Raw genomic sequence first — 72,089 nt, 5'->3', positions numbered from 1 at the left:
TCCTTAAAGTTTGTTATAAATTACACGGATGTTCTGTTTTTTAGTTTTGATATAGAGCTTTAAAAAAAAAAAAAAAAAATAGTTGTCCGTGATATGATCAAATCTGTACTTCTAAGTTCTATGATCAAATTTGTAACTTGTAAGTTCTATATAATCTATCTACATCTAAAGTGTGTACATTATAATAATAAAATAAAAACCTATTGTATTGAGATATCATTAAAATATACTTTTAATTTATATTTATATATTATTTAATAGACAAAAATGGTGAATAGTAACTAGGGGTAATTTTGTCCTTTCATCTTTTTATTGTAATTATATTTCACTTCACCAACAAACACTCCCACACTTTTTCAAATACTCGAATTGACCCCCCAAACATGGGGTAAAGTGTCAAATAACCATTTTCATAAAAAATCTTAAATAAACTCCACCCAAGTTTGGTGTTTGGAGCATACAACCAAGATCTTTGTAATTGTCACGTTTTTGTTGTTGGTTGTTTTATTTGGTGTTTGTAGTTAAATGTTGGAGATTTGATTTGGTGTATTACTTTGGCTCGTATCTTGCGGGCTATGTGGTATCTTTGCCTTTTTTTGGCCAGTAATAAAAGTTCATTAGCTTTAAAAAAAAAAACAGTTGTCCGTGATATGATTAAATCTGTAATTCTAAGTTCTATGATCAAATCTGTACTTGTAAGTTGTAAGTTCCATATAATCTATCTACATCTAAAGGTGTGTACATTATAATTAAAAAAAAAAAAAAAAAAACCTATTGTATTGAGATATCATTAAAATATACTTTTAATTAGGACCATTGGATCACATAAAACGAAAAAAAAACATCGATACCCCTATTTTTTTTTTTCACCATTAGATCATCTTAATCTTAATTACAATTACAATAAATAAAAATAAAAATTGTGCATTCTTCTCCCCCTTTTACAGAAACGGGTTTACACTTCGATACAAAACCACAACGTCAAAAAAAGCCCTAAACATCCAACCGATCAACACATATATCCTTTGGTGGATCTGTTGTTGAAAAAATTGGTTTATGTTACATTCCTGTCAAATAACTCACATCGCAGCATTCGATTAAGCAGGGGTTAGGGTTTTGATTTAATAATTCCCAACTGAAAGCTACGAAGATTTCGTCAAAGTTTCTCTCGTAAGGAAATGAATTTGATTAATTTTTTTTTTCTATCTTTGTTTAGGCATATAAGATGTAAAAATCAATTTAATAATTGATGACGATAATCTTATAGAATTTTGAATGTATGTATATCATATTATTTAATATGTATGTTTAACGTAGAGTGAATTAGGGTTTCGACTAAATTCTCAATTGTATGACATATACTCCGTATTTACTTAAATTTTCCTTAATTTATGGCGATTTTGATCTCTTGTCTGGGTGAATGAAATTAATGGGTTAAGAAATCAATTGTAAATTACTTGGTAATTTCTTATGTAAATGTCAGTCCAGGTGTGATATTTGTGTTGTAAATTTGATCAGTTTACTATGCATTATCTGTTCAATGAGATGGTTATATTAGTAGTAGTATTATACAAGCAATTCACAATTTGATCAGTTTACTACGCATTATCTGTTCAATGAAATTAATGGGTTAAGAAATCAATTGTAAATTACTTGGCAATTTCTTATGTAAATGTCAGTCGAGGTGTGCTATTTGTGTTGTTATTGGAGATATTACGTAGTAGCGTATTATAGATATATTATACTTGGAGAATAAGTCGATGTATATTTAGAATGTATTTTGTATTCATATTTACTTTGTAATTACTCCTGTATATATTAATGATATCAATCCCACCAAGAGTGTGGAGAATTATTTTTTCTTATATGGTATCAGCCTAAATACCGATCCTTCTCTTTTCATCTAAATTCGTTTTGGTTCTTTCGTGACTTCTCTGTTTCGTTGAATCCACCAATTCTTCAATACAAATAACATAAGCGATTCAATTGGTGCTTATTTGCTTTCCACCGACTCACAAATTCTGATTAAGCTTGATTTATTTATTGGTTCCAAGATTCCATTATCTATTGATTTAATTACTATATTAGTTAAATCTCTTGATACACATCTGTCTTACTCGGTGAATTAAATTGTTTGTTCAGTGATCTCAATTATTAAATCTTATTGGTTCCAAGATAAAACTTTTGATTTAATACTTCAATTATCAAATATGGTGATATACGCTCAATTGTTATTTGGTGATTTGATTATTTTTGATTCGACATATGGCTACAATTAATTGACTTTGTACTGAATTAATTGATTTGTATCTTAACTACGTAGTTTTGAAGAAATTCTTTTATTATTGGGTGTTACCCGTGTGAGAAGCCATCATGACAGGTCATACATTTACTAGACGACTTCCTCGCTGTCTGTTATGTCGTATTTCGGGCACTATGCTTCTTCTTGTCCCGATCTCAATACTTATGCATCTCGTTCATCAGGTAACTCTAATTCTCTAGTTTGGTATATTGATTCAGGGGCTACCGTACACATGACTCCTTCATCATCTCATCTTAACTCAGTGGCACCTTATTCGGGTAATGAGAAAGTCATGGTTGGTAACGGTAACTCAATACCGATATCACATATCAGCTCTTCCGTCATATCTAAGGATATTAAATTGTTAGATGTTCTTGTTGTTCCTTATATTACCAAGAATCTTTTATCGATTATCAAATTGACATCTGATAACCCTGTTGACATATTATTTAATGACCATGAGTTTGTTATTCAGAATCGTCTCACAAAATCGGTTTTAGCAACAGGTCGGCGTAGTCAAAATCTGTATGTGCTTGAGCGGGGACACAAGGCTTTTCTTTCGAAGTTACATTCCATCAATCTTCATGACTCTTTTGAACGATGGCATAGTCGTTTAGGACATGTCTCATTTGACATTATATCATTGTTAAACAAATTAGGACGGTTATCAGTCACATCCTTATTATCGAAACCGGGCCTTTGTTCATCATGCCAACTCTCTAAGAGTAAACGCTTATCCTTTGTTGATAACGAGAAACGTTCTTCTCATGTCTTAGACTTGATACATTGTGATTTGTGGGGCCCTGCTCCTGTTACATCTACACATGGATATAGATACTATCTAATATTTGTGGATGACTTCTCACGTTTCACTTGGTTTTACCCGCTAAAGGCTAAGTCAGATTTTTTCAACGTGTTTACTGCCTTCTTAAATCTTGTACAGACTCAATTTGAGCGCAAGGTTAAACTTTTTCAAAGTGACGGGGGTACAGAATTTATTAATGCTAGATTTAAATCTCTACTTTTGAACAATGGTACACATCATCGCATACCGTGCCCTTATACACCATAGCAAAACGGTAGAGCTGAGCGCAAACATCGGCACATCACTGAAACTGGATTGGCTATGATGTTTCACTCGCATGTTCCTGCTTCTCTATGGCCTGATGCTTTTAGCTCAGCTACTTACATTATTAATAGGCTGCCATCGAGGGTTTTACTCAACAAAAGTCCTTATGAGCTCCTCGCAGTATTTCATGCATTTTTATTGGATATAGTTCCCAATACAAGGGGTTTCGTTGCTTGAATATCAACACCGGTCGTGAATATGTTACACGTCATGCGCAATTTGATGAAGCAGTTTTTTCATTCAAAGGAAATTCACCCTCTGTTGACCCTGCAAGTTTGGTATTTTTGGATTACATGGATGCAGCAGCTCCTATTCGGCCTTCTACTTCACCTGACACTATGGTTTCTAGCTCATCTATTCCACCTGCATCAACATCAAAAACTTTGTCTCCTACCTCTTCATGCACACTTTGTCATGAACATGATATGCAGTCACAATCCAATCATGCCAACGATTCTGATGTGCCATCATCTGCCACTGCTGGTCACCTGCTTTCACAACCCGCTGATGCCCATGATCATGTTGTGCCTCATTCCAGATCGTCCACCGTCCTTAGTGGTCATCCTATGGTTACACGTTCTAAGGCTGGAATTTTCAAACCTAGGCATATCGTTGATCTAGCTCAACTTACTTCTTCAGGCCTTCATCAAGCCTTGCTTTCTCACACTGAACCACGTGGATTTAAAACTGCTTCTAAGGATCCGGGTTGGTTAAAAGCTATGAGAGATGAGATGCTTGCGTTGCAACATAATCAAACATGGGAACTTATACCGCGACCAAAGCATGGCAATATAGTTGGTTCTAAATGGGTTTTTCGCACGAAGATCAAATCAGATGGCTCGATTGATCGGCTAAAAGCTCGTCTAGTTGCGCAAGGTTTTACTCAAGTACCTGGCATTGATTACTCATTCACTTTCAGCCCAGTTGTGAAAGCTTCAACTGTTCGCATTCTATTATCTCTTGCCACACTTCACAGATGGCCTCTTCATCAACTCGATGTTAACAACATCTTTCTCAACGGCCATCTCACTGAGACAGTATTAATGGAACAACCTCCAGGATTTATCAACCAAAGATTTCCATCTCACGTTTGTCGACTCAAGAAAGCCTTGTACGGCCTTAAACAAGCCCCTCGAGCTTGGTTTCAACGACTTAGTACTTTTCTTATTCAGCTTGGTTTTCCTTGCAGTCGAGCAGACCCCTCGCTATTCGTCTACAAAAAAGGATCATGCCTTATTTACTTGCTAGTTTATGTAGACGATTTAATCCTCACAGGCAATAACAATAACACCATTCGAAAGTTCATCTGTCGTCTAAATGAGGAATTTGCCATTAAGGATCTTGGTCAACTCAGCTATTTCTTAGGGCTCGAAGTTGCTTACAGTGATTCCGGATTATTTTTGAGCCAAACGAAATATGCTCATGATATTTTAGTTCGGGCCGGTTTAGTGGACTCCAAACCAGCTGCAACACCACTAGCTACAGCTGAGAGCTTCACATCGCATGGTACTCTTTTCAAAGATCCTACCTTTTATCGCTCGCTTGTTGGTGCACTGCAGTATCTAACGATTACCCGCCCCGACATTTCTTATGCGGTTAATCAAGTTAGTCAGTTTCTTCATGCACCCACCAATGACCATTTTCAGGCAGTGAAGCGGATTATACGCTATGTTAAAGGTACACTTGTCTTTGGTTTGTCTTTTCACCATGCTTTAAAACCTTCATTACTTGGATACTCTGATGCTAACTGGGCCCGATGTATTGAGACAAGACGTTCTACCTATGGTTATTCTATCTTTCTTGGTGGTAATCTTATTTCCTGGAGTGCCAAGAAACAGCCAACTGTGGCTAGGTCTAGCTGTGAATCGGAGTATCGTGCTTTAGCTAACACTGCAGCCGAAATCGTATGGATTACACATCTCCTTCGAGAACTTTATGTATTACCTCCTGAAAGACCAACAATTTTATGTGACAACAAGAGTGCAATATTTCTAAGTCGGATTCCTGTTTCTAACAAAAGGTCAAAACATATTGCCATTGACTATCATTTTGTTCGCGAGCTCGTCTCTTCTGGTAAACTATACACGAAGTTTGTTCCAACTATCCTTCAACTTGCGGATATCTTTACCAAGAGTCTCCCTCGGCCATTATTTGAATCATTTCGTTCCAAGCTACATGTTGGTCCACCACCAATTCGCTTGAGGGGGGTATTGGAGATATTACGTAGTAACGTATTATAGATATATTATACTTGGAGAATAAGTCGATGTATATTTAGAATTTATTTTGTATTCATATTTACTTTGTAATTACTCCTATATATATTAATGATATCAATCCCAACAAGAGTGTGGAGAATTATTTTTCTTATAGTTGTAAATGTGATCAGTTTACTACGCGTTATCTGTTCAATTAGATGGTTATACTATTAGGGTCCGTTTGGATCGCAGAATGTGAAGGATTCCGATGGAATTGGAATCTAATTCCATATCACTAGTTTATAACCCGCGAAATTCGCGGGATTACACATCAAATTTGGATATAGTTTTAAATAATGTAAGAATTTATCACAATCTTCGTACTATCAACGTGAAACCTGTAAGATATACATTTGTAAAACTATACATTTAAGATATATGTTTGAATGTTTGAATAAGATATGAGATAATAATTAAAAAAAATATATCCATTTTGCAACATTACACATACTGTTACTTTTGTTTTACAGATTGAATAACATATAACATATGTATATCAAGACAAGGTAAATTGTATAAGTCATATGTAATTTCTATGTTAAGGACTAAAGATATCAATACCAACGATTTTTAAGAGGTCAAACATATAAGTTGAACTCAAAAGAGACTCATGTTCAATCTCCAGTTACTAACTTTAGTGAAGACTAAAATTTAGTCAGATTAATAAACACTGATTAGTACACAACGAAAAGATACTTGATAGTTGATACTATACAATGTGATCAGATTCTTTAAAAGTGGCATGGTGTTTTTATCTCCAACACCACTCTAGACCTCTTCGCACTCAGATTCTGTAAAAAGTCAAAACACACCAATGGTATTCAGTATCAGTCAGTATTAACGTAGTCAATTATTAGTCTACTTTAGAAACTAACTTAAAAACTTCAAAGAAATCATGGTGTCGTTATATGATATACCTGATAAGCCTCCCTGGTAAACTACCCCTTTTTAGAAACAACCATTCAACCCCTTAACTGGTTTTTCATCCTTGCAAAAACTCAAGTGAACACCTACCTGAAATCGTAACAGTTTTTATCTTAGTCAATAGAAGCTTCACTATGTGAATAAAAGAAACATGCACAAATGATTTTCACTGTACAGCTTTAGATACCTGATGACTCAGTGGCTTATAGGTAGGTAAAACATCTTACATACTTCCATAGACACTTGGCTACAGATCTGCACAAGAAACCAAGACTAAATATATCGATAAACATGAATAAGAATGTTAAGAACAATAATTATTAAGAAAATTAACCCACACCACTGATAGACTGTGCTAGTTTTGCACTTAAAATATAAGTAAACCATGAAGAATATCATGAGCATAAACCACTTATCAATATTTCAAACCATAATATAATAATCTATAAGATAATCTTTGGTTAAATATAGATATTACTATGTAAGCCATTATTATATTCCTACGATAGATATATGCAGCTACATCTGGGACCTAGGCAATTAATCAAAAGAGAGTCCTTATACTTCGGCTCCTAGTATCTGTAATCAGAATAAAATTTATATATGAAGTTACGGATAAGTAAATTGATCTTCTTAACAGAAATACTATGAACAAACTCACTCGGATGTACGGATCCCCTTCTCATAAGCTTTTGAAAACTCACTTAAGTTCCTTCGGATAGAGTACAAGTATTGATGGTGATTATATATCAGAACCTAGTCGTGAGCAATTACAAAAATTTATAGGCAGAAAAGAAATGACACACAATAATTCCACCGGTAAAGCCTTCTGACATTCAAGTACAAAGAGACATGAGAATGTGATTCTCTATTTAAGATTAGACTGTATTGAACGCTAATTTAAAAAAGCTTAATATCTCAAAATAAATAAATAATATAAAAATAAAATAGATGATGTAAGTTTCATCTAATTCAAAATAAGAACAGACATAACCTTATATGATCTTTTGAAGAATGAAACCACATCCTACATCTATTGGAGTTCCTTTCGTAGTTTCACCTTACACACAAACTGATCAAACACGAGTAAGCCAAACTATATGACAATAGATTATATTAAAAACTTGCCACATATAACCCAAGTTAGCCAAACTGATATCTTCAAAAAAAAAAAAAAAAAAAAAAAACATATCATAAAGAAAAAACTCATCATACCAAAACGTAAAAGTGAAAATTGAATTCCCATATAGAAAGTTGAGACGCAAAACTGAACCATTTCATGTTATAATATAGTTGACCAACATATATCTGTTATTGTAAATTACCATTTTGGTCTCACAATTTATTTACTATTTAAATATATTATAGCAGAAGAAGCCATCACATAATTAGTATATAAGAAGAACTAACATTAATAATTAGTTGTGAACGGGTTAGACACGTACATACTAAACATAAAATACACTAAATTTCTAAATTATGATATGAAACCTAAGGAAAATGAACTCAATATCTCTAATCAATCCAACCATTAGAGAACAACATGAACATAATGCATAAATTAATTACTTTCAGCAATGAAAACAGGGGACTTACAGTGGTGTTATCAAAAGTTATGGAGAGCTTCAAAAATTATACATGGACAGGTCTTCATTTTCAAGCATAAATGTTCAATAATCTTTTGATAAGTTATAGTGATCTTCAAATATCGATGCATGAATAGGTGTATTCGATCATGGCCACTATTGGATTGGATGTTATGTACAAGAGGAATAAAACTTGGAGAAAAGCTGAAGTGTTAGGATCCCGAAGTTGTATAGTGTTAATGTGAAATAAGCTTAATTGAAGGTTCCTTAGAAGAGGGCTATATAAGGAACCTAAGTAGTCCTAATTAGATAGCCATTGCATTGTAACTGAGTTCTAGAAGCTGTGGAATGTAATTGTACCGATTCTCTCTAATACCGAGTCTCATGCTTACATACCGAATCTCTCTTTATCTTATCATTTCTCCCAATCTCAACATGATCTGACCTATCATTTGGTATCAGAGCTTCCAGGAAGTGATTCTACATCACTATATCGATTCAGAGATTATAGATTACATAATCTGAATACTCTCGGTATTTTGAATCACATTCGGTATTATCGAATTTGATAATCTGACGTTCAGATTCTTGTGATAAGTTCACCGAAGGTGCATTAGGTATTTTAGAAAGAGTTTCGATCATCATTACAGCTTTTTAACTTCAATTATGGAGAATCAAGTTAATTTTTAGAGCTTGTGGCTAAAACTCTCGGTATTGCTTAATTCAAGCTTGATTCTGGATTTTTGTGAAGATTTAAGGTTTCAGTTGTGTTCGTGAGGTGTTAAATCACATTTCTGACGGTTCAATTTCTTCAATTCATCAAGTTTTGAAGATTTGATCAACACTCGGTATCGTAACTATCATACCGAGTCTGCTTCATTACTTAAATTCATCTTAAGTGTTGCAGATTGTGGTGTGATTGTGATTCTATCACATTCGGTTTGATTATACGCAGCTACTTGGTGTGATTTGAGAAAGGATTCTATCATATTTTTAAGTTTTAAACTTAGACTCGGTATTGTCAACTGCTACAGTTGATATTCGGTATCCTATACATTCGGTATCTTTGATATTTTGTGTGATACTAACGTGTTTCCTTGTGCAGCAAGGTTACAGAATCTAATTCAAAAGGATTGAATTGGGTTTGAACTTCAAATTCATACAGAATCTGACTACCGAATCAAATACAGAATCTGAGTTTCTGTATCACTTAATCCATTGTTTTAAGTGGTTACAGGCTACAATTCTTGTGATTACCGAATCTATACTGAATCTGGGTGTGTCTCTTGTATTTCTGATCAGTTTCTTTTACAGAATCTGATATACAGAATCTTTACCGAATCTGCTACAGTACCGAATCTGCTACAGTACCGAATCTGACACAGAATCTGACATTCTGATCAGATTGTTGTGATTTTTCATCTTAGATTTGTGTAATACAGAATCTTTACCGAATCTACCTCATTTTCAAGATGTCTACTCAAGATACTTTGATCATTGGATCAGATTCCCGTCCTCCAGTGTTGTTTGATGGAAAGTACACTCAGTGGCTTCACCGTATCACTCAGTACATAGACTATAAGGGTGAGAAAGCAAAGTACATTTGGGCTTCTCTGAGAGATGGTCCAGTTGTTGATTATCATCCGGATACTGGTATGCCAATTACAGTCTATGAACTTTCTGGTGATAAGCGTGAGAGAGCTCAGGGTGACATAGAGGCAAAGAATATTGTTATGCAAGCTATCCCGTATGAATTGTTTGAAAATGTTGATAGCAACACAACAGCAAAAGATATATGGGATGAGATCAAACGACAGCAAGAAGGTTATGACATGTCAGACGTTACTAAATTGAATAAGGCTCTGGGATTCTATGAAGATTTCAAGTAGGAAACTGATGAACCACTGAAGGATACCTATAGTCGTTTCAATGGTGTTCTCAATGAGTTGAAAAGGTGCAAGATCATAAAAGTAAATGCTGAAGTCAACATGAAGTTTCTCAAAAAGCTCAATACTGATTGGCTTCCTTATGGAACCATTATTCGATCTACTAAAGAGATTGACAAGTTGACTATTTATGAGCTTGTTGGAGTTCTTATGCATTACCAACCTGAAGTGTCTAAACTTCAAGAAGGAAGGAAAGAGTCTTCTCCGGGCGATCCACTTGCCCTAATTGCCAAAAAGAAGAGCAAATCGTTGACGTCTTCCAAAAGCTTGTCCAAGAAAGTGCTTATAGAAGAATCAACTGATTCAGAAGATTTGAATCTTTCTGATGTTGATGATTCTCACCTTGAATTAGTCAAGATGGCAGCCATGTTCACAAAAGCCTTAAACAAACACAAGTTTAAAGGCAAATCAAGCAATCAACGCAAAAACTCGTCATCTTCCTCGTACTACAAGAAAGCTGATCAATCTAAACAACAACGTGCTGATGATTCCAAGAAGGAAGATTCAATTTGTTTCAATTGTGGCAAAGCTGGTCATTACTCTCGTGAGTGCAAGATGCCTAAGAAGAAGGACGCAGCTTACTACAAGAAGAAAATGTTGATGGCTAAGATTGTGGAAACTGGGGGAGAGCTAAAACCGGTTGATGATACTTGGTTTAACTGGACTGACGATTCAGATTCAGAGGTGGGACATGCAAATGTTTGCAAGGTGACAAAGCTCATCAAAGCTAAGGAAGCAATGGAGAATTCTGACTCAACATCCGATGATGATGAGGTACAATCAACTGAAATCTCACCTGATTTTATAAAAAAGCAAAATGACTTGATGAAGAATCTGGTCTCAATGTCAAAAGAAGTCAAAGGCTTAAAATCTGAAAACAAGGTTTTAAAAGATAAAATCAAAATGAATGAGACCAGACCTTCCTCATCCAAATTGCAAACGGATGTGCAACAATTGGCTCTCCAACTCAACCTACGGAAACTGAGTTGGAAGATCTAAAAAAGACAATTCATCCAATTAAAGTTGAAAGAACTGATTATCGTTTAAAATCGGAACGACTTGCAGAAAAAGTTCAATTTTTAGAAAAAGATCTTTCTGATTTGAAAAACCAACATGAACCCACACTTTCAAAACTAAACAAGAAAATCGTTCAATTGGAAAACACCATAATTGAAAAGAACACTGAAATTTCTTTATTGTCAAAAGAATCTTTTCAAATGAAAGCTCAACTTGCTCGATATGAGGAAAAACTCTATCGAACAGAGCAATCCAAAGCTATCATGGATATGGAACTTTCAAAACAAATGATTTTCATGAATAGACCAAAAACGATTCATGGTGAAAAGTGGGGGTTGGGTTACGAAGATCCGAAAATTTTGGAAGATGCTTCCAAAAAGATTCCAGGATTATATCATTCTGATTATTTTCAAGCCGGTTTACCATCGCATTTTGTACATGCTTCTGATGCTGATTTTGATGATATTATTGCAAATCGTAAATCTAGGAAATACCATCAAATTAGCTTAATGTATGAAAAAATCAATGCTAAGATAGGTAAATCGAATCCTGATTTCTTGAAAAATCTTGTTGAAACTGAAAAGAACATGCAACGTGAAGATTATGTGCCTAATCGTAGATTGGTTTATATCCCAACACTCATGCTAGAGAAATACATTTTAATGCTTGAGAATGAAGTGTTTAACAAACCTAGTTCTAGCATTACTGCAATAGATGAGGTGTTTGATGAACCAATTTTTGATGTGAAACCAATTCTACCAACTTTACCTGCATGTCCAGATGATATTTTCCATGAAGACCTAGCACATGAGTAACATCACCATCAGCCCGTAGTATGATATTGTCCGCTTTGGACACAAGCCGATCACCGACGGGCTACCCGCGCACGAGTACAACCTCGGATCGCACTTCTACCTCGCGGATTTGCTTCTCGGGTAAACACCCTCAAAACGCGTCATACCAGAAGAGGTATCCACACCCTTATAAGGAGTGCTTTGTTTTCCTCTCCCACCGATGTGGGACGAGTGTGTTACAACTCTCCCCCCCTTCGGGACACTGCATCCCCGCAGTGCACATCGATGCGGGCCCCAGCTCTGATACCATAAGTAACATCACCATCAGCCCGTAGTATGATATTGTCCGCTTTGGACACAAGCCGATCACCGACGGGATACCCGCGCACGAGTACAACCCCGGATCGCACTTCTACCTCACGGATTTGCTTCTCGGGTAAACACCCTCAAAACGCGTCATACCAGAAGAGGTATCCACACCCTTATAAGGAGTGCTTTGTTTTCCTCTCCCACCGATGTGGGACGAGTCTGTTACAACATGAACTAACTGTCTTCTTTGAGACAGATTCTCTAGGTCAAAATTCTTTAGATGAAAAAGTAGAACCTCAGGATGAACCGAACATTGAACCTTTGATAGATTTTGAAAGTCAACTTGATCATTTGCATGATTATTACTTGCATTTGCCTGCTGTACGTAATTTGAATCGTATAGTAGCTCAACTTGAACAGGAGAATATTGACTTGCAACTTAAGTGCCAATCATTAGAACAAATGCTTGCTTTGTGTGATAAATTGCCTTCACTGCCTAAGAAAGAATGTACTTATGCTTTTAAGGAGGGTGAAGTGATAGTTTCTGCTGAAGAATTATGTCTTGAGATTAAAAGCTTAAAACAAAAGATAATTCAAATGAAACAGGCTAACACACTTAAGCAAACGTCTAATATTGCAACCAATGTGCTTGAATGTACTGGTGGGATTACTAAGAAGGGGAAGGGAACAACAACATCTAAGGATGTAAACCCATTACTATTCTTAAAAATCCTCTACGTTCTCAATTTGGCAATCATGGTTTGAAAGTTGTTTCTATAACTCAGTATATTGTTAAAAAGGTTCATTCTCCAAATGGTTCTGTGTTAACTGAAAAGATTCCTATGATTCCTATGACAAAAACTTCAAAAGCGAGTCTTTTAAAGAAATCAGTTAAGTCCACAACACACACAAGTTCTAAACCTGATTTAAGTGAGTATGATGCAAAAGAACGTACAATCAAATTGGAAATTCTGCAAAATCAGTCACCTCATGTGTCAACTGAAAAGTTTGGACGTCTAACTAACAAAGGTGTTTCTCATGTCACAGGTCATAATCCAAACTTGAATTACAAATCTGTATGGGTTCCTAAGTCCACGACTAAGAAAGTAGCAACCAAACCAAAGCAATCTGCTAGTCGGCCTAGGAAATCATCTCATGTTTTTCAATTTTCGTCTGTGAACAAAACATCTACTTGGAATAAATTGTGTGTTAAGACTTCTGATAACGATGTAAAGATTGATATTGCGTATGATGCTTCATGTAATGTGGTTTTAAATGATGCTTTATTGTCTAAACTGCATGATGCTTTACGTGATTATTTCATCATTGATCCAAAGTTTGTTGTTAATCAAAAGTTTATTGCTGGTACTAACCGAAAAGGACCCAAGAAACTTTGGGTACCTAAACTCTAGGGAATTTACATTTACAGGGTTTCGACGTATGTGTTTGGTATATCGATTCCGGTTGTTCTCGACACATGACGGGCGATAAATCCTTGCTTGTCAACTTCATTGACAAATTCCTAGGAACGGTTACATTCGGAAATGATGAGATTGCAGCAATAACGGGTTACGGAGATTTTGTGAAAAATGGCATAACAATCAAACGGGTTTCATATGTTGAGGGTTTGGGGTGCAGTTTATTTAGTGTGATCCAATTCTGCGATGGAGATCTCAAAGTTTTGTTTGAACGTCGACAATGCTCGGTGCAATCCACCGAAGGGAATGATCTCTTTGTTGGTAAACGTTGTGCTTCACTATATACTATTGACCTCAATGATGCACCATCACATGCAACCATGTGTTTGGCCACTCGTTCTACCAAAGAAAATTCATGGTTATGGCATCATCGGATGTCACACCTGAATTACAAGGGTATCAATCGACTAGTCTCTAAAGATTTAGTTGATGGTATTCCAACCTTTCAATATGATAAGCATCATGTGTGTCCATCATGTGCGATGGGTAAGCTGAAACGGACTAATCATCCGCTTAAGCAAAACCCCAGTACTTCATCGTCTTTGCAATTATTGCATATGGACTTATGTGGACCCATGCGTATTTCTAGCCTTGGTGGCAAGAAACATGTGCTTGTCATTGTTGATGATTATACCCGGTTTACATGGATTTTTCTTTTGCGAACTAAGTCAGAAACCCCCGCCATTATCATTGAATTCATTAAAAAGATTCAACGCTCTTTTAACAAACATGTTAAGAGCATCAGAACTGATAATGGGACGGAATTTAAGAATGACCCGCTTGATAGTTATTTGAAAGACCAAGGCATTGAACATCAGTTCTCTGCTGCTCGGACCCCCCAACAAAATGGAGTAGTCGAACGACGTAATCGCACGTTGTGCGAAGCAGCACGAACGATGCTTGCATTCTCCAAATTACCTCCAAAAATGTGGGGGGAAGCCATTTCAACTGCATGCTATACCCAAAATCGTTGTATTGTAAACAAACGTTTTGATAAAATTCCATATGAGTTATTATATGGTAGACGCCCGAATGTCAAATATTTCCGTGTTTTTGGTTGTATATGCTATGTGCTTAACGATTTTGACAGCCCCGGAAAGTTTGATCCTCATGGCGATCAGGCCATATTTCTTGGTTATTCCTCGAACAAAGTTGCTTATCGTGTTTATCATAAGCGGACAAAGATGATTAAAGAGAGCATTAACGTCAAGTTCGATGAATTTTCGGGAATGGCTTTTGAACAACTCAGTTCAAAACCCGATCCTAACCTGGCTACTACTTCTTCCGCGCAAAACTCAATTTTCTCGAAGAAGGGTGTTCCTACGGTTACATCAGAGGAACTGGATATCTTGTTTGATAGTCTTTATACTCCTCAACGGGATTCAAATGTTCAAGCCGTACCGGTTACACCATCACAGTCAACTACTGTGAAGACTCTTCAAAGTCTTTTTGATGAAGATTCAACACCAACTGATTCACCTGTTGCTTCTTCATCTTCCCTCCAACCTCCTGTTATTGATAATCTTGAACAAGATCAAGATTCATCATTTGATACAACTCCAGCTATTTCTCCAGATATTCTATTGAATCCATTAGATATTGTTACATCAGTTCAAGCAGATCAAGGCTCAACGTCAACAACGGTTGATGTTCCGATGGATACAATTGATGTACAATCTCTTCCACACACCCGATGGACTAAAAGTCATCCAATAGATCTTATTATTGGTGACGCATCTGCTCCAGTTTCAACTCGAAGGGCTACTCAGAATATGTGTCTATTCACAGCCTTTCTTAGTAAGATTGAACCAACAACGGTTGTTCAAGCTTTACTAGATCCATACTGGGTAGTTGCAATGCAAGACGAGATCAATCAATTTGAACGATTGAAAGTATGGCGATTAGTTCCAAGATCAACGGGTCAACGACCAATAGAGGTTAAGTGGATTTTCAAGAACAAGAAGGATTATGATGGAATTTTGGTTCGAAATAAGGCACGTCTTGTGGCTAAAGGATATCGACAACAAGAGGGCATTGATTGTGACGAAACGTTTGCTCCGGTTGCTAGGATTGAGGCAATTCGTCTTTTCCTTGCATTTGCTTCTCATATGAAGTTCACGGTGTTTCAAATGGATGTCAAAACTGCTTTTCTGAATGGTTATCTTCAAGAGGAAGTCTATGTTGATCAACCAAAAGGCTTTGTCGATCCCATTTATCCAAACCACGTTTACTACTTGGAGAAAGCTTTATACGGTCTGAAGCAAGCACCGCGTGCATGGTACGAGACCTTAAAAAAGTATTTGATGGACAATGGCTTCTCTCGTGGAACGATTGATACAACGTTATTCATCCGTAAAAACCACGGTCACATTCTCTTGGTTCAAATTTACGTTGATGATATTATTTTTGGTTCCACGTCCCCGGTCTTATGCAAAGAATTTGGTGACCTTATGGCCAGCAAATTTGAAATGAGCATGCTTGACCAGTTAACTTTCTTCTTGGGGTTACAAGTAAAACAATTACCAAATGGGATTTTTATCAGTCAAACAAAGTATATCAATGATATGCTAAAACGTTTTAAAATGACTGCTTTAAACCCAATGACAACCCCAATGAGGACTTTACTGGATGCTGATACTAATGGGGAACCCTTTGATATTACGCTTTATCGAAGCATGGTTGGTTCTTTAATGTATCTGACTGCGAGTCGACCAGACATTACACTTGCCGTAACTGTCTGTGCCCGCTTTCAGTCCAACCCTAAGAAATCTCACTCCAAAGCGGTTGTTAGGATTTTTCAATACCTTAAAGGTACACCTAACCTTAGGATCTGGTATCCTGATGGATCCGATTTCAATCTCACTGCTTATACTGATGCGGATCATGGTGGTTGCCATGTTGATAGAAAGAGCACATCTGGATCAATTCAGATGTTGGGGAATAGACTAGTTGGTTGGTCATCCAAAAAGCAGAACTGTGTGTCTTTATCAACAGCTGAGTCTGAGTACATTGATGCTGCTCACTGTTGTTCACAAGTTTTGTGGATGCAAACTCAACTCTTGGACTATGGCTTTAAGATTTCTAAGACCCCGATCTATTGTGATTCATAAAGTGCTATTGCAATAACAAGCAACCCGGTTCAGAATTCTAAAACTAAACACATAGATATTCGTTATCATTTCATTAAGGACCATGTAGAGAAAGGGGATATAGAGTTATACTTTGTGCCTACTAAAGTGCAATTAGCTGACATGTTCACTAAACCTTTAGATGAACTTAGGCTAAATTTCTTGATCAAATAGATTGGTATGGTAGAGTATAGTGCTTGATATTCCTTAGATCTGTTGGAACTTATTTTTGGGATCTTGTGTTTAGGGGGAGTAGATACTTTCTAGGGGGAGCCACTAAGTTTCAGTGCTTTAGATAATTTTTCTTTAAGGGACTGCCTTTAGATTAATGATAACTTCCTAGATATATTTGTTCAATGGTTACGCAAGGGGGAGGTAACTCATTGATATCCTATTTCAAGGGGGAGTTAATTCATTTTCTTGAGAATATAATCAAAATGCTGATTTACTTTCTTGTATATCACATTTTGAGGGGGAGAAAACGGGAGAAAATGAGAAAATAATTCAAAAATATTGTTTTTCAAAAGTGAATTCAAAATTTCTTTATTTTTATCTGAAATAATTCACTATGGCTTGTATACATCTCAGTATGCAACCCGTGTCAACAATTGGTATCACTGAAGATTTGTATTTTGTATAAAATTCAAAGTTCTTTTAAGTACAAATCTTATTTTGAAAAATTCATAAAAATTGGAAAAGATAAAATCCAAAAATATTTAAATTTTATTGAATAAATGCTATTTTTAGCATTTTACCGAATCTGACAACCAACAGTACAGATTCGGTAAGTTCAAAGTTTTCAGAAATTGTCTCAGAATTGTTTTTCATGAAAAGATTGAAATGGATTTCAAGAGGAAAAATCAATTTGTCAAAATTTGGAGTTAAATTGTTAATGTTTTGAAAAAATTGGACTGTATTCGGTATTTTAGGCCCATTCTGTAAAGCCCATTCGGTATTTTACTTTCGGTATCTATAAAAGGAGAGTCAAAGTCAAACATTACTCTCTTACTGTTATTAATCACCTACCGAGTCTGTTGATTATACCGAATCTGCCTAATTCTACCGAGTCCGTCATTCCGTTTCTTTAAATTCTTGGTAATTGTTCATTTTAATCAATGTTTAAGATATATAATTGTAGATCTGAGATAATTAAGTTTTTATCAACCAGAAAAGATCAAAATAACTGGATTATGACCTTTAATTTTTGAAATCTTGTTGATTATACCGAGTCTGAGTCGATTTCAATTAATCTTTGATTAAACTCAATTGATTTGGAAAATCAACATGAAATCTTGTCTAATCTGAGTTAAATTGACTGATCTATTATTTAACCGAGTCTGATTACATGTTTAATTGCTTATTTGATGAATTCCGTATCTACCGAATGTGTTCTTATCCTGATACCGAGTTTGTTCATACAATTAACATGTTAATATACTTGTAATTGAATGGTTAATTGATCATGGTTGTGATATTACTTGATATATGATAGAATATGCATGTTTGAGTGACTTTCTGTTAATTGTTGAAGATACCGAATCTGGTTTTCTTTCTTGATGCCGAGTCTGAAATTTGGTACCTTGAAATTTTCTGATTTTTATCTTCAAACACTTAACATGTTTATTCTATATCTTTCTGATATGAAAACTCAAGCTTATTTGGTTACAGAATCTAAAGTTTTCATAACTACCGAATCTGCTTGAAATGTGTTTAAAAATTGACTAAGTGTTGTTCTGAGTCCTTGTGTTATATAATTGACTTTGCATGATGATTTTGTACTAAGATGAATATCATATGAATGTCATGGTTGTCAATTATTTGTTCATATTTGAGAATAAAAGACTTTTATATTCTTGAAAAATCATAAAAATCTTAAAATTTAAAAATATAAAAAGGATTTCAAAGGCAAATAAGAATAGAGATATATGCTTTTTGTTAAATATCTTGTGGTCTTCTATTTCTTATTTATACAGCTAAATGGCGAACAATCACTTCATCAACTCTGAAACCAGCATACCCTGCAACTACTGGACAATAATTCTAGAGAGGCACACACTGTGGCCTGCTCTCAATACTACTGCCAGTGTAGCTGTAACAGATCTGGAGTTACTTAACAGAACAATTAGGTTTGTGGAAGCTACACGACCTACTACTGAAAATCCAGAGGGAACACAAGCTCGTTTTGAATTTTAACTAAGAGGAGTTCAAGGGAGGAGGAGTTTCACTAAAGCTGATTTCAGGAGGGTCTTCAGACTTCCTCTTGTACAGAATGCTCCTACTTTTCCTGCTACTCAGCAAATGATGACTTCTGTCTTTGATCTTGGTTATGTTGGAGCTACCAACGTTCCACCAGCTAAGTTTCAGAAGAAATATCTGCACTCAAGGTGGTATGTGATCTTCTCAATCATCAACAGATGCTTGCTGATGATAAGGAGTGGATCTGATAGCTTGACTGTGCTGATGCTGAAAGTATTCTACTCTTTCACAAGAGTAGAGGCTCCTGACTATGCTGAGCTTTTATGGGATCTGGTTCAAGCTCAAGTTGATAAGCCAAGGGGTTCATACATCCCTTGCGAAAGGTTTTTCTGTATCTTTATCCATGATGCTATAAATGCTTGCAGAAATGCAAATATATTTGTACCAGATACACATGGATTACAGATGAAAAGGTTTGGAGAGCTGAAGATGAACACCCCTATGGTGTCTGATAATCAATTCACTGCGCCAATTCCAAATTGGCTAGTGAGGCTAGCTGAACCCCAAGACGCTCGTATGCGTTCTTATTTTCAGGCTGTAGGAATACCTCTTCCGAACCCGGTACAACAAGAACAAGTTGAACCTGCCGTGGTTCCAGCCCCAGAGGTTGTAGAGGAACCTGTAGTTCAACCACCCGAGCCAGCTAATCCTCCACTTAGGGTGAACCTCAAACGATCTAGGGTAGCACACCAAGCTTAACCCGTGAGGATCAGGGAACCTAGTCCAACTAGGATTGAACCAACCCTTTCCACAACACCCGAAGTAAGCAGTGACACTTCAGCAACAGCATCTGAATCATCTCCTGAACATTCTCCTAAGAGAACTCGATACATGCCTGATGAGATGATTCAGACTCCGCCAACCCAACGAGTAACTAGATCTAGGACTTCGACACCCATCGTCCGCCAAACAGTTACTCCAACCATTGGTGATACGGATCAAGACCAAGAGCCAATTAGGTCACCCTCACCTATCTCCGTATCACATCCAAGAATAATAGTAAGCCCTACGCTAAATGAAGCGCAAGCTTCGGTAGGCAAGAGATCTAAACGCACGGATGGTAAAAAGACCACTAAGCCCATCCAATCTAAACAGGACTTAATAATAAATCCTACAAAGCAAGGTGCTTCGGCATCTAAGGAAGTAAAGTCTTCCTCTGCAGTAAAGTCTGCGTTGACTCAATCGATTAAGGAAACTCAATCATTGAAGTCCAGAACGGCCGAAGGGGAGCCGAAAAATCTTGAAAAGGCACCCTGCGTATCGGCTGGAAATCCTCCTGTACCTCAATGTACAACAGGGTCTCGAGGTCCGGCTTATCTTGATGAGGAAGATCTGCCGCGTCCCATGGAAACAAGTCAACATGACAATCCTTCAGGATATTTATCAGACTTCCAGCAGACTGTTCCCTTGGTTCATGAAAGTGATCCATTGGTTCAAACCAGTTCTCTTCTGGATTCTGAATCTCAGGGTCTGGAGGAAGAGTCTTTAACTGAAAGAGCTGTGCCACCTCATGGTATATCAATGATTTCAGGTGTCGGGGATAGCAATATCTCTGCGAGAACTAAACCGACGGGTAGTCCTGCTACTTTGTCAGAGTCCCATGAGACCAAAGTCATGGAGGCGGATGCTTCGAAAGAAACTTCGCCGGTGACAACTCCGGTTGTTACCCAACCTCCATCAGAAGGGGATATCACGAATCTGACTAGTAGTATGTATAGCCCTACATATAAGAATAATACCGCACAATCATCCTTACCTGCCCTCACGGCAACTCAAACACTTCCACCAACATCGCCTTCAACAGTTGCTGCTGCTGGTGTTCCTATTGTTACTTTTCCACCATCACCTTCTCGTTTACCACATTTCTATGATGCTTTGGAGCAAGAATATTTCAGTCGTATGTTTTCTAGAGTCAATCTAGATGTTCTTCGACGCACTTCGCTTCAAGCATTGTTTCGTGCTCGTGTTCGATATCCACTTAATTCCTGCTCTTCTCCGTTGAGTCCTCACCGTGATGATGAACATGACGATTCTGATCCTCAGAATAGCCATGAGGGGAGATAGGAGTAGATGGAGAATATCTAACGGTAAATATTTCAACTAAGGGTGGTGGTGTAAGGTCTTCATCAGCTTCACAAGCTCAACAAGTTCAGATGGAATCAGAAATGGTTACTACACATGATGAAATTGATGATAAGGAGCTTGAGCAAGTTATAATTCCAATTGTTCATAATGAGGCTGATAGTGGACTGGTAGATGAGGATTTTTACTTGAGTGATTTCTATCTTGAAGAGACGGATGACGATGGATTTGTCATTCTAAGCAAGTTATCATCAGTATCTTCAATTCCGGAAGATGTAGAGATTGTAGATGAAGAGAATCCTGAACCAGTAATAGAAAGTGATGATGAAATGGATTCTTCTGATGACGATGAAGACAATCTTTATGTTAATCCAAATGAAGATGAGATCTTTGATCATATTGAAGATGATGATGTTCCAAATAATGATGCAACAAATCCTACTGGTCATTCATCAAATTCAACACCCTCATCGAGTTCAAATCCAACAAATGCTAATGAAATATCAACTTCTGGTACATCTACATCAAGTGAAATAGTGAATTCCAGATTCAAATACAATCATGGAATATTCTTTAAGAATCAGGAGCAAAGATTATTGTTGGGAGTAGAACATGATTTTATAACGTTACGAAACACATTCATCGAAGAAAATGCTTACAAGATCTTCCGCATCAATGAATTACCAAGGAGTAAAAGGTTTACTTATATAGGTTCACGATTGCTTCCAGCAAGTGAAAGGAATTGGTATGAGTTTATGTGGAGGAAACATATCAACAAAGATGAAGATGATTTGTGGCTTCAAAGAAAATATCGTATTTCAGAAGTGTTGAATATTACTCGAGTCGGAGTAGAGATAAGCGAAAAGAAAGACGTCATCAGTCAGTTCCACGTTATCAGAGAAGATGAGAAAGAGTACAAGTTCACTGAAACAGATTTTCATAATCTAGATATGCTTGACATCATTCACATCTACAACTACCTCAGTATCATCACCATACGACCTTTTGCTAAGGCTCAAGCTTTGGAAGCTGTGAAAAGATACATGATGGAGACAATAGAACTGATGAGAAGTGAAGACTTTCAAATAAGTCTCGAAGCAAAAAGGAAAAAGATTCGAATTACGTGTCCAAATCAATTTACAGAGGGACTGAAGGATATGAGGATGTTTCAAATGCAATTCGAACCCGATGGGTTTGTTTTTGTAAATTCTCAAAAAGAAAAGGTGTTCATTCGTACTGAAGAGCTAAACAAATATTCAGATGGAACACTTAAGGCTGCACTGAAGTATCTTAAGATTCATCAAAGCAAGTTCCATGACATTGACATGATAATGGGTCTTGGAGAATTCATAAAGCATATAAGAGATCGTCTGAAACTCCGGGTTCGTACAAGACAGTTTGAGATACTTCGTGGACAGAGAAAGAGAAGATATTTCAAGGAAATGGATGAATATCCATTATATGAGGGAGATCCAAGAAAAGCGTGGGGTGTCTGGAAACCTTCTAAGCAAATTTTAGAAAATCAAGTAGAAGTTTCAAAACCAGATGGCACACAATGGAAACTAACGTTTGGACCTCTCAAGATTACAAAATAGGATTATGTTGTAAAGTTCACATTTAACACTAAGGGGGAGATTGTTAGGACCCCGAAGTTGTATAGTGTTAATGTGAAATAAGCTTAATTGAAGGTTCCTTAGAAGAGGGCTATATAAGGAACATAAGTAGTCCTAATTAGATATCCATTGCATTGTAACTGAGTTCTAGAAGCTATGGAATGTAATTGTACCGATTCTCTCTAATACCGAGTCTCATGCTTACATACCGAATCTCTCTTTATCTTATCATTTCTCTCAATCTCAACATGATCTGACCTATCAAGATTTTAATAGTCGTCCACTTAAATAAGCGACAATTTTAGATGACATATGGATTTTTTAAATGTTCATTACATAATAAGAGTTTATGCAATAAATTAAGTACCTTTGGACCCATAATTACTCTAACACCATGTGCAAGTTCTTCAAAACCTGTAAGCATTAAAACCATTCATATGTCTAACTATTTCATGATCTCTTCAATAACATCAGCATCTTACAATACCTTTTTCCCAGCAGCTGGTAAGTAAAGCTAAAAGTTGACGTTTTGAAAGTTTTGGTACTCTTCATCCCGTTGCAACTTTCTGAAGTCAAAAACAAATATGACCAAAAACTGCACAATCAAAACTCAAAAGCCTCAACACACTTATGCCACTATCCCACTCTGGTCTATTCTCACAGAAACAATAACATAAAGTACAGCGTTACATATATAGAAGGAAAAGGAATTAAAATTTCACATTTTCACCTTAATACTTCAAACAACAGTTAAAGTTGAATCAATCGAAAACAGATATAATGACTTTTTACCATATAAAACATCTGCAGGATCACTCGTAACTCTAAACTGCAGTCCATTTGGCTTGACATAATAAAGACATCATATCGTAACCCTAATCTTCAATGCGTTCATACAAGAGATTCTGAGTATGGAAGGAACCTATAATCGTTGAATATATCCAGAATCGAACTTGTCTGGTGAATTGCGTGACCGTCATATAGATGAAAGGAAAAACAGGGTTTAATAGAATGATTTGATAAATCTCACATTAATAACTTGTTTAGATTTGCAACAGAAAACCTTTTGAATTTGATGAATTATGTTCATACAAATTGATAAGAACACTAACCCTGATTAATGATCAATCGGTTCCCTGATATCTTCAATTTTCGTGATCATGTCAATGATTAATGATTAATAAATTTTAAAACAAAAAACAAAGCGAAAGAAACAAACAAATCAAGTAGACATAGATCTTTACACCATACAACAATTTTTGCATACCTGATTCAATATGGAGCGGATATGAGAAGACTTAATTTGTTATGAAGAAGTAGAAGAACATTGAAGAGGAGAAGGGAACCCTCGAATGATTAGAAAGAGAATCAGTTTTTGTGAAACAGTTTGTTGGCAAATTCTTAGGGATCCATCAAAACCGAAGTGGGCACTATTGTAATTAGAAAACGTAACTGTCGATTAGAAAGCCTAATGATGCCATCACTAATTTAAATGGTTGAGATTAAACTTTAAAAACTCATATTACGGGTGAGATTTTTCTACTTGGATTTTTTACAAAAAAAAATGACATCATAAAACTTTTCTTATTATAGATAAGAAAGATGTGGTGTTTGGCTCATGGAATCCCACTTCCAGTGGAATTTATAGATTCCCGTATATACAGAATTGGAATTCTTTGGGATATCCGATGCAATTTAATTCCATCCAAAGCTGAATGTTCAAAAGACGATTATACCCTCAAACTTAAAACAAATCCGCCGTATATTTTTCTGTAGCTTTTCTATCTGGATCTTCAATCGCCTAAACCTATCTCTCTCGATCTTCAATCGCGATCTCTCTCCATCTTCAATCGCGCTAAACCTATCCGTCGATCTTCAATCGCGATCTCTCTTCATCTCCAAAATATCAGGCGATCCTTCTGTCTTTGTACAAAATCTCAATTTGTTCTGTCTTCTCGATATTTTGCCCAAATTCGTTTTGAAGATATTTTGCCCAAATTCGTTTTGACCTAAATTCTTTTCGACTTAATTTGTTTTTCAGAAATAGATTATGCTTGCTGTTGTTTAACATATTTTGTTTGCTGCTATTATATCAAACGAATTCTGAATGGAATTGATGGTTTTAACTGTTTGTTTTCAACTGCTATTACTAAATTCTTTTAAATTGATGTTAACCAAAAGTGTAGTGATTGATTTATTTTGATGATGTAACTTATGTAAGTATTGTATATTGATATAAACTGCGCATTTGTTACTTAGATCTAAACTGTTATTGCTTACACGTATATGTACAGTGATTGATTTAAGTTTTTTTTTGAAAAGCAAAAGTATTATTATTATTAACCAGATTATAACAATACAATACATGTCCCTATACTCTTCTATACAATGATGTTAACAGTCGAAACAATCGGAAAAAGATTGGATTTAAAACATAAAAAGTTAATCGGAAGTGCCGTAGGCTAAATAACCTGATGAGGGATGAACTTGTGAAACACAAGCGGGGCAGGAAGAGACAGCCGTGCCGATCAAGCGGCGACAAAGATGACGAACAACCTGCCCATTTAATCTAACCCACATAGGCCAAATAAGACAAACGATCACTATCTGATTATTAAAATGCCGTATTAACCGACACCCGATCGATTTGGAGGAGGTGCCACGTAGAAAGATGGGTTGAGGAGCCATTGATGCCATGCGATTGATGTTTTTTTTCTCGAACGGTTTGAGATCCAACTAAAACTTTGAGTTTGGATCTCGGAAATTATCATTGCAGGATTCCAGATTTTTCCTGAAAAAACTTTTAAATTTCTATGTTTCCATAAGATGTAGCACGTAATCCATTTAGTAGCTTGCCATAAGGATTGCCCAGTGGAGTTATGCGAGAAGCCCTGGTCGGAGATGATGGCCTCATTGATATTAGAAATTGTATAGCTATTTTGATTCCACCAGCCGAGTAATTGCATCCAAATTGAAGCCACTTTTTGACAATTTATCAACGCATGGTCAACGGTTTCGATATGTTGGTCGCATAGTGGACATAAGATGGTGTGAAGGTCAGTCCCTTTCTTATCTAGTTCATACCTGACCGGGATTTTTAATTGGATGACCCTCCATGAGAATATGAAGACCTTTTGTGGGACGTATTTGTTGCGGGGTAATGAAAGATTTCTTGAATTGATGCCATATTTTAGATGGTGATTGATTTAAGTTGATACTGTAAACACTGTGTGTAGATATATACTTATATATAGGCTACTTTCGATGCTCGTTCTTCTTGCATTCTTACTCGGTCTTCATCACTCCGTCGGTAACTAGTTCAATTCATCATTCTAACATAAATTAGTTGTATAGTTTGTTAGATCTGTTTTGACCTAATGTTCGTTTTACTTAATTTGTAATGCTGTTTGTTTAATTGATCTGGATTCGTTTGTAATTGTCTCGTAATTACTGTTAATTAGGTCATAGTTTTAGTGATTTAGTGCTAGGTGATATAGATCAAGTGTAGCGATTGATTTATATTGATGATGTAACTTATGTAAGTATTGTATATTGATATACTGCGCATTTGTTACTTAGATCTGAACTGTTATTGCTTACACATATATGTACAGTGATTGATTTAAGTTGATGATGTAAACACACAGTGTAGATATATAGGCTGCCTTATAGCACATGATTCTACACATTTGTAACATTTTTAACTTATATAAACTGTTATTGTTCACACACACAATAATTTTTATACTGTGATTGATATGAATTGATGCAGTGAATACTCTATATCACTATACAGGGTGTGTTATAGGCTATCTTCTGTTACTTAGATCTAAAACTGGTATGCGTTATTATGTATATCAGTATATGTATATGTACGAATGTATGTACTGGTTAAATGAGATTTTAGAGTCCAGATCTGTCATGTTATTAGTGTGGGCATCACATTTGATGTTTTATGTAAAGTTATATATTGGACAGTGAGTATGAAATTATAGAGTTAAAGTTTGGATGCGGTTTTTGCAGGGCATCCTACTGAGCAAAGGAGGTCTGCTTCGAAAAGAAAGGAGGCAACTTTAGATACTGCGTTAAATAAAGTAATGTTTTTGTTCTTGCATCTGTTATCCTGTTATAGCAACATTGGAATCATTTTTTGATTATATATACATATTTACATGTTAATTAAACGAAGCACCACTCATGTGATCATCTTTCTATATTTACCTAATATATATTATTATGCAGGGAGGGCTATCATCACGTGTAGATGGACTTTTGAAAAATCTCGGACCAACTCTTCCAAAGGTTCATTGCATACTGCTTTGATGGTTAAGACTCAACTTTTGTACTATTAGTATTATTCTGTTGGCAGTACACGACTGCCTGTCTCATAGATAGTAAAGTATTAGCTTTGTTGAAGTTTAGTTATGGTACAACCCATCTAGGAGAGAACAATGATGTTCTACATTGCAAATAAAAAAAATATTTTAAAATATTAAAATGAGTTACTTATAGAAGTTCTTTGATTAAGGGGTTGTATGCCTGTATGTCTTTCTAACCATGATTTTTTAAGATAGGATACCCAATAGCAAGAATATGTAGTTTAGCATATGAACTCTAAAATCTGATGTCTCATCCTATCCGACACTTCGTAACTGAATAACATTTACTGTGAAAAAAGTTTAGAAAAACTGTCTTTCATTGGGTTGTTCTAGATGTTTGTGGTAATATGTTTAGGGAAAGAGTGACCAAATATGATTCTTATGCAACTAGAACAATTTACTTGTATTTTTTACTATAGCTCTCAAGTTTACTATTGTCTTGTACTTGGCTGCATACTGCTAACTATCTACCTTCGCTCATGTTTTCTTATTCTCCATATGGAGTGATGATTACATCAAAAACGATAACAGTGAATAGCAAAAAAAGTAGTCAGCAGCAATTCACAATTTCGTTACGAATTGATAAATTTTGTAATTTGTATACATTAGGTGAGGTGAGAAGAGAAGAGAAGATAAGATAAGATGGTGAACAAACATAACTCGGGGGGAGGTTCATCATCAAGAAAGCAGCGTAAAAAACAGAGAAATGACTATGAAGACAGACTTGTTTGTGATTGCAAGGAAAGATCCAAGTGTAAAAAGCGGTGTGATTGTTTAAAGGCAAAAAGATTATGTTCACAGTTGTGCGGGTGCGACCCCGCTAAATGCAAGAGAAGAAATGCAAATGCGGGAGAAGATATCGAGCATTATATTCAAGAAAGTAAGATTGAGTTGAGAGAAGAGTTGAGAGAGGCGAAACAAGAGATCCGCGAAGTCAAAGCGGAACTCAGAGACTATAAGGACGAATTGAGAGAAACAAAACGCGAGCTCAATGAGACCAAGCAAAGGCTAAGAGAAGCAGAAAACCAATCGTTTAATAAGGTGTTTTACAAGTCAACTTTTCTGTTGTTTTTGGATTATATTATATTAATGATAATCTAACACCATACACAAGGGCGGGCCATACCCCTAAACAAGTCAACATTAACGTGATCATAAGCTAAGCTAACTTTTTTTTTTTTTTTTTTTTTTTTTGGCAGAGGACATCATCATCATCATCATCATCAGACTTATCCAATATTGGAGGATATGAGGAAGTGAAACATTTAAAAGCGCGACTTGCTGACGCCGAGGCACAATTGGCCGAGGCCGCATCAAGAATTATCAAGGCAGAATCAGAAGTTGCTAGAGGAGAAATTCTAAGAAGAGAAATGCATGAAATCATCATGGTTAGAATCATAGAGCATTTACTTGAGATCTTTTATCTTCTTTTACATTTAATTAGTCTTTTTGAACTTTAATATAATATTTTTTTTTTAAGGATTTGAAAGGAAATATACGAGTTTTTGCTCGGGCGCGACCATCAGACGATGAAGCTGATGAAGCTGAAATAAAGATGATGAGTTTTCCAACGAAAATGGTCGGGGATGTTGGTGAAGCGATACAAATCGTCAGAGACGGTAAAAGTTTTCACCTTTTGTTAATAGAGTAGTACTAGGCAACGGGGACGCGTCGGTCGAGACCTCAGGAGGGACGAATCGGTCGAGATGGGGACGCGTCGGGCGTTGACCAACGTCGACTTTTTAAAAATAGTTTTATTAAACATATAATTTATTTATTTATAATATTATATAGAAATCGAAAATAGAAAATTCATTGTTTTCATTATTATGTTATTGTTATGTTAGGGAAAATATCTACGTTCAAATTCGATAAGGTATTTGTGCCTGAATCAACACAAACCGACTTGTTTGCTGAGATATCTCAGGTGATACAAAGTGCTCTGGATGGTTACAAGGTAAATTTTTGCATAACTTTTGGCACTATAAAAGTTGAGGCATGCAAAATTCGCTATTCGGGGCGGGGATTAATCGGTTGGGACTTTGGAAGGATTTATCGGCAATTCGGGGATTGATCCATTGCCACCTATATGAACTCTTGTTGACTTATAATTTTGCCAGACTTTGTTTCATCAGTAAAACCACATTCCAAAGGCCTTAACCCCAATCCACCTTGTAAAGTCATGTTAAAATGTTTGACCAATTTTTTCTAGACTTGTAATTTAAATTCATGTTAAAATGGGTGACCAAAATTGACTTTGACCGACGTTGATTACCAAATTCGATTTTGACCCATCAATCAGGGGTTTCTTATTATTATTTACAACACTGTTTGTTTATACCGTAACTTCTAATAAGCACTAACTAATCAAACTTAAAATACCTTTTTGTAGGTGTGCATCTTCGCGTATGGACAAACAGGATCCGGGAAGACGCACACCATGATAGGCGGCTCAGGGGACAAAAGGGGATTAATACCCCGGTCACTTGAAAAAATATTTGAGGCTCGCCAAAATGTTCACTTAGGAGTCCAGGTCTACAATTTCATAATATTCCTCAAAATGACTTCATATACGTGTTTCACACAGATGAAAATCTGGCAACAATGTTACAAAAGCCCGTAAAGATAGTGTACAGATGTTTCAGTCTCAAAGCATTAATTTTTTCCTGTTAAAAAAATTTAATTAGAATTAGATTAGCTACTTTGATGAAAACTGTCCACAAAGACACAATTCATATTAAGACTCTACAGCTATTGCAAAATTAGAGTTAGATGAATGCTGTAGTATTAAACCTTTCAAAAAGAAGTAGAATACATGCTATTGCAATTTCTGTTTTAGATTAGTGAAATTTTGGATAAAATGGGAAACTTGGCTTAATATTCTGGACGTGGACAATATGAGTATGTTAGGGTTAGTTTTGAACTAATAAATAAATTAACAACTACAGGTCTCGATCTATGAGGTGTATCTTTCCACGATAAAAGATTTGCTGTCTGACGACGACTCGAGAACTCTCGCTGTAAGAGATTGCGATGGCGATACGAAGATCAATGGTATCACCTGGGTGAATGTCAAAACCCTCGATCAAATCTTGGATTTGTTAGCCAGAGCTAGACAGAAAAGGTATGTGTTTCAAACATAAATATATGAAAGTAAGTAAGCATAGATATTTGCCTCTAATTTGAAATATTTATGTTTGAAATGTTTTCGTTCAAAATTTAGTTGAAAAGTCAACGTTGGTTAACATCCGTCTCAGCCGTTGTTGACCGCCGTTTTAACCCTTGTTAACTGTCTTTTTAACCCTTGTTGACTGTCTTTATTTTAAACTGTTTCGATTTCAGGAAGGTGGCACAGACACAAATGAATAAGCGTTCATCACGAAGCCACTTTGTCTTTACGTTAAAGATGATAAAAGCCTTAACGAATAATTATATCAGTTAACTTTTTTTTATATGTGTTTATTTTTATTTTATTTTTTGCTGAAAAATGTAGTTAATATTTTTTATTTTTTTTTGTTTTGTTTTAGGTCATGGACGACGAACACAAAGAAGGTGTTCTGACATTGGCTGACCTAGCGGCCAGCGAATCCGTGGATAGTCAAAAGGAACAACTACAAGTCGAAGAAGCCAAGGCGATAAACCAATCGCTAGCCAAATTGAAAGATGTGATTTTGGCCTTGGTCGAGAGGGAACCACATGTCCGATTTCGTGATTCAAAACTGACACAAATCCTTAAGGTAAATTATATTAGTATTAATTATTATATTATTGTTATTGTTATTGTTATTGTTATTGTTATTGTTATTATCATTATCATTTATCATTTATCATTTATCATTTATCATTTATCATTTATCCTTTATCCTTTATCCATTATCCATTATCCATTATCCATTATCCATTATCTTGACATTGAATAAAAAAGCCATATCTCATCGGAAGATCAAAGACGATTATGGTTTTGAATGTTTTGACTTCGGTGGAATCAGTGGCAGAATCTATCAGCAGCCTTCGCTTTGGTCGTGTTGTAAATTCGTGCGATACAACAACAATCAGGTTTACATATTGTTGTTGTTGTTGTTGTCGTCGTCGTCGTCGGCGGCGGCGGTGGCGTAAAATATAAATTTTGTCGTTTACTTTTTTTTTAAAGCTTTATATAGGTTTTTTATATTTTTCATATTGAAATGGTTTGGAAATTGATTTTAACGGGTCTAGATGGACCTTCTAATAAATATGTTGATAGACTAAATATGGGTCCATGTTGGACCCATTTACTTTGTTTTCTCGATACCCAATGTTTTGAATGATGCTATTGCTATTCAGCATCTATATTTATGGTATGGCTTAGGTCTATCTAATACTGCATTTGTTTGTGTAGAAATATGCCGCCTCCTTTCGCTCGAAACTTCAAGGATCACAGAACACAAAACTTCAAGGGGAGTACATTTTAATGTCCCAAGCACCTCTGCTCTACACCATCAAAGAAACAATTACCCGAACCAAACTCCTGCTACTGCTTATCAGACATCACAAGGGAAAAGTAAGAAGAAAATGTGATCGACAGCTTTCACGTTTCTAGAGTTCAATGGTTTCTGTACACGAAGGATTCAATACATGATAACAAGTTATATGTGAAATGCAATCATGTCTATTGCCACAATAAAGGATGAGAAAATGGCTAGAAAAGTTGCTATGAAATACTCCAAGTAGTTGTATACTTGTATATATACTTTGATGCTAACTAGTTGTGGAGCCCTCGCTTCGCGCCGGGGGCTCCGTTTTGAATGCGAGTTAAAAAAAAATCTTGATCTATTTTGCAAAAAAGAATTTTTTTCGACATCTAACATTGAAGGGTTATTCATTTTAATGAAAGTTGCTTCTTTTAGCGTTTTTTTTTTTTAGAAAGTTAGTTGATTTATTTTGTAAATAAGAATGTTTTTCGACATCTTTTGGTAGCATTGAAGAGTTGTTCCTTTTATGAAAGTTGTTTCTTTTATCGTTGAAGAAGAAAGAAAAAAAAAGTTAGTTGATTTTTTTGTAAAAATGAATTTTTTTGACATCTTTTAGTAACATTGAAGGGTTGGTTTTTTTACGAAAGTTGCATCTTTTATCGTTGGAGACAAAAAAAAAAGTGAAATGATGAAAATACCCCTGGTTACTATTGGTGAATAGTGCTATAGTGTTTTGTCTATTAGTATATAAAGTACGTGCCCGCGCTTCGCGGCGGAGTGGCTCTTTTAGTTAGTTTTTACGGTTTTATGTTGTGTGTATCTGTATGCATAAACGGTTTTATCTCGTGTTGTACGTCTTTCGGTTTATAAAAGTTTAGTTGCCTTGTAAAAAAAGATTTTACATGAAGCTATTGTACATAGATGCTTAGTAATTACTTCGTACATGTTAAAGTTTGAAAGCTAATTATGTATAGTTATGGTACATGCTAACTATTAGCTGCCTTCCCAACTCATTTTATTTTATGTCTTCTGTAAATTATAATATGGGTCAATAAGTGCTTATTTTAAATTTGGGCTTAAGAAACGGTTTAAGAGCAAGTTAACCAAAATAAAAGCATACATACTATTATTACCTGTGTTGTAAAAAACCCGATTACTCGCCGATTAATCATTTTTAAAAGCAATCCGTTACGATTTTTCAAAATCCGTTTAATTAATCGGTCAACGCCAATTGATGGGTCAAAATCGATTTTGGTAATCCATGTCAGTCAAAGTCAAAATAGGTAAACAATTTAACACGAATTTAAACTAGAACTTTATATTTTTTGAACAAAATGAACCATTTTAAACAATTATGTTAAAGTTTATGTTTACATTTATGGTTTTATTCTATATTTACATATATGATTTTTAAAATTTAATATTTAAATGTATAAAGTACAATCCGATTAATCCCCGATTAATCCCCGAATTACCGATTACTCCTTCCAAAGTTCCGACCGATTAATCCCCCAATAACAAATTTTGCAACCTTGATTATTACTCTAGGTGGATTTTTATGTTGGCCCAAAATCCATTACGGAGTATAAAACAACTCTTTTGTTAAGCTTGGCTTTTGTTAAACCCACAATAATTAAAGCCTGCACTCTTTCCCTCAATATAAGAATTCTACCCGACACTTTTTATTTTCTTGATTAACAATCTGAACCCTAGTTTTAGATAACACACACTCTTTTTTCTAATTTTCAGCCGTCATTGGCCGTTGCTACTCTGCCGATCAGCCGGCCATTGCTACTCCGCCAGTCCACCGGCCGTTGCTACACCGCCGGTCATCCAGCCGTTGCTACTCCGCCGGTCATCCGGCCGTTACTACTCCGACGACCAGTTCGATAAATCAGCCATATAACTGATGTTCTTTTCGTCGATTTTGTAACAAACACGTCGTTCATCGCTGTCATCTCTTATTTTTTGTATGTATTTACTTAGATTTTGTTGGTCTTTGGTCATGGTGGTAGGAGGTAGATTGTGGTGGTAATTGGTGGCGGGTGGTAGATGGTGGTGATAGGAGGTCATGTTGGTGGCATACGGTCGATCGGGGTTGTGCACGAAGGTTGATAGTAGTGGTTGACGGATTTTGATGGTGATGGTGGAAGAAGGCCGTTGGTGATGGTGGCGGTAGGAGATTCACGGTGGTGGTTATAACAGGAGGTAGATTGTGGAAGGTAAAAAAAAAAAAAAAAAAAAAAAAAGAAGCTAAATGACTAAAATACTACTTATATTGATAAATTATTTTCACAATCATATAAACATTCCATCGCTCTTTCTAATAACAATTTGATAATATTAAAACGGATCATCATAGTGATTCCTAGTCAAAGGGTCTATAGTAGCTGTCTCGGCAATCTATACAATGAATTCGAAAAACACAGATTATTGTTATCTTAGGTATCATCAATGAAGTCGTTTTGTCCAAGTAATTACTTCACGAATGTTAATATTTAAAATTAAAATATGGGTAAGGTTCTGAGATTTGATAGATGATCTTATCCGTTGATTCTTGAGATCAACGACTGAGATTCATTGCTTCTTAACAACACTAATTAATATTATCTTCTCTACCCCTTACAAAGCATGTGTCATATTGCCACGTGTCACCACCTCCTAATCCGTCATTAACAATAATTCACCTGTTAATCTATGATTAGCTGTTTTTTTTTATTTCATAATTACTACAAATTGACAAGTGCCTCAATCCTATTCGTCAACCTTTATAATTACGCATAAAAAAATAAATTGATCTCCTCCAACTGTCAGAGCGTATCATCTCCAACTTCCCACACCCACATCTTCTTTTCCGGCGATTAGTGCCGGCGACAGCCATAAACAACCTCTCAGTACCAACCAATTTATCCCTTACATGATTTCAAATCTGAATATATGAATTTTGTATAAAATCTCAGATTTGGTTCGAATCTGACAGCCGCCATCGAATCCGGTGACTTCACTACAGCCGGAATCTCCGATGATTATTCCGATCAACCTCCATACCCGGGGCGACCGCCGTATTCCGTTCAAACGGCAGCACCGCCGCCTTCCGTCATATGCGATTACATACAGGTACGATAGATTCGATTAACGTGAATTTCATACATATCATCTTCTGTTATCGGTTCGTTTTTTCATCGATTATGGGTTGTTTGCAAATAATATACAATCGTTGAATCTGTTGATTATTTACAATCGATTGTTATCGATTATTTACAGAAAGTATTACCCCAAAAAAACCACCACTAAATCTCCTACGCATGTTCCTGATTTATCTCCCAACATCGATTTCTTCAAAAACGATGATGACTAATCTTCAATGTTATGAAACCATAATTTCTAATCCCAACACATATATGGGTGTAATTTTAAGATAAAAATTATAAACCTCATCTTCGTGTCACCACCATTGAACATATTTGTTGAAAGAAGAAAAATTGTTAACCTAATCATATGTAATCTTTATCTTTATTTAAAGATTATTCTACTTACAAACAGGTATGGTTTTCAATATTTCCTACAATATATTTTGTTTTTTATTATGTATTAAAACTTGTCCACCCGATCATTCAAATCAATTTTATTCTCAATCAGGTATGGGTTTTAATATGTTAACTTTTTCTATATGTGTTGTAGAAATTGGAGAGCAGACATGGTGAGGTTAATTCTTGTGCATTATGTTTAAGTGAAACTGTACAGGGTGTTTGATTAGAGGTTATTGTGAACTAATTATGTGACGTAATAAATCCATATGAATCTGGAGGCAAACAAAATTGATCAGGCTGATTTTTTTAGTTAGTGATTTGAAGAGAATCTTATTCTCTTCTACATTATTATTAGGTTATTAGCGACTTTATTCCGAATTCACTGGATCCGTAATGTTAGATTTGTAACTTTTTTGATGTTGTCGTAGCCATAGGAACAATATGGTCTAACCTACTACATTGGTATTTGCTTCAGGAGGTCAATCCTTTTAGTACGATTCCATTCAACGGTTTTCTACTCATGTTGAATCATATTTATCAGTGTTTGATTTCGTTTTAGTTTCTTTAGGTATATGATTTGTTACTAACTATCCGTTATATATATAGGTATTGTTTGTTACAACTTGCTCCTTAATCATGAATTCAATTTCATGTTCATAAGGGTGCTTGCACATAAGGTTTCTATAATTGTTGGTGTTAGAGTTCGTGATTTATAACGGAAAATGATGGAGAGTGTGTCATCAAGCTACGAGTAAGCAACTATACTTATTATAGTTGTCATCAAGTTCAGCAAGGTGGTAATATTTATTTGATATAGTTGTCCCACACATAGATACATACGTACACACACACACACACTTTTTATTGAGGTTTATATTTTGGATTCATATTACAAGTTTGAGGTGGCATTGTGGCGAGATGCATGGTTTAAAAAAACGGTCGCCTCGTACGCCTTGAGGCGCGCCTCCATGCGATTTTCGAATATTCCGTTTTGAAACGTCCACCTCAAAGGCCAATTAAAACGTACGCCTCAAATGGGAGAGGCGGTTCGATTTTGGTACGCCTCACAGGTAAGTGAAAAACGTACGCCTCATGTTCACAGCCAGTCAACGACGGTCAAACAGCATTTAACGGTGTCGGAAACCTTAGATGTTGCCGGAATTGAGTAAAGATGAGGAAGGAGAACACGAAAATTAAATAGAAGAGAAGATAGGAAGAAAAAAAATTGAAACCTGTAAAATCCGGTGACCGGAGTTGGGGCTTTTGTTATTGGAAGAATATTTCGTTAGGCATGGGTTATTGAAGCATCCCAAAATCAGACATAGTTTAATGAATTCTTTGAGGTACTTGTCTGGTACTCGTAATATCAATGGAAGAGAAAAGAAGGAGAATGATCTTTTTTTGATCATCATAATAATGATAACGATGATGATGATATGTATAATAATAAAGAAAGAGAAAAGAAGGAAACAAGTGATCTTTCTAGATTAGTGTTGTCTGGTAGATATTTTAAGTACGTTGTATTTATTTATTTATTTTTTATCAAAGAACAATAATAGCCCCTCAACTTTTACCAAACTCTAATACCAAGAACAAACTAGATATGAACTCTTAAAACTTTAATTAAATGACATTAACAGCCCCTGTTAATTTTTTTATGTATTTTTTTAACTCCGCCTCGAACGTACGCCTCGGTTCGCCTCGAGGCGTACGCCTCGCCTCACAGAGGGGAAACGCCTCGAGGCACGTTTCCGTTTTTTTAAACCTTGGCGAGATGCAAGTAGAACAGATTGGGCGACAAGCTAGAACTGGTAATTTTATAGTTTGAGCTGAAATATATTTAATTGAAGTGGCTTGAAAGGGTATTGTGTGTAGGAAAATGTAACCATATGCCCATCCTGTGTGTATTAAGGCTACCCATATTTCAACATTACAAGTCAACTAAGTATCAATTTGATTTCATTTGTTTATGCTAATATTGACCAAAAAGTTGCATTATTATAAGTTTTTGTGATTGTTTTAGACTTGAACCTGCAATTACTATCTTGAAAAAGAAGGGTTGACAATGCCTTGCAAAAATGTTTTACATGAAAACTTAAGGTGGATTGATTATTTTAATTAGCCTGAAAGACATCCATCGTATTGTCGTGATGGATGGTGTTCATATTGGGGCTACTAAAAGGGTTTTGTTTGCCAAGTCTCAAACACTTCTTATGTTCGGACCACAGTCTGTAAATTGCTTTTGTGTGTGTGTGTGTATATATATATATATATATATATATATATATATATATATATATATTTGTTAATGTAGCTATTTACATGTTAATTGAGTTTTTATTGGTAGGATATAGTGATTCATTTAAAGTGTTTATGATCTATAACCCTTAGATCTATTAAGTTTTTGTGATAACATGTTCCTTCTTCACATAAGCAGCGGTCATCTCTCTCCATGTATAAAATAACATTCAGGTTACTCCGCCTTTAAGGTACTACCATCTTACACTCTTTATCTATGCCGCTAAATCTTATTTCAATTTGATAGTTTAGACATCCTGAACCAATTTCAATGTTGGGAAATAGTTATCTTTTATTAGTCTTTATTGATTTAAAGTCAAACAATTTTATAAACTTTGTGCTTAGTCAAACGTTGCTCATTTGAATTCTTTCTGTTTGGCTAAGTTGGTAGTTTACCGATAACCTAAAACAGAGAATGATGGTCAAGAAACTTAGTCACTTTTTCTTTCTTTAATATCAAAGTGTATAACATTTCAGTTACTAATACTTTCTCAGAAATATGATCGGGTTGACCCATCATTTCTGTATATACGTTTCCTTAATTTAAAAACAACTAATAGTTTGCATATTTGTTGTTTTCATGTAGACATTTCTATAATACTGTCAAAGTGACTGTACCGGATATATAAGTGGCATCTGTCGCCTATTATGTAACAACATGCTCTGGTTGTGCAACTTCTATTGAATATAAAGTTTTTGTAAATTTATTTGAAGTGTTAGACTTATTGGTACATATATAATATATAATATATAGTATATACCATTCATTTAAAAAAAAAATTAGTTGGTATATTTAGTTTATACATGTTTTTAGAAGTTGGAATTGGAAATTTGACCAAAACAAATTAGTTGGTATATTCAGTTTATACATGTTTTATGAAATTATATGTTCATGTTTAATGTCTATTGCTATGAGCATAAACTGTCAGTGCTAATTAATATGTTGTTCTCAATGTTGGAGTATATGTTTAATGTCTATTCCATTTTAGTATATTCGATGTACAAAGATACTTGTCATATTTATCTTTCATAACTTCGTTAACATTTTATACTTAGTTTTATTAGGGCTCGCCGTGCAACGCACGGGCTCTTAAAGGCTAGTTAATATTAAGATTAATACTTTATATCCTAAACCACGTGGGATGTTGGTCGTTTTCTCAAGGGGAATACGAAAACAGTCCCCCTCCTTTTCACACTTCTATTTTCATTCTTCTCTCTCACCTATACCCAACTTGCAAAAATTACACCAAACTTCAGGGGTAAAATGTAGATTCTCCAAATTAAAATAAAAACTTTTTTTTTTTTCACCCAAACCATTCTTTATTGTCTTTTTTTTTCTTTTTCTTCTTCTTCCTTTTGGCCATTCCTATGCAACTTGAACTAATTTTGCGGAAGCTTGTAATTCGTCACACGCAGAAACAAATGCTCTGAATACCACTTGATCCGTTACAAAATTAAGATCTCAACGTAATTCGTAACGATTTTAAATGAACTACAAATGGGTATTAATTGTCTACAAGTGAATGACAATATACGGAACAAAAAAAGGAATGGAAGAGACAGAGTAATCAACAAAGTGGGGTAAAACACTTTGGTTTTGTTTCTCTCTTCAAATGTATATAATAGCTACACAATAAAGAGGCTATTTGTTTCTCTCTTTGAATTACTCCTAAGTAATTAAAACAAAGAGGCATAAAATCCCCATCTTTCACCTAATGCTATTTATACATACAGCAAAATAGATGAAGCATTTTCTCATGATGTCCACTATGTATATCATAGTTGTTATCGTGGGTTTTAGTCCCACGTAATTTTTGTGGTAGCCAACAACTTTGGTTGACTCTTCTCTTTCTTGTTTCTCGGATAAAGTATAGCGGATCATTCCTCATTTCCTCCTTTTCTCCGGCAAAGATGACTAGCTCCCGCTAGTCATTAATTTTTTTGATATTGAATTCTCTCAAATTTTACAACCATATGTTTGTTCTTCAATTGAGGCATTTTTTCTACCTTCTTTTTTTATGAAAAAAAGATGTATTATTTTTCATGTTAAACCCTATAGGCTTGGAAACATGAGATTCTCTTCCACCACTATAAAGTAGAAGACATTTTTTTTTCCTCCATATTTTTCCACTAACATATTTTTCCATGGAACTAGAGGTTTTTTTTTTTTTTTTTATTTTAATTTTTTCCCCTTCATTTATAAACAAAAGGAAGAGTTCACACGCTTCTCACGTTTAACATTTTTTTAAGAATGTAAACATAGCAAATAGTTGTTTTTTCTCGGATAAAGTGTAACGGATCAAATATGAACGGAAATTGGGATGGAAATACAAGCATTGAATTATAGGGCTTCATTTGGAATCGAAATGGAGTTTTTAATTCGATTCACGTATGATAGAAGGAACTTGAACTAGTAATATTGGGAAAAAAGGATTGAATTGCATTAAAATTAGAGTAAATGTGGGATCGCTGCAGATTTAAGAAAAAATTTATTGTACAGAAATGTAAACGTAAATATATTTATACTTCTATTTATTTATTAAGAATCACTCCGTACTAAGATAAGATGATCAATAAATTACAAATAAAATCGCTCTCAATCGACGTTGTTGCCTGCATTACTTACTTTGTTTGGTTTCGAAAAATCAAGGTTTTTAGGGTGGTCTCTCGAAGGCTTTACCACCGCCCGAACAGTGGTTTTTTGACTGATCAATGGTTCTCGATGGCTCCTATTCAGGTTTTATTGGTTGCGAGAGGCTTCCTCGGTTAGCTGGTCTCAGGGTAAGTGTTCTTGGTGTGCCCGATGGACAGGTCTGTTTCGTTGGCTGACAACTTGAAGGTTGCTGTTTGGGACGGGGGAAGGAGTGGTGGGACCTACGATCTTGGGGGTTTATGTATTTTTAGGTTTGGTGCTTGATGGGGATTGCGGTGTATTGTTAGATAATGCTAGTTTGTTCGGTAATGTTCAATGTGTGGCTCGTGTATGTATTGGGGTGTCAATGGTTTGTCTTTGTTGTAACGTTGGTTCGTATACAACAAATCTTTTGATCTCCTCAAAGAGCTTTACCTGCTTACAGACGTGTAGCTGAAATCCTATCAATCATTGGTAGAAAACATAATCAAACTTGTAGCAAACACGAAAAGCAAATGAGAATGGAATTTCGGTGTACACAAAAGACGCCTTTAGATGTTGGAATTTCGGTGTACACAAAAGACGCCTTTAGATGTCATACATTATTACAGACAATGTACCCAGAAAACGCGAGGAAACATATGTTGACAGAAAAACTGAACATGAGTTTAGTTGTAATTTACCCTCTCCAGTTATCCTTTCGATGCCTAATATCCCGTAATGCTTCAACAGGGGACTTGCATCCAACTTTCTCCTGCACTGTGATTTATCATATAAGACCCTTTTTCTTCAAATTTTTATTCAAATATCAAAAAAAAAAAAAAAAAAAAAAAAAAATTGTAAATGTTCATGGACATAGAATTATATCATCTATGATGACTAGGACAGATCAAATGCATTGTAACTGTTTGCACTTTTTAATATATATCATTGATATATATTGTTGGTTTTATTTTTTAATAGAAAAATTGATATGGTTACTTTGTGAAGGATGTTATCCCACATAGGTAGGAGGAGAAAGTTGGAGGTATGTGACTTGGTTATAAAAGGAGGGCTAAGTCTTTATTCCAATTTGCACAAATCAATACACTTTAAGTATTTGATTATTTCTTTCTTTCATACCCTTGTTTGAGAGTTGTATTAGTTAAATATTTTGGAGAGTGTAGTTGGCTTAAGAGAGTCGTCTATATCATTGTAACAATTTATGATATAGTGTATTTCTCTCTTTGGGGGCCGGTGGTTTTTCTCCTGTTTTGGAGTTTCCACGTTAAATCTTGTGTTGTGCATTGTTTTTATTTCTTTACTATTATTGTTGGGCTGAGTGGTGGGAATTAGTGAGACCGTAATTTCCCAACAACTGGTATCAGAGCGTCAGGTTTGACGAGGGGTCTCGGTTATAGGAGTCGGAGTATGCTCTGTGGTTGCCACGGGAGTGGATCGTCCACATCAGAAACGAGTTCTATTGATCATATAGGGTATCTAGTTAGACAATATTTTTCTGATTCGGAGTAAGTGGTGTCTAGAATTTGTAGTGGACCGGGTGTTGGATTTTCCAATTTAACGGATCCTGTGCGCCACTCCACTACATCTGTCGGCCAGTCAAAACGTGAGCAAAATCAGAGAAAGAGTTGTTTATAGGATACGGATACGATGTCGAAGTTCAGTCCAATGAGGTTTGATGTAGAGAAATTTGATGGGAGGATCAATTTTGGCTTATGGCAGGTTCAAGTCAAGGATGTATTGATTCGGTCCGGGTTACATAAGGCATTGAAAGGTAAACCCAACTTTGTTTTCGGCAGTGATTCTAGCAGGAAGTTCGATGAAAAAGAATGGGATGATATGGATTTGAGGGCAGCAAGTGCGATTCGTTTGTGTCTTGCAAAGAACGTGCTTGCAAATATGCACGGGTTATCAACGGCAAATGAGCTTTGGGTTAAACTAGAGCAGTTGTATCAGGGCAAGGGCATCTCAAATCGGTTGCGTCTTAAAGAACAATTTCATACTCTGCGTATGGATGGGGGTTCAAAGATTTCAGATCATCTAAGTATTCTTAACGGTATTGTTTCGGAACTGGAGGCTATTGGAGTTAAAACGGATGATGAAGATAAAGCTTTGAGGTTGATATTATCTTTATCATTGTCCTATGAGCACATGAAACCTATTCTAATGTACGGGAAAGAAACGTTAAAGTTTGAAGATGTTACTACCAAGCTCCTATCCGAGGAGAAAAGACTGGAAGGTAACGGGGTCTCATCATCAGGAGATACGATAGTGTTATGTTCGGATAGGCGAAAGAGAAACTCTGGGAAGAATCTGGTATGCTGGAGGTGCGGGAAGACTGGGCATGTAAGGGTTAATTGTCCAGGAGGAGCTAATTCGGTAAATGGCTCTAAAGGCGCTAATGATGTCTCCGTTGTTACGGAGAGTGACGAATTCCTCTGAAGTCACACCATCCTCATGGTGTGTCCGCGCTACCGTGGAAAGGGATTTTCGTTAGCGGTTCCACAATTACACATGGGCATTGGTTTGGCGTTGATGCAGGTTGTGTGGTGGAAACTGATGTTGTAGATGATGGGACTTTCGGGAAAGCCAAACAGGGAAGTTGCACCATAAAGTTTCAGCTGGTTGTTCAACAACATGTGCCGAGGTGAAATGCTTGGAATGTGATATTCTAAGTGCTATATTCTTAATGGTGGAGTATAATAATTCTTGTTAAGAGTTATGATTGTCTGTGATGCCAATGATTGTCGGTTTAGACAATGTTCGGTAAAGATGCAAGTTTTGTCTATTGGGAGATAATTTCATCGGCATGAAGATGAGGATCTTGAAGTTGTCGTCGAGGAAGCATCTATATCGGTTATCCTTATAATGTTAAAGTATGGTTATCTTTTTTTATCAAAAAAGTGGAGATTTGTTGGTTTTATTTTTTGATAGAAAAATTGATATGGTTACTTTGTGAAGGATGTTATCCCACATAGGTGGGAGGAGAAAGTTGGAGGTATGTGACTTGGTTATAAAAGGAGGGCTAAGTCTTCATTCCAATTTGCACCAATCAATACACTTTAAGTATTTGATTATTTCTTTCTTTCATACCCTTGTTTGAGAGTTGTATTAGTTAAATATTTTGGAGAGTGTAGTTGGATTAAGAGAGTCGTCTATATCATTGTAACAATTTGTGATATAGTGTATTTCTCTCTTTGGGGGCCGGTGGTTTTTCTCCTGTTTTGGAGTTTCCACGTTAAATCTTGTGTTGTGTATTGTTTTTATTTCTTTACTATTATTGTTGGGCTGGGTGGTGGGAATTAGTGAGACCGTAATTTCCCAACATATATATCAATTTACATATGTTTGTTACACTTTTTCAACTTTTCGATACCTGAATTGCAAGTATATCTGCTCGCATGAATGGATTAGTTTCCAGTTCTTCTTCAATAGTTGATAGAATAGTTGGAAGCCCTGATTGTCTATGTTGTTGAACCCATGATAACTTTTGTGATATCTTCGCATTGTCTGGTTCAACTGTTTGAGCAAACTGCAAATTCTTCACTGTATACTGAGAAGTAGAATAATAAAAACGATGAATATGTTGTCGCAGAAAAAAAGTGAATGAAACAACTAAAAAAAGATGATACATTAGAATCTGATATTAGGTCGGAGGTCCTTTGGGAAGCAATCTCTTGGCTCTCGAGTAGAGGGAGGGACGATCTTATCTAGTCGCGGGTTCTATACCCGCGGGTGGAGTATTGACTTCCTTCTAATCTAGGGTACAAGGATTGATTATCTACACCCCACCTCCCCCATACCCTACATGCCTGGGATTTGTTGTTGTTGTTGTTGTTGTTGTTGTTGTTGTTGTTGTTGTTGTTGTTGTTGTTGTTGTTGTTGTTGTTGTTGTTGTTGTTGTTGTTGTTGTTGTTGTTGTTGTTGTTGTTGTTGTTGTTGTTGTTGTTGTTGTTGTTGTTGTTGTTGTTGTTGTTGTTGTTGTTGTTGTTGTTGTTGTTGTTGTTGTTGTTGTTGTTGTTGTTGTTGTTGTTGTTGTTGTTGTTGTTGTTGTTGTTGTTGTTGTTGTTGTTGTTGTTGTTGTTGTTGTTGTTGTTGTTGTTGTTGTTGTTGTTGTTGTTGTTGTTGTTGTTGTTGTTGTTGTTGTTGTTGTTGTTGTTGTTGTTGTTGTTGTTGTTGTTGTTGTTGTTGTTGTTGTTGTTGTTGTTGTTGTTGTTGTTGTTGTTGTTGTTGTTGTTGTTGTTGTTGTTGTTGTTGTTGTTGTTGTTGTTGTTGTTGTTGTTGTTGTTGTTGTTGTTGTTGTTGTTGTTGTTGTTGTTGTTGTTGTTGTTGTTGTTGTTGTTGTTGTTGTTGTTGTTGTTGTTGTTGTTGTTGTTGTTGTTGTTGTTGTTGTTGTTGTTGTTGTTGTTGTTGTTGTTGTTGTTGTTGTTGTTGTTGTTGTTGTTGTTGTTGTTGTTGTTGTTGTTGTTGTTGTTGTTGTTGTTGTTGTTGTTGTTGTTGTTGTTGTTGTTGTTGTTGTTGTTGTTGTTGTTGTTGTTGTTGTTGTTGTTGTTGTTGTTGTTGTTGTTGTTGTTGTTGTTGTTGTTGTTGTTGTTGTTGTTGTTGTTGTTGTTGTTGTTGTTGTTGTTGTTGTTGTTGTTGTTGTTGTTGTTGTTGTTGTTGTTGTTGTTGTTGTTGTTGTTGTTGTTGTTGTTGTTGTTGTTGTTGTTGTTGTTGTTGTTGTTGTTGTTGTTGTTGTTGTTGTTGTTGTTGTTGTTGTTGTTGTTGTTGTTGTTGTTGTTGTTGTTGTTGTTGTTGTTGTTGTTGTTGTTGTTGTTGTTGTTGTTGTTGTTGTTGTTGTTGTTGTTGTTGTTGTTGTTGTTGTTGTTGTTGTTGTTGTTGTTGTTGTTGTTGTTGTTGTTGTTGTTGTTGTTGTTGTTGTTGTTGTTGTTGTTGTTGTTGTTGTTGTTGTTGTTGTTGTTGTTGTTGTTGTTGTTGTTGTTGTTGTTGTTGTTGTTGTTGTTGTTGTTGTTGTTGTTGTTGTTGTTGTTGTTGTTGTTGTTGTTGTTGTTGTTGTTGTTGTTGTTGTTGTTGTGTTTTAGAATCTGATATCAAGACTGACTCTGCTTCAAGAAACCATTTAGTTCTAAAGGCTTTTTCAGATAGTATATTTTGCGCGACTATAGCTTCAAAAGTTTGTTCAGAACAAGCACTTAAACATTAAGGATACTCCAATTTACTGTTTGACTACTAAAAGTCAAAATGTTTTACTAAGAGCAAATACAATCAGCCAATGACCTAATTAAGCTTGATCATCAATTACATAATTGAACAGAGTGTTATAAAAATTGACTATCATCTATTGCATATGAATTATGATTATGATTTTCAATATCAATTAAATTAAAAGTGATCAAACCAGTGGTGAGAACAAGCTTGATTTCAACACCGTTTTCTTTAGCAACTGAATAACTTTTTCAGGTTCAACTGGATCCACTACTGCTGCGTTTTGGGTGACCACCCTTGGGGTAGTGAATCGCGTGAATATTCGGATTCACAATGGCGCGTGAGTTTTCGGCCAACCCTATGTTGTTGTGTTGGTTGGGGAGTAAATCGCGTGAGTATTCGAATTTATCATGACGCGTAATGATACGTTATTCGGTTAGCGTATAGAAAACGCATTTTTAAAGAAGAACCGAACACCATAAACATGAATAAAAGCATAAAGACGAAATTTATATACGAGTTGACTGGTCAAACATTCCGAAGAATAAGGGTTGACCCACCAATCAGAACATGACACGTCAAAGAACCTTTGACATTTTTGCCTATAAATAGGACACCTGGATTTCATTGATAGGTAGATCAGATCACTTTGTAAGAGCATATTTTTCTCTCTCTACAGAAGAACTTTCTCTCTCTAAGCGTTTGACCTTGACTGGATTCGCATGGATCCGATAATCATTGTTAAGTCGCAGCTTGACTCTGGTTGTGTAGTTTGGGGTAATGAGTCGCGTGAGTATTCGGATTCACTATGGCGCGTGAGTGTTCGGCCAACCCCGTTGTCGTTGCGATGGAGGTAGTGAATCACGTGTGTTTTCGGATTCACTAGGGCGCGTAAGTATTTGGCCATCCTTCGTGTGTTAAAGGTTAAGGGTTAACCTTGGTGTACTTGGGTATATGCGTATATATTGAAATGTCCTGTTCATATCGATTTATAAACGTTCCATATTAATTGATTTCGTTGCGAGGTTTTGACCTCTATATGAGACGCCTTTCAAAGACTGCATTCGATTTTAAAACAAACCATAACCTTTATTTTATCGATAAAGGTTTAAAAATATTACGACGATTAGCAAATAATGATAATTTAATATATAACGTTTTCACACGATTATTACATAATGGTTTACAATAATATTACACAACAATTTAAGTCTTCGAATGCAGTTTTTAAACAATATTATACAAGCATGCTGACTCCAACTCTTGTCCATAAATTAGCATGCAACAGCGGAAGCTCTTAATAATCACCTGAGAATAAACATGCTTTAAACGTCAACAAAAATGTTGGTGAGTTATAGGTTTAACCTATATATTTATCAAATCGTAATAATAGACCACAAGATTTCATATTTTTCATTTCTCATAAACAACATGCAATCTGCATAAAAATCATTCATATGATGAACACCTGGTAACCGACCTTAACATGATGCATATAGAATATCCCCATCATTCCGGGACTCTCATCGGACATGATAAATCAAAGTACTCGGATGAGGCTTGTTGGGCCAAATAGATCTATCTTTAGAATTCGCGTCAATTGGTGGCAATTATAATAAACACCAATTCTTAGGCTACCAAGCTAAAAAGGGGCATATTCGGTTCGATAATTCAACATAGAATGTAATTTTGATCACTTGTGTCTATTTTGTAAAACATTTATAAAACTGCATGTATTCTCATCCCAAAAATAATAGATTTTAAAAGTGGGACTATAACTCACTTTCACAGATTTTTCCTTCGTTGGAAATAAGACTTGGCCACTGGTCGATTCACGAACCTATAACAAATATGTACATATATATCAAAGTATGATTTAAATATATTCACAACATTTTTTATTACGTTTTTATGATTTAAGTTGTTAAGTTAGCAGTCCTCGTTAGTAACCTACAACTAGTTGTCCACAGTTAGATGTACTATAATAAATCAATATATATTATCTCGAATCAATCCACGACCCAGTGTATATAAGTCTCAGGCTAGATCACAACTCAAAGTATATATATTATTTTGGAATCAACCTCAACCCTGTATAGCTAACTCAAACATTACTGCATATAGAGTGTCTATGGTTGTTCCGAAATATATATATATAGATGGGTCGATATGATATGTCAAAACATTGTATACGTGTCTATGGTATCCCAAGATTACATAATACATGTATAATACAATATAAGTTAGCTAGGATATGATTAATATGGATTTGTTATAAAATTTTCGTAGCTACAACAAGTAAAATTTTCCAATTTTGTTTTACCCATAACATCTTCGTTTTAAATCCGTTTTGAGTGATTCAAGTTGCTATGGCTTCATATTGAACTTAAGTTTATGAATCTAAATAGAAAAAGTATAAGTTTATAGTCGGAAATACAGGTTACAAGTCAATATTATAAGAGGTAGTCATTTCAGTCGAAAGAACGACGTCTTATGACCATTTTGAAAAACATACTTCCACTTTGAGTTTAACTATGATTTTTGGATATAGTTTCATGTTCATAAGAAAAATCATTTTTCCATAAGAACAACTTTTAAATCAAAGTTTATCATAGTTTTTAATTAACTAACCCAAAACAGCCCGTGGTGTTACTACGACGGCGTATGTCCGATTTTACGGTGTTTTTCGTGTTTCCAGATTTTAAATAATTAAGTTAGCATATCATATAGATATAGAACATGTGTTTAGTTGGTTTTAAAAGTCAAGTTAGAAGGATTAACTTTATTTGCGAACAAGTTTAGAATTAACTAAACTATGTTCTAGTGATTACAAGTTTAAATCTTCGAATAAGATAGCTTTATATGTATGGATCGAATGATGTTATGAACATCATTACTACCTCAAGTTTTGTGGATAAACTTACTGGAAAAGAGAAAAATAGATCTAGCTTCAAAGGATCCTTGGATGGCTTGAAAGTTCTTGAAGTAGAATCATGACACGAAAACAAGTTCAAGTAAGATTTCCACTCGAAATAAGATTGTTATAGTTATAGAAATTGAATAAAAGTTTGAGTATGAGTATTACCTTGAATTAGAAAGATATCTTACTGTAAATAAGAAAGATTTCTTGAGATTGAATGATCACTTGAAATGGATTTGCAAGATTGGAAGTAAGCCAGCAAGTTTGAAAGATTTCTTGAAGTGTTCTTGAATGGTTGTTTTTATGATGATTAAAGCTTGTAATTGAAGCTAAAAGATGGTGAAAATTCTTGGAGATGATCAAGTATGATGTTAAGAGTATTTTGAGAGAGAATTTGGAGCGTAAGTACGAGAAAATGGAATAGAAAAATGGGGTGAAATCATAAAAACGGGATTACTTGTTATAAAGAAAAAAAAAGATCCTTAAGTTTGTTTTTAGCTCATTAGTCATACAAGTTGTTAAATAATGATTCCACATGTTTTTGAATCTAATATGGCTGCTAAGAATGAATGATTAAAGGTGTATATACCAATAGTAAATACATCTAGAAGCTGTGTATTGTACGAGTACGAATACGGGTACATACGAGTAGAATTGTTGATGAAAATGAATGAGAATGTAATTGTGAGCATTTTTACTAAGTAGAAGTACTTTGATATGTGTCTTGAAGTCTTTCAAAAGTGTACTAATACATATTAATAAACTACATGTATATACATTTTAACTGAGTCGTTAAGTCACCGTTAGTCGTTACATGTAAGTGTTGTTTTGAAACCTTTAAGTTAACGATCTTATTAAATGTAATGAATCCATTGTTATAATACTTAAATAAGATGTTAAATTGTTATGTTAACATGATAACATGGTGTATGAATATATATTAACATCATATATATATATATGTTAAAATACTATTACAACGATAATCGTTACATATATATATTGTTTTGAAATATGTATTTAGTAAGACGTTGCTATAACGATAATCGTTATGTATATCGTTTCGAGCTTCATAATTCAATATTCTCATTTTTTTATGTATATCACACATTGTTAATATACTTAGTGAGATACTTACTTATCATAATCTCATGTTAACCATATATATGTCCATATATATATATCATCATGTCGTTTTTACAAGTTTTAACGTTCGTGAATCGCCGGTCAACTTGGGTGGTCAGTTGTCTACATGAACTCATTTCAAATAATCAAGTCTTAACAAGTTTGATTGCTTAACATGTTGAAAACATTTAATCATGCAAATATAGTTTTCATTTAATAAATAATCATGGAAAAGTTCGGGTCACTACAGTACCCACCCGTTAAATAAATTTCGTCCCGAAATTTTAAGCGGTTGAAGGTGTTGACATATCTTCTGGAAATAAGTGCGGGTAGTACTTCTTTATCTGGTCTTCACATTCCAGGTGAACTCGGGTCTTCTACGAGCATTCTATCGAACCTTAACAATTGGTATCTTATTTTGCTTAAGCCTTTTAACCTCACGATCCATTATTTCGACGAGTTCTTCGATGAATTGAAGTTTTTTATTGATTTGGATTTCGTCTAGTGGAATAGTGAGATCTTCTTTAGCAAAACATTTCTTAAAATTCGAGACTTGGAAAGTGTTATGTACAACCGCGAGTTGTTGAGGTAACTCAAGTCGATAAGCTACTGGTCCGACACGATCTATAATCTTGAATGGTCCAATGTACCTTGGATTTAGTTTCCCCCGTTTACCAAATCGAACAACGCCTTTCCAAGGTGAAACCTTAAGCATGACCATCTCTCCAACTTCAAATTTTATGTCTTTTCTTTTAATGTCCGCGTAACTCTTTTGTCGACTTTGGGCGGTTTTCAACCGTTGTTGAATTTGAATGATCTTCTCGGTAGTTTCTTGAATTATCTCCGGACCCGTAATCTATCTATCCCCCACTTCACTCCAACAAATCGGAGACCTGCACTTTCTACCATAGAGTGCTTCAAACGGCGCCATCTCAATACTCGAATGGTAACTTTTGTTGTAGGAAAATTCTGCTAACAGTAGGTGTCGATCCCAGCTGTTTCCAAAGTCAATAACACATGCTCGTAGCATGTCTTCAAGAGTTTGTATAGTCCTCTCACTTTGCCCATCGGTTTGTGGATGATAGGCAGTACTCATGTCTAGACGAGTTCCTAATGCTTGCTGTAATGTCTGCTAAAACCTTGAAACAAATCTGCCATCCCTATCAGAGATAATAGAGATTGGTATTCCATGTCTGGAGACAACTTCTTTCAAGTATAATCGTGCCAACTTCTCCATTTTGTCATCTTCTCTCATTGGCAGAAAATATGCTGATTTGGTAAGACGATCGACTATTACCCAAATAGTATCATAACCACTTGCAGTCCTTGACAATTTAGTAATGAAATCCATGGTAATGTTTTCCCATTTCCATTCCGGGATTTCGGGTTGTTGAAGTAGACCTGATGGTTTCTGATGTTCAGCTTTGACCTTAGAACACGTCAAATATTCTCCTACGTATCTAGCAATATCGGCTTTCATACCTGGCCACCAAAAGTGTTTCTTGAGATCTTTGTACATCTTCCCCACTCCGGGATGTATTGAATATCTGGTTTTATGTGCTTCCTTAAGTACCTTTTCTCTCACATCTCTAAACCTTGGTACCCAAATTCTTTCAGCTCTATATCGACTTCCGTCTTCCCGAATATTAAGGTGTTTCTCTGACCCTTTGGGTATTTCATTTTTCAAATTCCCTTCTTTTACAACTCCCTGTTGCGCCTCCTTTATTTGAGTAGTAAGGTTAGTACGAATAATTATATTCATAGCTTTTACCCGTATAGGTTCTCTGTCCTTTCTACTCAAAGCGTCGGCTACCACATTCGCCTTCCCCGGGTGGTAACGAATCTCGAAATCGTAATCATTCAATAACACAATCGATCTACGCTGCCTCATGTTTAGTTGTTTCTGATTAAATATGTGTTGAAGACTTCTGTGGTCGGTATATATAAGACTTTTGACCCGATATAAATAGTACCTCCAAGTCTTTAATGCAAAAACAACCGCGCCTAATTTCAAATCACGCGTTGTAAAATCCTGCTCGTGAATCTTCAATTGTCTAGATGCATAAGCAATTACCTTCGTTCGTTGCATTAATATACAACCGAGACCTTGCTTTGAGGCGTCACAATATATCACAAAATCATCATTCTCTTCAGGCAATGACAATATAGGTGCCGTAGTTAACTTTTTCTTCAACAATTGAAACGCTTTCTCCTGCTCATCCTTCCATTCGAATTTCTTCCCTTTATGCGTTAATGCAGTCAAGGTTTTGCTATTTTGAAAAAATCTTGGATGAATCTTCTGTAGTAACCAGCTAGTCCTAAAAATTGGCGTATATGTTTCGGAGTTTTCGGGGTTTCCCATTTTTCAATAGTTTCAATATTTGCCGGATCCACCTGAATACCTTCTTTGTTCACTATGTGACCGAGGAATTGAACTTCTTCTAATCAAAATGCACACTTTGAAAACTTAGCGTACAGTTTTTCTTTCCTCAACAACTCTAGCACTTTTCTCAAATGTTCTTCGTGCTCTAGCTCATTCTTTGAGTAAATAAGTATGTCATCGATAAAAACAATGACAAACTTGTCGAGATATGGCCCACACACGGTTCATGAGGTCCATGAACATAGCTGGTGCGTTAGTCAATCCAAACGGCATAACCATAAACTCGTAATGACCGTAACGCATCCTGAAAGCAGTCTTTGGAATATCATCCTCCTTCACCCGCATTTGATGATACCCAAACGTAAATCGATCTTCGAATAAATCGATGAGCCTTGTTGTTGATCAAATAAGTCGTCGATTCTCGGTAGTGGGTAACGGTTCTTGATGGTAAGCTTGTTCAACTCTCGGTAGTCGATACACAACCTGAATGTACCATCTTTCTTCTTGACAAACAAAATAGGAGCTCCCCACGGTGATGTGCTTGGTCGAATGAAACTATGCTCTAAAAGTTCTTGTAATTGACTTTGGAGTTCCTTCATTTCGCTGGGTGCGAGTCTGTATGGAGCATGAGCTATTGGTGCAGCTCCTGGTACAAGATCTATTTGAAATTCAACAGATCGGTGTGGAGGTAGTCCCAGTAATTCTTTCGGAAATACATCAGGAAATTCTTTTGCAACGGGAACATCATTGATGTTATTTTCTTCGGTTTGTACTTTCTCGACATGTGCTAGCACAGCATAGCAACTTTTCTTATTAGATTTTGCGCCTTCAAATTACTAATAAGATTTAGCTTCGCGTTGCTCTTTTCTCCGTATACCATTAAGGGTTTTCCTTCTTCTCGTACAATGCGAATTGCATTTTTGTAACATATGATCTCTGCTTTCTCCTTTTTCAACCAGTCCATGCCAATTATTACATCAAAACTCCCTAACTCTACTGGTATCAAATCAATCTTAAACGTTTCACTAACCAGTTTAATTTCTCGATTCTGACATATTTTATCTGCCGAAATTAATTTACCGTTTGCTAATTCGAGTAAAAATTTATTATTCATAGGTGTCAATGGACCACTTAATTTAGCACAAAAATCTCTACTCATATAGCTTCTATCCGTACCCGAATCAAATAAAACATAAGCAGGTTTTTCATTGATAAGAAACGTACCCGTAACAAGCTCCGGGTCTTCCTGCGCTTCTTCCGCATTAATGTTAAAAACTCTCCCACGGCTTTGCCCATTATTATTTCCCTGGTTTGGGCACGTAGTTTTGTAGTGGCTCTTCTTTCCGTATTCGAAACAAATAATGTGGGCAGTATTTGTTCTTTTAGTCACTGGTCCGAATGCTTCACACTTCGTTGCAGCATGACCCTTCCTATTACATTTGGTACATACTACTTCACAAAATTTACCCGGATGATATCCTTTACACCTATAGCATGAAATTTTCTGATTGTTGTTGTCATTGTTGTTATTGAGATTGCTATTGGGATTGATGTGGTTGTTATTGTTGTTGGGACGTTTGGTGAAGTTATTGTTGTTGGGACGCTTGTTGTAGTTGTTGTTGGGATTGTGATTGTTGTTGTTGCGATTGATGTTGCGGTTGTTGGGATAGTTGTTACGATTGTGGTTGTGATTGTTGTTGTTGTTGTTGTTGTATTGGTAACTCTTGTCACTGTTTTCCTCCCACTTTCTCTTGACTTGTTTCGTGTTGGCCTCTTCGGCCACCTGTTCTTTAATCCTTCCCTCAATCTGATTTATGAGTTTGTGAGCCATTCGACTTGCCTTTTGTATGGAGGCGGGCTCGTGTGAACTCACATCTTCTTGAATCCTTTCTGGTAACCCTTTTACAAATGCGTCAATCTTCTCCTCTTCATCTTCGAACGCTCTTGGACACAATAGACTCAACTCTGTGAATCATCGTTCGTACGTGGTGATGTCAAAACCTTGCGTTCGTAATCCTCTAAGTTCTACCTTAAGCTTATTGACCTCATTTCTGGGACGATACTGCTCGTTCATCAAGTGCTTGAATGCTGACCACGATAGTGCGTAAGCAGCATCTTGTCCCACCTGCTCGAGATAAGTGTTCCACCATGTTAACGCAGTACCTGTGAAGGTATGCGTAGCGTACTTTACTTTGTCTTCTTCAGTACATTTACTTATGGCAAACACCGATTCAACCTTTTCGGTCCACCGTTTTAATCCAATTGGACCCCCGGTTCCATCGAATTCCAAAGGTTTACAGGCAGTGAATTCTTTGTAGGAGCATCCTACCCGATTTCTTGTGGAATTAGTTCCACTGCTAAAACCAGAGTTATTGTTGTTATTTTGCATTGCGGCCTGCACTGCTGCTATGTTCGCAGCAAGGAAAACATGGAAGTCTTCCTCACTCATGTTCAAGTTCTGACGAGTCGTCGGTGCCATTTCCTTCAAAAATAGCCAAAAGAATTGAGATAATCATATAGAATTTAAGAGTAGTCAATAGTATTTCGTAGCATAATATGAACTCTTTTATAAAAGCTTTTTCTTCATATTAGCGTTTTATAAGTTTTAATTCGGGTAATACCTACCCGTTAAGTTCATACTTAGTAGCTACTATACAATTCAACTACTACGATTCTATATGAAAAACTAAATACAATAATATTTCGCGTTCAAACTTTTATACAATATTTTTACAAATTTACAATACCGCTATTTTAGATATAGCATAAAATATAGCACACAATAACTTTGATACAAAACAGTTGTGACAACAATCCTAGTTAATACGCAAGTCGTTCAGCAAAGGCAATAAAAACACATAAGTCCAGAAACAAGTCATGCATTCTGGTTTTACTAAGACTACTTCTCATCCTTGGTCTTGTAGAACATAACCGTTGTGGCCGTTGACAAGACGGCATGTTGTAACATCGTCAAAGGGACGAGGGTTTCGTAATGCCCAACAGCCCCGTAACATTCTAAAAACCTTGTTTCTTACCCCAACTACTGAATCCGTCACTTGTGGTAAGGTTTTATTTAAAAGTTGAAATCCGATGTTCTTTTTCTCTCTTTGGTGAGAAGCGAACATCACTAACCCGTAAGCATCCATTTTGTTTTTATACTGTAAAAATAGACAAGGGTTAGATTTGTAGAAGATAATTATCAAATAATACAAGCAATTTTCACATATAAAATAATAGTACAAGCACACTTATATTACATATTTTACACCTCATGATTACAACTCTTTATTCCGACTCACTTGTTTCTTCCTCTTCGGACTTGTTTTGTTTTGCTAACTTTCTAGGGATATATGGTGCTCCCCTAATACGAGCCGTTCTTTTCACAAATGGTCTATTAAAACCTGGTGGCTTAGAGGTTCCCGGGTTATTGTTAAAACTTAAGAAATACGGGTGTTGACGATACATATATAGTTCATTGGGGTTGGAATCAAGTTTCTCTATTTTAATGCCCTTTCCCTTATTATTTTCTTTTGTTTTTTCAAATTGGGTCGAGGTAATTTCTATAACATCATCGGAATCCTCATCGGGATCCGATTCATCGGAAAATTGGTAATCTTCCCAATATTTTGCTTCCTCGGCGGAAACACCATTGACCATTATTAATTTTGGTGCATTAGTTGAGGATTTTCTTTTATTTGTCTGTTTTTCACTGGTTCCTAAAATTTCCCCCTCCGGAACCTCTTCTTCTGGTTCCTCTTCTTCCGGTTCCTCCTCTTCCGGTTCCTCTTCTTCCGGTTCCTCTTCGGGAATTTGTGAATCTTCCCAAAATATATTCGACTCTTCATTATTATTAGGTGAGTCGATGGGATTTGTACTAGAGGTAGACATCTATCACACATTATCAAACACGTTAAGAGATTAATATATCACATAATATTTACATGTTAAATATATATAGTTTTCAACAAAAAGTGTTAAGCAATCGTTTTTAAAGAAAAATATACGGTCGAAGTCCAGACTTACTAATGCATCCTACATACTCGATAAGACACATTAATGCAAATTTTATGGTTCTCTAAGACCAACGCTCTGATACCAACTGAAATGTCCCGTTCATATCGATTTATAAACGTTCCATATTAATTGATTTCGTTGCGAGGTTTTGACCTCTATATGAGACGTTTTTCAAAGACTGCATTCGATTTTAAAACAAACCATAACCTTTATTTTATCGATAAAGGTTTAAAAATATTACGACGATTATCAAATAATGATAATCTAAAATATAGCGTTTTCACACGATTATTACATAATGGTTTACAATAATATTACACATCAATTTAAGTCTTTGAATGCAGTTTTTAAACAATATTATACAAGCATGCTGACTCCAACTTTTGTCCATAAATTAGCATGAAATAGCGGAAGCTCTTAATAATCACCTGAGAATAAACATGCTTTAAGCGTCAACAAAAATGCTGGTGAGTTATAGGTTTAACCTATATATTTATCAAATCGTAATAATAGACCACAAGATTTCATTTTTCCATTTCTCATAAACAACATGCAATCTGCATAAAAATCATTCATATGATGAACACCTGGTAACCGACCTTAACAGGATGCATATAGAATATCCCCATCATTTCGAGACTCTCATCGGACATGATAAATCGAAGTACTAAAGCATCCGTAACTCGGGTGAGGCTTGTTGGGCCAAATAGATCTATCTTTAGGATTCGCGTCAATTGGTGGCAATTATAATAAACACCAATTCTTAGGCTACCAAGCTAAAAAGGGGCATATTCGGTTCGATAATTAAACATAGAATGTAATTTTGATCACTTGTGTCTATTTTGTAAAACATTTATAAAACTGCATGTATTCTCATCCCAAAAATAATAGATTTTAAAAGTGAGACTATAACTCACTTTCACAGATTTTTCCTTCGTTGGAAATAAGACTTGGCCACTGGTCGATTCACGAACCTATAACAAATATGTACATATATATCAAAGTATGATTTAAATATATTCACAACATTTTTTATTACGTTTTTATGATTTAAGTTGTTAAGTTAGCAGTCCTCGTTAGTAACCTACAACTAGTTGTCCACAGTTAGATGTACTGAAATAAATCAATAAATATTATCTCGAATCAATCCACGACCCATTGTATACAAGTCTCAGGCTAGATCACAACTCAAAGTATATATATTATTTTGGAATCAACCTCAACCCTGTATAGCTAACTCAAACATTACTGCATATAGAGTGTCTATGGTTGTTCCGAAATATATATATAGATGGGTCGATATGATATGTCAAAACATTGTATACGTGTCTATGGTATCCCAAGATTACATAATACATGTATAATACAATATAAGTTAGCTAGGATATGATTAATATGGATTTGTTATAAAATTTTCGTAGCTACAACAAGTAAAATTTTCCAATTTTGTTTTACCCATAACATCTTCGTTTTAAATCCGTTTTGAGTGATTCAAGTTGCTATGGCTTCATATTGAACTTAAGTTTATGAATCTAAACAGAAAAAGTATAAGTTTATAGTCAGAAATACAGGTTACAAGTCAATATTATAAGAGGTAGTCATTTCAGTCGAAAGAACGACGTCTTATGACCATTTTGAAAAACATACTTCCACTTTGAGTTTAACCATGATTTTTGGATATAGTTTAATGTTCATAAGAAAAATCATTTTCCCAGAAGAACAACTTTTAAATCAAAGTTTATCATAGTTTTTAATTAACTAACCCAAAACAGCCCGTGGTGTTACTACGACGGCGTATGTCCGATTTTACGGTGTTTTTCGTGTTTCCAGATTTTAAAGCATTAAGTTAACATATCATATAGATATAGAACATGTGTTTAGTTAGTTTTAAAAGTCAAGTTAGAAGGATTAACTTTATTTGCGAACAAGTTTAGAATTAACTAAACTATGTTCTAGTGATTACAAGTTTAAATCTTCGAATAAGATAGCTTTATATGTATGGATCGAATGATGTTATGAACATCATTACTACATCAAGTTTTGTGGATAAACCTACTGGAAAAGAGAAAAATAGATCTAGCTTCAAAGGATCCTTGGATGGCTTGAAAGTTCTTGAAGTAGAATCATGACATGAAAACAAGTTCAAGTAAGATTTCCACTCGAAATAAGATTGTTATAGTTATAGAAATTGAATCAAAGTTTGAATATGAGTATTACTTTGAATTAGAAAGATATCTTACTGTAAATAAGAAAGATTTCTTGAGATTGAATGATCACTTGAAATGGATTTGCAAGATTGGAAGTAAGCTAGCAAGTTTGAAAGATTTCTTGAAGTGTTCTTGAATTGTTGTTTTTATGATGATTAATGTGACGCCCCGTACAAAACCATCGTGTACAATTCGTTAACAACAGGATCTTTACATGGTCAAGTACTACATGCTGTTTGAAAACCAGTTGCATTCATAAAAACATAGCGTTTACAAAAGATAACGTGACCCAGAGGTCATTACAAAGCCATTATTTAAAAATAACATAAACTGCGAATGCAAAATAAAAGTTTCATGATTGAGACATCTCTAAGTAATGCGGCGGAAATCTAACACAGCAGGTCCTTAACAGCAAGTCTAAACAGCATGACAGCATGTCTAACAGCATGATAGCAAGTCTAACAGCGGAAGCAACAAACCTCTAAGCACCTGAGGAAACATGCTTAAAAACGTCAACAATAATGTTGGTGAGCTATAGTTTAAGTTGTATCAGCAATATAAGATTGACCACGAGATTTCAATGTTTCAAAACCGTATGAAAAGTATATGTATAACCGTGGGCACATGGTAACTAGACTTAACGTAAATATAAATATCACCCCCTAAAAGTACACCTGGCGAGTGCGTATGTCCTCGAAGTATTAATCACCCGTTAAATGCTAGCGCGACTAGCCCGAATGGGGATGTCAAACCCTATGGATCCATATCTAATATTCGCGTCTACCGGTTCAAAAACCAATAGTTAAACGTTACCATGCTGAGGGGAATCTTTATGCCGTTGTATAACCCACACATATGTAAAGTTTAAGTACTCGTGTCAAGTAAGTAAAACTTAAAAAGCGCATGTATTCTCAGTCTCAAAAATAGTATAAGTAAAAAGGGATACTATAACTCACAGTGATAAAAGCGGTAAAGTCGGTAATGAAAGTATGCGAGTAGTAAGTCGGTCCGAAAGGTCGTCAACCTAAATAAAAGGTTACTAGGTCATTAGGTGGTCTTTATAAGTTCTAATAGTGCATAAAATAAGTTTAAGTGTCATCATCATCATCATTCATCATCATAAAAGCTAAGTAAGTTTGACAAGAATAGAGAATTGTAACAATAGGCTGAATTCGGTCAGCTGTTACGACCTCTACGTAAATCGAAAAGACGCGTAGTCAGTGGCTATGGCTCCGTATATGAGTCCCCTAACTTCTGACCAATTTTCAGAACGTAACTCGTGTTTGTTTAATTGTGGCGACGGTTTAAGTGCGAGTAGGTCAGAAATTTCACTACAACGTTACAAGGGCGTAGTGACTTTCGGAGGGCCATAAATCCTAAACCGTAACTCGGATTAAGACGAGGCCTAAACGGAAAATCATCTACTCGAACCGAACTAACTAAAAATCAACTTTACAGTAGCCCAGATTACTGATCAGATCCTGAAAAACAGTAGGTAAGGTGCTCTGGTGGGGTTCTTAGTACTTGATGCTCATCACGGTTCTCATCCTTGATGCTTGTAGCTTCAAGTGTATAACGGTTGATGGGTTAGCATCACCTTGACTAAGATTCTACCATCAACACACAATATGTTAAGACCAAGTAAGAACACAACTCATTTAAGAGTCTTAGATGGATGATGAACCAAGGTTACATCATATCATTAGTCTTAACACAATTACAAGTTACATTTACAACTAAAGCTACAAACTTTACATCAATCAAACAAGTATGAACATAATCTAAGTCAAATGAAGTGATGGAACCCTAAGCTAGAGAGCTTGGATCCCTTTCACACAAGTTTTAAGGTCACAAAGCTAGAAAGCTTGAACCTTTAGTGTTCTTGAAGATCTTGAAGCATAAAGCTTGGATCTTTAAGTTATATGAAGATCATAAACACAAGTTTTGATATTTATATCAAAATAATGAGATCATAAGTTAGAAAACTTAGATCCAACAAAAGATATGAATATTCAAGCTAGAAAGCTTGCATCTTGATTGTTCTTGAAGATCTTGAAGCCTAAAGCTTGGATCTTTAAGTTACATGATGATTACAAACACAAGTTTGAATCTTGATAACAAAATAACAAGATTAAAGTTAAAAAGTTTTAGATCTACAAAGTTGGTGAAGATTCAAAGCTAGAAAGCTTGAATCTTCCATGTTCTTGAAGGATTCATGCTTGAATCTACAATATGTAATCAAGATCAAAGCTAAAAAGCTTGATCCTCCATGGATGATGATGAACACGAAAAGGAAAGGAGAAGAAGAAGAAGAAAAATTAAAAACTTACAAGTTTTAGAGTAAGAAAGACAAGAAAAGAAATAAGAGAGTAAGTGTGTGTGAAAATACAAATGAGAGCAAGTGTTAAATGGATGGAATGGCTTAGTATTTATGGGCAAATGAGGGTGGGAGGGAGGCCTCATGGCCGTGATTTTTAGGGGGGACAAAGGGGGACAAAAAGTTGTTTTTTAGTTAATAGTTGTCTAAAGTTGGTGCTTATGTTAGGATCCCATGCAACATTAAGGATAATACTTGACATAAATGATAGCATGTTCCCTCTAATAAATGGACATTTGTCTTACTTATTAATGGGTCACTAGTAATTAATAAGTGGGCTAAATAAATGGGCTACTAGATAGAGTAGGGTGGGCTTAAGTCCAACAATGTAGAAAGTCCAACAAGACTAACTAGTAAGCATAATTAAATTACTATGCATAATTAAGCATCCATAAACCCAAGTAATTATTATTATGAAATAATAATTAATAGTTCGTAGTCATAATCTTCCGATTATGACAAAAGTTAAACATGCGCGCAGTTCACGATTTATTCGAAACGTTAAGTGACACTAACGGTCATAAAGCATCCAGTGAACAAGTTAAGTATCCTACGTACTCTAAGGCACATTTTAATATATAAATGAAAGTAAACCATGTATGTAAAGGTTCCAGAGTATAAAGTAGCACAGTACGCACAAATACGCAGTTTCGCTAAAACACAAGGCACAAATGCGAGTCGAAAAAGTCGGGTCGTTACATTACCCACCTGTTAATGGAAATTTCGTCCCGAAATTTAAGCTGAGGCAGGTGTTGGAGTCGGGAAAAGGTGAGGATACTTCTGCATCATTTGATTCTCTCATTCCCAGGTGAACTCAGGTCCACGTTTGGCATTCCATCGAACTCGGACGATCGGAATCTTGTTGTGTTTCAAAGTTTTGACCTCACGGTCCATAATTTTGACAGGTTCTTCCATAAAGTGAAGTTTATCATCAATCGTAAGTTCCTCCAGGGGTATGATAAGTTCCGGTGGAGCAAGACACTTCTTCAAATTTGATACGTGGAAGGTAGGATGAACTGCGCTCAATTGAGTTGGAAGATCCAGACGGTAAGCAACGGGTCCAACACGCTCCAAGATTTCGAAAGGGAAAATGTATCGCGGGTTTAACTTTCCACGCTTTCCAAAGCGGATTACACCTTTCGAAGATGCGACTTTCAACATCACACGGTCACCCACGTTGAATTCGAAGTCTTTACGTTTAAGATCAGCATAACTCTTTTGGCGATCACGGGCCGTCTGAAGTCTCGCTTGAATCTAGGCAATCTTCTCCGTCGTTTCATGGACTATCGCGGGTCCAGTGATTTGCACTTCGCCTAACTCGGCCCAACAAATAGGAGAACGGCACTTGCGGCCATACAATGCTTCAAAAGGTGCGGCATTAATACTCGAGTGATAACTGTTGTTGTAAGAGAATTCGGCTAACGGAAAATGCCTTTCCCAAGAATTTCCGAAGTCAATAACACAGGCACGCAAAATGTCCTCTAAAGTCTGAATCGTTCGTTCGCTCTGACCGTCGGTCTACGAGTGATATGCAGTGCTCATGTCGAGACGAGTTCCTAAGGCTTCTTGCTAAGAACGCCAAAACCTTGAAGCAAAACGGGTATCGCGATCTGAGATAATCGATAAAGGCACAACATGACGGGATACAACCTCTTTAATGTATAGTTGAGCGAGTCTCTCCATTGTATCCGTTTCCTTCATGGCTAAGAAGAGTGCAGATTTAGTAAGTCGGTCAACGATAACCCAGATGGTATCATAACCGCCTACCGTCTTCGGTAGCTTTGTGATGAAGTCCATCGTAATTGCTTCCCATTTCCATTTTGGGATTTCCGGTTGTTGAAGTAATCCAGATGGCTTCTGATGTTTAGCCTTAACCATCGAACAAGTCAAACACCTCCCAACATAAGTTGCAACATCCTTCTTAAGATTAGGCCACCAATACTGTTCCTTGAGATCGTGGTACATTTTACCGGCTCCTGGATAAATTGAATATATCGACTTGTGGGCTTCATCTAGTATAAGGCTCCGTAGATCTCCATAACTAGGTTCCCAAATGCTTCCGACAAAGCATCGGAGTCCAGTCTCCTTAACCTCGAATCATGAAACGAGAATGTTTAAGTGTTCTTTGAGAGCCTCATCTTGGGCTACTTGGATCTGGCTATTGAGATTTGAATGAATGATGATGTTCAAAGCCCGAACACAAAGAGGTACCGTTCTCTCCTTTTAACTCAGAGCGTCGGCTACAACATTGGCTTTTCCAGGATGGTAACGGAGTTCACAATCATAGTCGTTCAGCGTCTCGATCCATCGACGTTGTCTCATATTCAGCTGCTTCTGATCAAAGATGTGCTGGAGGCTTTTGTGATCGGTGAATATGGTACTCTTTGTCCCATAAAGATAGTGTCTCCACAACTTCAAAGCGAAGACAACGGTTCCAAGTTCGAGATCATGGGTAGGGTAGTTTTGCTCATGTATCTTCAGTTGACGAGAAGCATAAGCAATGACCTTCGTTCTTTGCATCAATATGCAACCAAAACCATTTTTCGAAGCATCGTAGTACACAACGAAGTCGTCACTGCCTTCAGGAAGTGACAAGATAGGTGCGGTGGTTAACTTCTGCTTCAGGGTTTGAAATGTTGATTCTTGTTTGTTCTCCCAAAAGAACTTCTTCCCTTTGTGAGTCAGTGCGGTCAAAGGACGCGCAATCAACGAAAAACCTTCAATAAATCTCCGGTAATAACCGGCAAGGCCTAGAAATTGGCGGATGTGAGTTGGAGTAGTGGGTGTCTCCCACTTGCTGATAGTCTTGATCTTTGCGGGATCAACTTTGATACCTTGATCACTCACAATATGACCCAGAAATTGGACTTCCTTTAACCAAAATTCACACTTGGAGAATTTGGCATAAAGTTGCTCTTGTCTCAAGAGTTCAAGCACTAGCCGGAGATGTTGCTCATGTTCTTCTTCACTCTTGGAGTAGATGAGGATATCATCTATGAAGATGATAACAAACTTATCCAGGTATGGCTTGCATACACAATTCATGAGATCCATAAACACGGCAGGTGCGTTAGTTAAACCGAATGGCATCACGAGAAACTCATAATGAGCATAGCGGGTTCTGAACGCAGTCTTCATCACATCACTCTCCTTCACCCTCAACTTGTGATGCCCCGTACAAAACCATCGTGTACGAATCATCAACAACAGGATCATTACAAGGTCAAACACTATATGCGGTTTCAAAATACGTTTGCATTCATGATAAAAGGTGACATCATAACTAACGTCAAATGTTTTACATCAAAAGTATGCCTCAATGAACAGAAGCAATTAGAAATAGTACGTGTGTAACATCCCGCATTTTTCCGTTAAATTATTTTAACGCCCGTCTTTTTATTTTAATAATATCCTTCGTAACTAGATTCGTATCCTCCATTAGCTAACATTCTTAATAATTTTGTTATTGGATTATAACGTCTCCCGTACTCTCGTGAAATTCAAATAATTCGTTTGGTTAATTCACGCACCCGCACCCGAACTAGAGGGACTAAACTTGCAAAGAGGCCAAAGATTTGACTAGGTCAACGAGTCAAACCTTCAACCTCCTCCTCTCATTTCTCTCTTTCTTTCTTTTTCATACTTCCATTTTCTCTCAAGAACTCAAACAAGATTCATCATCTAAATCCCATTTTGGAGGCTAACATCAAAACAAATTACATATTTGGAATCCTCTCTTCATCCTCTACAACTTGATACCAATTTCATCTCATTTGGGTAACTTTCTAAAATCACTAGATTTTGTGTTCTTGATGTTTTTGACTTATAAAGTTGTTAATTAGTGTCTATGGCTCAAGTCTAACATGAATACATGTTTTGTTTGCTCGATTTGTTGTTTTGAGTAACTAGTTTGAACATTTGAAATGGGTGTGTTTAATCCTTGCTTTTGGTTGATTAAATATTGTTTAAATGTTAAAGTTCATGTATTAAATGTGTTACTAGCATCATTAGCTTCATTTTGATGTGTAGGTTGATTTAGAAAAGCTTCATTTACAAAATGGTTGAATTCATAATTTTGATTAGGGTTTGATGAACTCTAAAATGAACTTTTGATGCTTTGAATGCCATGAAATGTTATTATTTAGTGATTAGTTGTATTGTATGTTTCATTACCTTCAAAACGGCATATCGTATGTGTAAATTGGATTCCCGAGTCAAGAAATGCGTTTTATGAACTTGAAACTTCGATTTTGAATATTTAACGATCATTTATTGAGGTTTTCATTGTTGTTAATGATGAAATTGATTCATGAAATGTGTTTAGTTGTATTCCTCTTTAAATTACCTTTCCAACGATATAAGATACGTGTTTTGAATGTTAACGAGTCAAAAGTTATGATCGTTTGAAGTTGAAATCGTCTAAGTGTTAAACTGCCCCAGAATTGCTGCACCAGACACAGATGCGGCGCATCTGCCTTGGATGCGGCGCATCTGAGGCAGACTGCCCAAAAATGTCAATTTTCGCTTAATTCTAAGTATGCTACGCACCCCCGATCAACATGAAACTTGGCCAACATGCTCATACATGATTTCTAAGCTCAGGAAAATAGTTCGGGACCCGACCCGACCCGACCCCGTTGACTTTTTCATTGACTTTGACTAAGTTTGACTTTTAGTCAAACATAACAAAACACTTATGCAATCGTTCTAATCTTATTTTATACTTGATTCTTGCATGAAACTTGACAACGTGATTCACATGCTACATAATCGAGTCGTAACAAGCCATAGGACTAATTGAACATCTTTGACCAATCGTGACTATCGTTATTGATACAACCTAATTGTTTAGGTCGAGACTAGCATTGTTCTTGCACACGTTACATGTTGGAGTAAATTTACATTCCTACACTCAAGGTAGGATCATAGTCCCACTTTTTCAACAACTTTTATATTTTTAAATCGTGGGCTGAGAAACATATACGTTACATACTTATATACATTTCATATGTATATATACCTTTCATACTTTTATACATCGACCACGAATACGAATACAAAGATACGAACGAGTTTGAACGAAAACCCTCAATTCAATTATCATTAATTACATCAGATGGTGTAAGCGAGACTATGTTGTGTGGATCCATACGGGTTTGACTAACCCTCATTCGAACGGTTCGCTACCGTTAAGCGAATGAAATATATTCTGGTACGGTGTATGTTCTAACACTTTTATGCTGAGGTAAATGATACGGTTAAGCTTTGATAATTGGGTGCTCGGTAAACAACAATACTTATGGAATTCAAACGATTCGGAAAATTGACTTATACTATAACTTGTGGTTCAACTTATTTTACTTACATACTCATTTACTAAACCTATGATTTCACCAACGTTTTCGTTGACAGATTCTCTATGTTTTCTCAGGTCCCTGAATGCTATATGATACATGCTTCCGCACTCTTTTTGATACTTGCTTGGATGTCGAGTATACATGCATATTTGGAGCCCTTTGACTTGCTTTTAAATTGTGTCGCATAGGTTTCAATTGTACGTTAAACATTGTAATGTAACTAGTCGTTGAACTACTTTTGTAAACTTGAAACGTCCTTTACATTTGAAATGAATGCGACATATTTTGGTCAAACGTCATCTTAAGGACTTATGACCATGTAACAGGACCTAAGTAGACGGCGCCGTCAATGATGATTTTGTCGGGTCGCTACAGATGGTATCAGAGCGTTGGTTGTAGGGATTTAGAGTTCATTGGTGTCGACCCCGAGTCATAGGGTACATTAGTGAATCTAGACTACAACCGGCATATATACTGAAGTAGGAACTACTTGACTATTTGTGCATTATACTCGAACCCTCCTATCATATCTAACTCTTATTCGATCTTGATATCACGTTGTTAAATTTGATTGACACGCCACCTTGACTTTATGAAGTAATGTTAAATGCACATGTGAATCAGGGTAATATAATTTTCGGGATTATATTACGGTGGTTCACATGGACGTTCCGACATTATGACATAAAGAATTTAAGGCGGGTTAAGGAAATTTTCTTTTTATCCTTATTCCATATCACGGTTGGTATTATTGAGAATACTAACCAACGATATTCTTGTGTCTTGAAGGAACAATGGCTCGTCGATGTGATCCTCCCGAAACTCCCGAACAAGCTCTACAACGAATGATAGCCACCGCCGTGGATGCGGCCATGGCCGGTCACTCTTCCAACAACAATAACAATAACAACAATCACAACAACAACAACAACAACAACAACAATGGAGCCGGTAATTCAAACGAAGGGTGCTCCTATAAGAACTTCATGGGGTGCAAACCTCACACTTTTGATGGAACCGGGGGACCGGTCGCGCTCACCCGATGGTTTGAGCAAACGGAAGCCGTCTTTAGCATAAGCGGTTGTCGGGACCAAGACAAGGTCAGATTTTCCACTCACACCTTCGCCGGTATCGCTCTCACATGGTGGAATACGTATGTACAATCGGTGGGTATCCACGAAGCCCACGCTCTCTCTTGGGCCGACTTAAGCGGAAAGATGATCACCGAATACTTCCCGCGCGAAGAGACCCGCAAGCTTGAACACGAGCTAAGAACTTTAAAAGCGATCGGGAATGACCTAAAGGCCTATAATCAACGATTTTCTGAGCTAGCCTTGATGTGCCCAAATCTCGTGAGTACCGAGTCTCTAAGGTTGAGCTTTACATGGATGGTCTTCCCAAGAGAATCAAACAAGGAGTAATGTCATCCAAACCCGCTAATCACCAAGAGGCTTTGAATATGGCCCGCCAATTGATCGAAACGGTGGACGAAATTGAGGTGTCGGCATATAAAGCCGAGGATAAGTCGGGTGGCAACAAAAGAAAATGGGAAGCCCCCGAATTGAGCAACTACAATAACAACCCCGCCAAGAAGCCTTTCACCTCCAACGACAAGAAAGGCTATGCCGGAAGTCTACCATCTTGCAACAAGTGCCACAAACATCATTATGGCGAATGTAGCAAACCATTTTGCAACAAATGCCGCAACCGTCATTATGGTGAATGTGGTAAGTTAACTTGCCACCGGTGCCAAGGAAGTGGTCATACGGCCAACGATTGTAGGAGTGTCGCCCCCGTCGCCCAAAAGGCGCCCAATGCACACCGGACGGGCGTTTGTTTCGAATGTGGCCAACCGGGTCATTTTAAGAATGCGTGCCCGGAGAAGAAGACAAACCCCAATACACGCGACCGAGCTTTCAACATTAACACCGAGGAAGCCCGAGATGACAACTAGTCACGGGTACGTTTCTTCTCAACAACCCTTATATTTCATGTTTATTCAATTCGGGTACCGTTAGACGTTTTATAACCAAGGCCTTGACTCGTACTCTTTGCACACCACCATATCCCCTAGACACTACCTATGCCATTCAAGTGACTGACAAAAAACTATTACGTTAAACTTTTTGGGTGGAGAATTTGAATTTTGACTTGACACCTATAGAACTAGGGAACTCAAAACCTATTCGTTAAGAAGAAAATGATCCCTTACATGTGTATAGATTATCGTGAACTAAATAATTTCTGGTTAAGAACCGATATTCTCTTTCCCGTACCGATGACCTCTTGATCAATCAAAAGAATTCCGTGTGTATTCCAAAATCCACCCCCATTCCGGTTATCTCTGTAGTGACCCGAACTTTTCCATGTTTATATATATTAAATGAGATTGATATTTACATGATTAAATGTTTCCAACATGTTAAGCAATCAAACTTGTTAAGACTTGATTAATTGAAATATGTTTCATATAGACAATTGACCACCCAAGTTGACCGGCGATTCACGAACGTTAAAACTTGTAAAAACGACATGACGATATATATATGGATATACATATGGTTAACATGAGATTATGATAAGTAAGTATCTCCATAAGTATATTAACAATGAGTTATATACATATAAACAAGACTACTAACTTAAGGATTTCGAAACGAGACATATGTGTAACGATTATCGTTGTAACGACATTTAAATGTATATATATCATATTAAGATATATTAATATATCATAATATCATGATAATATAATAATTTAACATCTCATTAGATATAATAAACAATGGGTTAACAACATTAATTGAGATCGTTAACTTAAAGGTTTCAAAACAACACTTACATGTAACGACTAACGATGACTTAACGACTCAGTTAAAATGTATATACATGTAGTGTATTTAGATGTATTAAAATACTTTTGGAAGACTTCAAGACATATATCAAAACACTCATACTTAACGAAAATGGTTACAGTTACTTTTCCATTCTTTTCTTTCATCAAGAATTCTAGTCGTATTCTTATCCGTATTATACACAGCTTCAAAACGTACTTACTATGAGTATATACCAATAGGAACTAGCATGGGATTCCACTCTTGATATGTCATGTATGACTAATCAATTTTAACTTCTACCATGAGCTAGTCAACTAACTAGAACTCCTTTTAACCCCACTCACCACTCACCAATTACCACTCATCATTCACTCCATTTCACTTCCAATTCTCTTTCTAATTCTCTCTCAACACACACACACACTATTATGAACGTATTTTTCCAGTAGTTAATCTTCATCTTCATCAAAAATCACTTCAAGAATCAAGCTATAATCATCATAGGAAGAACACTTCAAGAACACTTCAAAAATCCCTTCAAGTTTACTAATTTACTTCCAAGCTTTCTAATCCATTCCAAGTAATCATCTAAGATCAAGAAACCTTTGTTATAAATAGTAGGTTATCTTTCTTATTCAAGGTAATATTCATATTCAAACTTTGATTCAATTTCTATAACTATAAACTATCTTAATTCGAGTAAAAATCTTACTTGAACTTGTTTTTGTGTCATGATCCTACTTCAAGAACTTTCAAGCCATCCAAGATCCTTTGAAGCTAGATCATTTCTTGTCACTTCCAGTAGGTTTACCTACTAAACTTGAGGTAGTAATGATGTTCATAATATCATTCGATTCATATATATAAAACTATCTTATTCGAAGGTTTAAACTCGTAATCACTAGAACATAGTTTAGTTAATTCTAAACTTGTTCGCAAACAAAAGTTAATCCTTATAACTTGACTTTTAAAACTAACTACACACATGTTCTATATCTATATGATATGCTAACTTAATGATTTAAAACCTGGAAACACGAAAAACACCGTAAAACCGGATTTACGCCGTCGTAGTAACACCGCGGGCTGTTTTGGGTTAGTTAATTAAAAACTATGATAAACTTTGATTTAAAAGTTGTTATTCTGAGAAAATGATTTTTATTATGAACATGAAACTATATCCAAAAATTATGGTTAAACTCAAAGTGGAAGTATGTTTTCTAAAATGGTCATCTAGACGTCGTTCTTTCGACTGAAATGACTACCTTTACAAAAACGACTTGTAACTTATTTTTCCGACTATAAACCTATAATTTTTCTGTTTAGATTCATAAAATAGAGTTCAATATGAAACCATAGCAATTTGATTCACTCAAAACGGATTTAAAATGAAGAAGTTATGGGTAAAACAAGATTGGATAATTTTTCTCATTTTAGCTATGTGAAAATTGGTAACAAATCTATTCCAACCATAACTTAATCAACTTGTATTGTATATTATGTAATCTTGAGATACCATAGACACGTATACAATGTTTCAACCTATCATGTCGACACATCTATATATATTTCGGAACAACCATAGACACTCTATATGTGAATGTTGGAGTTAGCTATACAGGGTTGAGGTTGATTCTAAAATATATATAGTTTGAGTTGTGATCAATATTGAGATACGTATACACTGGGTCGTGGATTGATTCAAGATAATATTTATCGATTTATTTCTGTACATCTAACTGTGGACAACTAGTTGTAGGTTACTAACGAGGACAGCTGACTTAATAAACTTAAAACATCAAAATATATTAAAAGTGTTGTAAATATATTTTAAACATACTTTGATATATATGTATATATTGTTATAGGTTCGTGAATCAACCAGTGGCCAAGTCTTACTTCCCGACGAAGTAAAAATCTGTGAAAGTGAGTTATAGTCCCACTTTTAAAATCTAATATTTTTGGGATGAGAATACATGCAGGTTTTATAAATGATTTACAAAATAGACACAAGTACGTGAAACTACATTCTATGGTTGAATTATCGAAATCGAATATGCCCCTTTTTATTAAGTCTGGTAATCTAAGAATTAGGGAACAGACACCCTAATTGACGCGAATCCTAAAGATAGATCTATTGGGCCTAACAAACCCCATCCAAAGTACCGGATGCTTTAGTACTTCGAAATTTATATCATATCCGTAGGGTGTCCCGGAATGATGGGGATATTCTTATATATATGCATCTTGTTAATGTCGGTTACCAGGTGTTCACCATATGAATGATTTTTATCTCTATGTATGGGATGTGTATTGAAATATGAAATCTTGTGGTCTATTGTTACGATTTGATACATATAGGTTAAACCTATAACTCACCAACATTTTTGTTGACGTTTAAAGCATGTTTATTCTCAGGTGAATACTAAGAGCTTCCGCTGTTGCATACTAAAATAAGGACAAGATTTGGAGTCCATGTTTGTATGATATTGTGTAAAAACTGCATTCAAGAAACTGATTTCGATGTAACATATTTGTATTGTAAACCATTATGTAATGGTCGTGTGTAAACAGGATATTTTAGATTATCATTATTTGATAATCTATGTAAAGCTTTTAAACCTTTATTTATGAAATAAAGGTTATGGTTTGTTTTAAAAATGAATGCAGTCTTTAAAAAAACGTCTCATATAGAGGTCAAAACCTCGCAACGAAATCAATTAATATAGAACGTTTTTAATCAATAAGAACGGGACATTTCAGTTGGTATCAGAGCGTTGGTCTTAGAGAACCAGAAAATTTGCATTAGTTTGTCTTATCGAGTTTGTTAGGATGCATTAGTGAGTCTGGACTTCGACCGTGTTTTCTTTAAAAATGATTGCTTAACATTTTTGTTGGAAACTATATATTTTTAACATATGAATATTATGTGATATATTAATCTCTTAACGTGTTTGATATTATGTGATAGATGTCTACCTCTAGAACAAGTCCCATTGACTCACCTAATAATAATGAAGAGTCAAATATAAATTGGAATGATTCGTGGACTGATTCACAAGTTCCCGAAGAGAAACCGGAAGAAGAGTCGGAACCGGAAGAAGAATCGGAACCGGAAGAAGAATCGGAACCGGAAGAAGAAATAGAACCGGTGGGGGAAATAATAAAACGGTTAAGTAAAAGAGAATCCTCAACCAACCGACCAAGGTTAATTATGGTCAATGGTGTTTCCGCCAAGGAAGCAAAATATTGGGAGGATTACCAATTCTCCGATGAATCGGATTCCGACGAGAATTCCGATGATGTTATAGAAATTACCCCAACTGAATTTAAAAAGGCAAAAGAAAATAATAAGGGAAAGGGCATAAAAATAGAGAAATCTAATTCCAACCCCGATGAACTTTATATGTATCGTCAACCCCCGAAGTCCTTAAGTTGTAACAATGACCCGGGAACCTCTAAACCACCAGGTTTTTCTAAACCAATGTGGACAACGACGGCTCGTATTAGGGGAACATCATATATCCCTAGAAACTTGGCAAAATGAACCAA

At 35.8% G+C, this 72,089-nt stretch overlaps 1 protein-coding gene and 2 long non-coding RNA genes across 3 annotated transcripts; all 3 read left to right on the top strand.

Moving 5' to 3' along the window:
- Nucleotides 1-24,491: 24,491 nt before the first annotated feature.
- LOC139856103 (uncharacterized) lies at nt 24,492-28,236 on the top strand. Its single transcript, XR_011761669.1, has 4 exons — nt 24,492-24,732; nt 26,846-26,916; nt 27,065-27,147; nt 27,816-28,236. It is a non-coding gene; the product is annotated as an uncharacterized lncRNA (long non-coding RNA).
- Nucleotides 28,237-28,571: 335 nt separating this feature from the next.
- LOC139853401 (kinesin-like protein KIN-14N) lies at nt 28,572-33,545 on the top strand. The gene is made up of 9 exons (XM_071842795.1): nt 28,572-28,589; nt 28,682-28,820; nt 29,049-29,158; nt 29,594-29,734; nt 30,150-30,325; nt 30,544-30,547; nt 30,729-30,938; nt 31,580-31,741; nt 33,402-33,545. The coding sequence occupies exons 1-9, from the start codon at nt 28,572-28,574 to the stop codon at nt 33,543-33,545; spliced, it is 1,104 nt and encodes a 367-aa protein (XP_071698896.1).
- Nucleotides 33,546-34,442: 897 nt separating this feature from the next.
- LOC139856076 (uncharacterized) lies at nt 34,443-37,280 on the top strand. The gene is made up of 3 exons (XR_011761659.1): nt 34,443-34,769; nt 35,789-36,107; nt 36,964-37,280. It is a non-coding gene; the product is annotated as an uncharacterized lncRNA (long non-coding RNA).
- Nucleotides 37,281-72,089: the final 34,809 nt, after the last annotated feature.

The sequence above is a fragment of the Rutidosis leptorrhynchoides genome, chromosome 6 (assembly GCF_046630445.1).
Source record: "Rutidosis leptorrhynchoides isolate AG116_Rl617_1_P2 chromosome 6, CSIRO_AGI_Rlap_v1, whole genome shotgun sequence".
Lineage (NCBI taxonomy): Eukaryota > Viridiplantae > Streptophyta > Magnoliopsida > Asterales > Asteraceae > Rutidosis > Rutidosis leptorrhynchoides.
This window is presented reverse-complemented; position numbering and strand designations above follow the sequence as displayed.

Coding starts and splice junctions, on each gene's coding strand:
- LOC139853401 (XM_071842795.1), top strand. Junction 28,821..29,048: donor GATACAAATCGTCAGAGACG/GTAAAAGTTTTC, acceptor TTGTTATGTTAG/GGAAAATATCTACGTTCAAA. Junction 31,742..33,401: donor TCAGACATCACAAGGGAAAA/GTAAGAAGAAAA, acceptor TCTAATTTTCAG/CCGTCATTGGCCGTTGCTAC.